This window comes from Benincasa hispida, chromosome 8 (genome assembly GCF_027475165.1).
Source record: "Benincasa hispida cultivar pf3 chromosome 8, pf3_genome.v1.1, whole genome shotgun sequence".
Classification (NCBI taxonomy): Eukaryota; Viridiplantae; Streptophyta; class Magnoliopsida; order Cucurbitales; family Cucurbitaceae; genus Benincasa; species Benincasa hispida.
The window spans coordinates 40,263,018-40,334,566 of record NC_143485.1 but is presented as its reverse complement, the minus strand read 5'-3'; the positions used below and the strand labels follow the sequence as shown (position 1 = coordinate 40,334,566).

Genomic DNA, 71,549 nt, shown 5'->3' with positions numbered 1-71,549 from the left:
TCATTTTGGTATATTTTAAGAGGAGATTTTTATTTTTTAACTTAAAATTTTGGTTTTTATTTTGGTGGTTGAGAAAATTGTTGTAAGCTAAAAATTGGAAAATTAAGAGAAATATAAGAGTATCTATATGAAAAAATGAGGATATCTATATAATTTTTTAAAAATTTTGTTTTTTTTTAACTTAAGAAAACTTCAAACAAATTGATCATCATATTAATGATAGGAGCATTTTTTTTAATTTTTGTTTTAATTTTTAAAATTATTTTTCTCACAAGGAATTAAACGTTTCTATTCTACTAATGGTGGAGGTATTTTTGAACTTTTATTAAGTTAAGCTATTTTTGAAACTTGTGAAAGTTCAGGTGTATTTTTTAAACAAAATTTTAACGATCTCCATCCAAAACTAACAGCAAGTGTAATTTTAATTAATTTTAGAAGTTTATATGTATTTTTGAAACTTTTGAAACTCATAGACATTTTTTATACAAAGGGTAAAGTTCAGAAACTTTTTTTTTTTTTATAATTTAGCCAAAAAAAGACATTAGAAAAAAAAAAAACTCATCGACATCTCTTCCGAGACAATCATTGCCCTCCTTGTAAATGATCGTACATTTTTCTCCAAATGAAAACGTTATTTTTACAACCGAGTTGTATTTTCTTACGATCTTACTTGAATAGATTTGTACTATAATTTGTTTAGGAAGTCAAATCTCAAAGTTATACAAGTAAATTTTAGGAACCAATATAATTAAAAGTGAGTCTCTAGATTAATTAATAATTGGCTTGACCAAACACTAAAATAGTTAAAATTCTCGTGTAATTAATCATTTTAATCTCTCCATAATCAATTTACTATCTACCTAAAGTTTTTTTAACAAAGAAGTTGATAGAGAAATGAGTAGAAACATACAAATATCTCAGCTAAATAGACATATTCTTAACACATTTATCATGCTTCTACTTAAAAACTTTTTTTTTTTAATCTTTAGAGGAAAAAATCTAGCTAAGTGCTAGACAACCATTTTCCCCATCCTAGTTGATTCTTATATATTTATTGGAAATTTGGAATTAAAAGTTTTGGAGGAAAATAAATTGACCTTAAAGTGAAGACAGACGTGTGTACCATTAAAGAATTAATAATAACTAAAGAGTTTGGTGAGAGGAATTATTACTATAGGCCATAACCAAATTTATAACATTATTGCTACAATTAATACAAACAAAAATAGCAACATACATGAAGATTTTCTTGCTACAAACAAAACCATAGAGCCAAATTGTACTTTTAAGCATACATTAAAAAGGATAGTTGCAAATATAGTCATTATATCCAAAATATTAACAGATATAACATAAATAGTTGGTAAGAATCTATCACTAATAGAAATCTATCGTTTATAGACTTTGCTATATTTACAATATTTTTTAAAAAATATATTGTTATAGTCTTGATTATTATCTTTAAAAATTTTATCCATTGTAATTATCTTAGAGTAAATTGTTTCTTCATTCTCACTTTTGTTGAACTAAAGCACCGAAAGAAAAGACAACAAAAGAGTATATCTATATACATTGTAGTTTCATAATATTAAATATATTGTATATCTTAAAGAAACTATCTTTGAACTATAGGAGGAGTTAATCATAGTTTCAAACTTTCAATTCGATCCATCACCTCCTAAACTTAAAGAAATTTTATTAAATAGCTCTTAAATATTGCAAAATACATAAACCGTCCATAAACTTAAAATTAAATAACTCTTAAATTATGTATAATGGTTACAATTTAACCCATTATTTTTAAATTTATAAAATTTAAAAATTAATACGTATAAATCATTAAAATGGAGACGACTTCTATTAAGCATGAATCAACAAAAACATCCATTACCAAAAAGAAAAAAGAAAAAAGGAAAAAAAAAAAAAAAAAACCATTAGCGAAAGGGCAGGATGATTTTGAAGATGAATAATTAAAGACAGATGGTAATATCTTCCCACAAACGAGCAAAAGCTTTCTGCTTCTCATTGTAGAGCATGCCCTTCCTTTCTAGCTAAAGATGCCAAAGAATGGTACGGAAAAAAAAGAAAGAAAAAAAAAAGAAAAAAAGAAAAGTTGTTGCATAGAACTTTCCTTTGAGAATTTTCACATGGAGAAGAAAATCTTTATCTCATCGATCGAAAAAAATAAATTTTTTGGATATGATAAAGATGTTAAGAATGTATCAATCTAGTTGAGATCGACATTTATTTAAATATTTTTCGATATTTAAGGGGTTGAATTGTAAAAATTTTGTAAGTTTATTGGAAAAAGGAGAGGGGAAAAAAAGAAGCAAAGGTAGTGAGAGAAAAATGAAAGAAAAATAAAAAGAAAAGGGGAAATGAAGAAATAATAATAATTGGGAGACAAAAAGGGAGTTTGATTACGTATTGGATACAGAGAATTGGAATCTATTTTTACTCTGAATTAGTGTTCCCTTCCTCCAGCTGCCAAACAAAGTATATTGTTTCTACTTTTCTTTTCATTTCATATCTATACCCATTTACTTAAATCTCCCTTTTCCCTCCCAACATTTTCCTAGTCAATAACATTAAAAAGCTGTTTTGTTTTTGCTGACAAAGTTGACTTCCTATGTTTTAATTCATTATTCTCCCCACCCCCAAATCAACAAATAAAAAAGGAACACTAACAAGATATAGAGATTTCTAACACACTTTTATCATCAAACTCGTAAATAACATATAAACGAAATATAAATTAATTTTTAGGGACAACGCTTGGTCATTTGGATCGTCATATACCAAATTCAAGACATTTTAATAATTTTAATAATTATTTCTTAATTTGTACAATTATCACAAAAAGAGTAGTGAAAATTAGGAATCAAGAGTAATTTAACGTTGATGTTAGCATTAGTAGAATATTAGAAAATTTAAAAAGTGGGTGAGAATGTAGAAAAAGAAAACCCTTACGCATGATCATATATCATAGAGTTTAAACTGTTTTTTTCCACAAAAAGTTGTGTCTATACATTATTATATTATGATTTAATGTACAAGAAAACAATCCAAGGCTAGTATATATAATAATTAACTTATAATTTTGGAAGAGAATTAAAACATTCTGTCATAGGGATATAGCCATATAGGAAGAAAGAGCAAAAACAAAACTATGATATATACTATTATTCATTTGATTGTCAAGTCAAATGGGTTTGTTGTTGTTTTTCTCTCTGAGGTTGTCATTGATACAAAATCCAATCTTTTCAAAAACAAAACCGACATTATTATTATTATTATTATATAAGAAAAAAAAAAAGAGTTTAGAAATTGGGGTTGGAGATTGTGATGGTTTGGTATTATTGTTGATATATATTACACACGACAGATTATAAATACACAGAGACAGACAGTAGGGTTTTCAGAAACGGCAGTGAGTAGCTTTGGCCCTCTACCCAACAATTTGGTTTTTTTTCTTTTTTAAAAAAACGGAAATATATATATATATATATATATATATATATATATATATTTGTAGAAATAATTAAACAATTATTATGAGTTTGATTTGAAATGGTTGTGTAATAGAGATAGAGAAATACATAGGCTCGAAAATTGAGTCATTCCTATCATAATGACCAAAGGACTATGGTTCAGAGAAGGAAAAAAAAAAGCTGCATGGAGGTAGCAGGACATGGATTCAGATATTGGACGTCCATTAAATTCAACGTCTTCAAAATAACAATATTATAAAATAATTTAAATTGAAAGAAGAATACAAGTAGCCAAAAAAATGAGACTCCCCAGTCCAGTTTTTCTTTTTTTAATATTCTTTTTGGCATTTGGATTTTTTTTTTTATTTTTCTTTTTGGAGGGGGGCCTATAAACGACAATTCCACCTTCTCCTTACGACAAGCCAAATTTTATATATGGTCTGTCTCTTCCTCTTTCTCTAAATTGATGAAAGTTTCATTTGATGGGGTGTGTCGTTACAATGTGGTTAGTGGTTCGTTACATATAGATTTCAAAATTTTGGTTTTTTTTTTTGGATTTTAGTTACTATTAGATACAAAATCAAACTACTTTTATGGATTAATTCTCTCTTATACATTTTAATGTGTATAAAGCTCGAATCTATTATTTTAAGGAGTGTGCATAGTACTAATGCATTGTTGGCATATATGGATTAGCAAATCTACTTGTTCCATATTAACTACTGTTTACAAATTTTAAGGTACTTTTGTTTTGTTTTGTAGTATCTCTCTAATACGTTTAAATGGGACACAAATTTGTGTATATTAACCATATTGTGGAGAAATTATTCAAGGAGATTGTTTTCGGATGTGGGTTTGAACATCTCTATTTGAACTCTAATATTATATTTCTTCACATTATGGTAGCTTCCTCAAATATATAATTTAATTTCCTAACAAATGTATGTGGTTGATATTATCTCTATGTACGTAGTTGTAGCGTTTTGAATATGTTGAATTTAATGAAGGGGAGGGAAAATTTCTACAACTTTAATTAGAGAAAAGTAAAGTTAGGGATTAAAGAGAAAATAGATTTGAGACAAAAGGATAATAGAAGATCGTATGTATGTGTAGCCCATTACTGCCTTTGAATATTTAGAAATGACGTATGTAGTTTTACTAGAGATTTTGATTTGTATGTGTGCTAGATATAATCAAAATCTCATATTGGCTAAATAAGAAGAAGATCCCTAGAACATCTTAATCAAGAGTCTTCCTCCACTATTTTGTTGTATTGTTCTCAAAAAAATAAGAGAAAAATAACGAGAGATTTTGAGTGAAACTAAAAACAAAACCTTGAGGGTTATGCATGCTATACACCAATATAGAGATATGTTGCAGAGTTCGTTATCTTAAGGTTATGGATCTCTTCTTCCCCTTATCTCTAGCTTCAACACATCTTCCTTCAACAACTTTTATTTTGTTTAACATAATATGGATAGACTAAAAGGGATCAAGAGGTGCATCTGAACATTTCAAGTAGGTTACACAAACTTAGCACCCTTATCATATCTTGCAACAATTTCTTACTAAGATAAATACCTTCTCCGCCGAAAAATGTTAAGGTTGGGCTTTGATACCATATTACGATAAACGTGAGATTTTATCTCAAAACTAATCGATTAAGATAGTAATAGTAACTCTCACAAATGTTTGTAAGGATTGTGAGATCTCTCAACTTTTACAGTATCGAATAATTTTTCGAGAGAGATTTATTGTGATTGGAAAGAGAAAGTAGAAGGGTAGAATGGAAATGAAGGTGATAGAAGAGGGTAAAAAAGGGAATAGAATGGTACAAAAGAAAATATGAGAGAGAAAGAGAGAATTAATAGAGACAAAGGAAAAGGGTAAGAAAGAAAGAGAAAGGAAGAGAGGCAGTTTGGATTTAGAATAAGATTGAAAGCCACGAGACATATATTAGTATGACAATCAATTAATGACACCAACCCTAAACCCCAAAGACAAAATTTCAAAAAAAAAAAAAAAAAATTATATGTTTTTTTTTGTGTATGTGTGTGTGATGAGGCTTATGATAAGCCTCATGATCGTCACGTCGTTTTACAATCACTACTCCCAAAAACCCACAATACCAAAAAAACCCAACCCCCTCTCCCCAGAATTCCACGCCCCTTTCTTCCTTTTCTTTTCTTCATCTTCTTCTTCCCTTCTCTCCACGCTTTCCCTTTCCATTTCATTATATCTTACATTCCATAACACTTAACCATGTGGATGATGGGTTACAATGACGCTCCAGATCATTTTAACTTTCCTTCTGATAACTCTTTCAATTCTCGCAAACTTAGACCTCTCGTTCCTCGCCCTCTCCATTCTTCTTCTTCTTCTTCTTCTTCCTCCATTAATACTAATCCTCCCTTCAATCTCATCCACACAAACGATTTCTTCTCCCAATTTCATCACATGGGTTCTTCTCACTTTACCCTTTTCTTTTCTTTTCTTTTTTAATTCTTCAGGTCGATTTGATGAGTAATAATGTTTGTATTTGTTTGCAGCGACAGTAACTGATCAGAATAAGAGAGAGTTGAACAATGTGACGCCGTCGCCGCCTGTGGTAGTGAGCTCGCGGTGGAATCCGACGCCTGAGCAGTTGAGAGTGCTGGAGGAATTGTATCGGCGGGGGACTCGAACCCCGTCCGCTGATCAAATTCAACATATCACTGCTCAGCTTCGTCGTTACGGTAAGATTGAAGGTAAGAATGTGTTCTATTGGTTTCAAAATCATAAAGCTAGAGAGCGACAGAAACGCCGTCGCCAGATGGAATCCGCCATCTCTGCCGCTGACCTCGATATCCTTGAAAGGAAAGATTCAGGTTAGAACCCCCAAACCCTACTAAAAATCTTTATAAAACGAATCTAAACTAAACTGTTAAAATAAGCATAATTCTATTGTAAAAAAAAAGATAATATTTTACCCTAAAGGCACAGTTATGCTTAACTTAACTTAATAGAGCACTTTCATTAAATGCATGAAATCGCAATCACATTATATGAAATCAAAGAAATAACAAATAAGGAGTTGCGCTTTTTCGTATGACGAGAAGGCTTTTTTTCTTTTTGGTTGGGTTTGGTCTGTTCTAAACATTCTATTTGTTTGTTGAGATGTAAAGTTGAATTCTTTTTGTTTTACTTTTTGTCAACAGGGTCGGGCAGGACAGTGTATGAAGAACAGACCAAAAACTGGATGCCCTCTACAAACTGCAGTACACTTCCTGAGGTCTCTATTTTTCTCTCTCACCTTTTTTTATACTAAAATAAACCAAATTTCAAATTATTAATTTTTTTTTTTTAATGATGAAATTTGGATGTTTCTTGTAATAAAAGTTGACCCACATTAAGTAAAGATGAAGAAGGAATTAGTGTAGAATAATATTTGGTAATGATTATTTAAAAACATCCCCATGCATATGATGATGTGTATTTGGGAAGGGGAGAAGCTTTAGAGCGAAAAAGTTATAGCGTGTCATAAAGAAAGGATATGTTGAAGGGAAGGAAGAAAAAAGAAAGAAAGAATGCAACAAAAAGCTTTGTTTGTTGGGAAATGAAAAGCCTCTAAAAGCTGCATTCCTTCCTTTCTGTCGGCTCTATAGCTCCCTCTTATCAAACTTTGAACATTATTTTTGGGCTTTGTGCCTTTCCATGCCAAATCTCCATCCAAATATTTCTACTAACATTTCTTTCCTAATTTTCAATTATTCACTTCTTACTCATATCTATTCTCTCTCCATCTTGTTATTCCCACATTTTTCCTTCCGAGTTTAGTAGGTGGATATGGTTTCTAAGATTTTTTAATTGAGATATTCTGGTGTACTACTGATCCTTCCTTTCATAAGTATCTTATTCTTTAGAAAAATGTATTCTTTTGTTTTTCGAATTTCTACTCAATACACCCACTCATCCCACTGGTCCTAGTACTTTGTTGGAAAAAAAAAACAATACGTTTAAAAGACCATGATTAATTATTTTTAATTCATTTAGATCTTAATCTTTGATATTTTGAACTAAAAATAGTAATTAAAGAGGAAGAGAGAAAGAGGGTAGGATGGTGGAGGGAGGAAGGAGAGAGGAAAAAAATAATCATATAAATTATTATTTAAGATTTAAAATATTATGTCAAAATTTAAAACAATAAAAAAAAATTACTCAAAGCCTTTCAAACTCATTCTTAAAAACTTATGTTTTCAGATCTTTAGAAAATTCATAAACTAAAAAATTAATTTTTTTTAAATGTAAAATCAAAGTAGGTATTAAAAATTCTTAAAAGGGTTGGTGTAATATTAAAAAAAATGTAAATGAGTTAGATTCGTGAAATGTGAATAGGAGTAGATACTACTTATTCCAATATTATCTTACATCCATAAACTAATTTCATGGGGACAATAATAACAAATATTGTAACTAAAAGTTGATTTTTTTTTTTTTTTTTTTTTTTTACATAGGAATCTGTTCCAATTCAAGGGGCAGCAAAAAGTAGTGTAATGGGAGAAGGAGATTGCAGGACAGAAAACGAATGGATTCAGTTTGAGGAATTGCACCAAATAAGAAATAACAACACCACCAACAACGACAACTTTGCTGAAAAGAATAGCAATAACATCAACAACAACAATAACAACAATCCAGCCTCCTTGCAATTGATGCATTGTCCGGCAGCCGCTCTCCGCAATGGCAGCGGTGGTGGTGGAGGCGGTGGCCAACTGATGATGAACATTGCCCCCATCACCACCACAGCCACAGTGACAACAATAATGCATCCAAAATCTCATAGAAGAAGTAATTTTAATACTGTTGGGGTTGAAGAATCGGAAGAAATAGGAGGAGAAGAAGAAGAAGGGTGTGGAGAATCTGAAACCCTACAACTTTTTCCATTATGCAGTGAGACAAGAAATGGAGAGATTATTGGAGTCAAAAATGGGTGTGAAACAGTGGAAAATTCAAGCATGAATAGTACTAATCTGACTCCACTTCAGTTCTTTGAATTCCTTCCTTTGAAGAATTGAACCTTTTTTTTATTTTAGCTGCTTCACATCTAGGGTTAATTACATTAGAGTGTTTAAAGTAAAGTTCTTGTAGTTACTATATAGATTCTTGGTTTCTTTAATTCCCTCCCAACTTTTCTATTTACGTACGTAAAAGTTGATGGGGTTTGTGTTTTAAGATGTTTTATGGATGGATATTGGACAACACTTTCATTCACTATATGGGTTTTCTAATCGAGATGTTCGGTTTAAATCAAGTTCAAAGTAAATTTAATTATACATCAATGATTCAATATTCTCCCTACATTTGAGTTTTTGAAAATTTGTAGAAATATAAGTAAAAATTAATATTAATTAGAGGGAAAAAAACGACGTTATAATAAGTAGACGTTCAAGAACGCCTACTCTCATTTGACAAAAATTGATGAATCCTATGTTGAAGGTTTTAATTTTGAAGTCAAAACTTTTACGATGTATAGTGAGGAAAGAGAGAGATTCCCTAATTTGTTAATTAGATGTGAGAGTTTTTTGTGGTGAAAAATTTGTGTTTGTGAGGGTTTTGGAAGTGAAAGATTTTGATGTTGAAATGACTATGAAAATGGGTAAGAGATGTTTTTTTGTTCTTTTCTTAAATATATAGGGAAGATGGTGAAAATAAGGTCATAATTTTGTTTAAAATAATCATACACCATGTGTATATGTATATATTAATATTCATATAATTTTTTTAAAAAAAATATATATATATATATATATATTTTACAGCCATCATGTACATTCTCTATTGTTTATAGGGGGTCAATAATTTGGTGTCCTAAAATGTAACATCATCTCTCTCTTCTAAAGAGGAAAACAAAATTTCTACTTGTGGAATTTGTTTGTTATTTGTTCATTTTTGGACAAGGAACTAAGCCTTTTCTCTAGAGAATAGTAAGCCTATATATTATAGTTCTATTTTCTCTTTTAGTTTTCTTTTTTTTTTTTTTCATAAATTTCAAAACTTATCCATGTGTTTTAGATTTGTCAAACTATTGACATATTGGCATTGGGTCTACTATTATGTCTCTCTTATTTTAGAATATATTTTTCATTTAATTTAACTAGGAAATTAAATTATCATGATATTGACTTAGTAAAATTGAAATCCTATAAAGTTACATAATTCTATTTGCCATACAAGCAATAAAATATGATCAATATAATGATATGAATTCAAATACTAATTCTTACTTTCAACTTATAAAACCTCGAAATCTTCCTAGGGATATGAGAATTCTAATTTTTAACAAAGAGTATACATCTTGAAATAGGAGACCTTGATCACTTTTTTTCCCTATATTTTGCATGATACCTTTCAAAATAACAGACATTTAAGTCTCCTATAATAACAATTTCGTTTGTAGTTTTTCAATTTTTGAAATATATGCTTTGTTTCATCTAATTTTCTTGTTATACTTTTCACTTGTTTTTTTTTTTTAAAAAAAAAAAAGAAGAAGGAGAAGAAACATATAAATACCTGCTCAAAATTTCAAAAACACGTAAAGTCTCATATAACAACCCAAATTTAGGAAGGGTACACGAATGAACCGATATCACAATCGATTGAGAGAGATCCTAAAGACATGGAAATATGGTTAAGAAAAGCTTAAAAGAATTGGAAATTACTACTTATATCAACAAGTTACACCTTCCTTTTTGGTGATTCAATCATAAGAACTTCATAGTTAAGCGATGCATGTGAATAAAGATAAATTATACTGAAAGGACTAGTATTGTCGAAGTCTGGGGCATTACATCTCATATGATGACAATTTCGTTCGTAGTATATATTAAAAAGATAGATAAAATTTATCTTTAACTTGATCAATTTCTAATTTAATTGGAGTATTGATTATTTTCATATCTATATATAAATGTACTTTAAAAAAACCCCATAAACTTCAATGGTTCATAGTATAATAATTAAAAGATGATTAGAATAAATGTTGAGAGAACAATTGGAAAGCATAAAACAAAGGGAGGTATAGGGGCAGAGAAAAAGAAAAAAAGAAGATAAGGGAAGTAGTAAATTGAATGGCAGTAATTAAAAAGAAATGGTGTAGGTTGAGAAAAACCAAAGGGTAAAAAAGTAAGGGAAAGAATGAAAGAAGGGATTAAATTAATTAAAAGAGAAGAGAATTTATGAGGGATGGATGTGTGACAGTGGAGAAAAACAGTAGAAAGTGACAAGACTTAAAAGGGTGGGTTGCTTTGGTTTGGTTGGACATATCATAAGAACCCCACCAGAAGTTTCCCATTCATTCACTGAGTTTGAGCCACCAATGTAACATCCCTTTCCCTCCCTCTCCCTATTTTCTTATTCCTTTCTCATCATCAACTCATCATCATCATTCTCTTCCTTTCTATTTACTTCTTCGTCCCCATTTAACTATAGCTCAACTGATTTAGTGTATGTTTGAGAGTGATGGTCGTTGGAGTAGTAATGTAAAGAAAGAAAAATGGATTTAAGTATATTTGATATTGATGTTTGGTCTTAAGCTCTTAGAAGTAATTTTGAACTATTATGTTTGGTTTCAAATGTGACTTTAGAATTATCAAATTACTAAAATGACGTTTCCTATTTGAGAAATTATTTAAAAAAGAGAAAATTTGTTCTTAGATATAAGGGCAAATTCGGTATTCTAATAAAGGAATAAAATGAGGGTTACCTTTTGGGTGATTCATAGTCAATATTGTGTAGGAATGTATCAGCAATAGCGGAAGCAATAAGGATTATTTAAGCACTCTAATTCATTAAATTTGGCAAAATATAAAGCATGCTCTTGCAGAAAGCAAGTGAGTTTCGTTACATACCTTTTGTAAAACCTCTTCAAAGCACGATCTCCAGTTGCAATCTTCTACGAATCTTGTTGCAAACTACCTTAAGATCTTCCCCACTATTCTCTTGATGCTCTAGATTGAATTGTGCAACTCAAAACAATCTTGAATCAAGGGATGGTGGAGAATTGCTCACAACAGCAATCTAGTTGAAGAGCATTTTCTTCAGCACGAATTTTCTCTAAAATTCTCTCTTGATTTTATGCCCAAAATTCACTCCAAACTCTTCAATGCAGACCATCATGTAAGAAAGAGAGTTGCATGAGTTGCAGCTCATGCTTGGAGTAAATGAAGAAGAGCAAATGGAAAGTGTGTGAGCATGAAAAAGATAGATAATGGAAAAACATGTTTTTCCATTTGTGTATTGTTTTTCTAATTTTTCAATTTTATCACAAAATCAAAACTTGATTTTTTAAAATCCATTTTGATTTTAAAACTACAAATTTTAATTTTATAAAATTAATTTCATAAATTAATTTTTAAATTAAAACTTAATTAATTTAATATCAATTATTAAATTAATTTTTACACACATCTATCTTTATATATTTAAATCATATTTAAATATAAATTCTCCTATTCCATCTAATTCTCAAGTTAAACACATAATTATATCTCATATAATTACTAATTCCCTTAATTCTAATTTGAACATTTCAAATTAACTTATCATGCTATTCTAAAGCTAGTCCATTATGAGCTAGTACGGGGACCTCGCGGACCTACAGATCATGGGCTCCAACGATCCGAGATTAATTAGCTAAACTCATTAGACTAGATTAATCCTCATTCGTTAACTAATGGGTCACTCCACTAAAGCCCATAGTTGCACTCTCCTCACTGTAGAGATATTATGTCCACATGATTTAACCATAATCAGCAAGTCGACCCTTCACAGATTGTTCATAATAACGACTGGGTCAAATATCTATTTTACCCCTGAGATTACGTCTTATTCCTCAAGTTCCTATTGATTCTCTAATGAACAACTGGTTTGTGATCAATCACTAAACCAAATTCTCTCAGCACAGTGAGAGGGTGGGGCCCCTTGTTCAAGACCTGGATTCAATACTTGAGAGAACAACCTTTCTCCTATCCCTAAATCGGGTAGGCGTGAACTCCATCTTGCACCCTATGTCCCCAACTATCTATTAGGTCTTACCCATGAAATGGGAGTCTTATTGAGCCGACGTTGTTGAGCCAACCCTCACCTATGCAAATCTAAGGATAATCCCGAATAAAAAGGAGTTCATAGTTAACTCAGGATTAAGATCGAGTTACCTAGGTCATCTAGGTGAAATAGTCAGTCTTATACAGTAAACAGTATTATAAAGTAAGAGTGACTTATTTCTTGGTCCAATCTTATGCAAACTCATTGCATAGGATGCCCCCACTCCTCATGTCATAACATGTACGAGTTAGGATCACATCGTATGTAGCACTTTACAACTCTTTGTAACAACTACAGAGTAGGCCGCATCCAATAGTGTTACCAGAATAAGGTACCCAACCTTATTCATGTACTATAGTTCATTTTGACTATTTACTTGAATCTGATCCACTCTTATGTCTCCACATAAAGTTCAAGTACTCATGTAATAGTTACGGGTCTTAGTTTATTGGATTTAAACTTTCATACAATTTATAAAATCAATAATAAGTTTATTGATTATAGAAAATGTTTATCATTTTACAAACTGCGAATTTTAGTAAATAAAACCCAACAATACTCCCACTTGGACTAAACTCCAGTGGATTAATATATACAATGTTGAGTTTACATGGAGAGAATAAAAATGTACAAATACAATAAACTAGGACATTAAAATATCCATAAATTCTCCCACTCACCCTAGTGATACAAAACTCGTAGTCCTAGTCCTACTAGTTGACCTTCGAACACTTTAGCCAAAAGGGCATTTGTAAATGGATCAACTAAGTTCTCTTGGGAAGCAATCTAGGTGACGAGTACGTCTCCTCTGTGTACAATCTTCCTTATGAGATGGTACTTTCGCTCGATATGTTTTCCTCTTTCATGGCTTCATTGTTCCTTTGAATTTGCAACTGTTCCACTATTGTCACTATAGAGAGTGACAGACAAGTGCATATTAGGAACTACTTCCAGATCTGTCAAGAACTTTCTGAGCCATACTGCTTCTTTTGCTTCTTCACTTGCAGCTACATACTCAGCTTCCATTATGGAATCAGTAATACAACTCTGTTTGATGCTTCTCTACACAACTGCTCCTCCATTTAGAGTGAATATTGACCCCGAAGTTGATTTCCTCGAATCAATATCGGTCTGAAAGTTAGAATCAGTGTATTCAGTAAGGATCAGATCCTTAGCACCATACACAAGCATATAATCTCTCGTTCTCCGAAGATACTTAAGAATGTCTTTAACAGCAGTCCAATGATCATATCTAGGATTGGACTGAAATCTGCTAACTATTCCTACGGCATAGCATATTTCGGGATGAGTACACAACATTGCATACATTAAACTCCCTATTACTGATGCATATGGAATTTGATTCATCTTCTCAACCTCTTGAGGTGTCCTAGAACTTTGTTCCTTAGACAGGTGAATTTCATGTCTGAAAGGTAAAAATCTTTTCTTGGAATTTTGCATCTTATACCTAGACAACATCTTATCTATATAAGATGCTTGAGATAATGCTAATGTTCTATTCTTGTAATTCCGAACTAATTGGATTCTAAGAACATATTGTGCTTCTCCCAAATATTTCATTTGGAATTGCAAAGCCAGCCATCTCTTAACGTCAGCTAGATATTCTACCTCATTCCCAATAAGTAGAATATCATTAACATACAATACTAGAAAAGTGACAGATTTGTTAACGATTTTCTCATATACACAGGGTTCGTCAACACTTTGTTCAAAGCCATAAGATTTGATCGCTGTGTCAAATCTCATATTCTAGGATCTAGAAGTTTGTTTCAATCCATAAATGGATCGATTAAGTTTGCAAACCTTTTGCTCTTGATCCTGCTGTATAAACCCTTCTGGTTGAGATATATAAATACTCTCTTCAAGATAGCCATTCAAAAAACCTGTCTTGACATCCATTTGCCATAATTCATAATCATAAAATGTGGCTATGGACAAGAGTATTCTAATTGACTTTATCATGGCAACTGAAGAGAAGGTTTCTTCATAATCTACCCCCTCTCTTTGGGTAAACCCTTTTGCCACAAGTTTAGCTTTGTAGGTCTATACCTTACCAGCTTAGTCTCGTTTTCTCTTGTAGATCCATTTGCAATCGATGGGTTTTACCCCTCCAGGTTGATCTACAAGATCTCAGACAGAATTGAAATACATAGATTCCATTTCAAGATCTATGGCTTTAATCCATTGGCCTTTATCTACATCATTCATTGCTTGGTTAAAAGACAATGGATCCTCTAAACCATCATCTGGTATAATGACTTGAGTTTCAATTAAACCCATGTACCGGTCAAGCTGTTGCACAACCCTCCCACTACGACAAGGCATCCTCAACTCTTGAGAAGGATGTGAAGTCTCAGTTTCATCAATAACACTTGTTAATGGACCTGCTCTATCAACAACTCTTGTTGATACATTTGTCATTTCTCTGGATATTTTTTCTATTACTAGCTTACTGCGACGTTGATGATTCTTTACATAGTCTTCCTTCAGGAAGGTTGCATTTGTCGATACAAATACTTTATCTTCCTGAGGATCACAAAAGAAACTTGTTTCTTTTGGGTAGCCTAGAAATAGGCATACTTTTGAATGGCGTTCCAACTTTTTAGGATTTTGCACCAACACATGTGCTAGACAACCCCAAATCCTGAAGTGACGTAAATTTTCTTTACGTTCTATCCAGAGCTCGTAAGGCATTTCAGAAATAATTTTCGAGGGAACTATGTTCAAAATATACACCACGGTCTCAACTGCGTGTCCCCAAAAAGAATTTGGTAACTGAGCGTAACTCATCATGGAACGAACCATGTCCAACAAGGTTCTATTTCTCTTTTCTGCCATGTTTAGCTGAGGTGTGCCAGGGGCTGTGAGTTGAGAGTGAATTCTATGTTTTATGAAATAATTTTGGAATTTCATGTCCATATACTCACCATTTCAATCTGATCGAAGCATTTTAATCTTTTTACCTAATTGGTTTTCAATCTCAGCCTTATACTCTTTGAATTTTTCAAAAGTTTCAGACTTTTGGTGCATTAGGTAAACATGTTCATACCTGGAATAATCATCTATAAAACCGATGAAATATTCATACCCTCTTTTGCTCTAACATTTAGAGGCCCACAAAGGTCTCAGTGAATCAGCTCTAAGGGTTCTTTGGCTCTAAGACCTTTTCCAGGAAAAAGATCTTTTTGTCATTTTACCCTCGAGACAGGATTCACATAGTGGTAATGAACTGTCTTCCAACTTATTTAGAATGACCGCTTTTAACCAATCTCACAATCCTGTTGAGATTTATGTGACCCAGTCTCATGTGCCAAAAATAGGCATTTGGAGAAATCTTCATTTTCTTATGAGTCCCAGCAGTTTTAAACATCTCTATGTTCAATACGGCTTTGACCTCAGTTGGTTTTAACATATACAAGTTATTTTCTAATTTTGCAAAGAAAATCTGTTTACTTCCCATATTGGTGAACACTTCATCATTTTAGAAAGAAACTTTATAATTTTGTTCTAGCAAACAAGAGATAGATATTAAATCCCTTTTCATATAAGGAATATAATATACATTTTTCAAATAAATGTACTTATCTCCTATAAATAACTTCATATCTCCCACAACTTTAGCTGAAATAATCTCCTCGGTCCCTACGTTAAAAATTGCTTCATCTTCTATCAACTATCTCCAGGAACTTGTTTCCTGTGAGATAGTACAAACATGATTAGTGGCACCTGAATCAATTATCTAGATTTTATCGTTTTCCACTAAACATGCTTCGATAACAAGTAAATCATATTTATCTTATTGTTCGAATTATGCACTCTCATCTACATAATTCAAAATTTTAAATGAGTTGGGAGACAGAGGACAATCCTCTGTTAAAACTCTTTTAGTGTAATCAACCGCTAGTTATTTGTTTGTTGATTTGATTTTACTGTTATTTAAATCGGAAGTGAGTATTCTAGAAGAACTTAACATGCTGATAAAATTCAAACATTATTTATTTGCAAAGATACTTTAGTGAGTCAGAATATGTGCGACCGAGGGGCAGTCAGATACTCCTTCACTAAATCAAAAGATTTTGACCAAACATTATCTCTGGAATAACTCTTATTCCTATTGTCTCCGGAATAACTCATATTTCTATAGTCGTTTAGTTATCGTTTTCGGTCAAAATCTTTATTAACAATTTAGTAATTCTTGTAAGTGTGACCCGCCATTTTCAGATCTTATAGGACGATATGAATGTTGGGTTTTATGTCCTAAAACTCGTGGTTTAGTAAACATTAGAACTTATTCTCAGAATTCAATAAAATTGTGTTGATTATATTGTTTTTTAGAAATCTAATAAACCTAAGTCCCTTGACTATTATATGAGTACTTGAACTTTATGTAGAGACATACAAGTGGATCAGGTTTGAATAAATAGTCAAAATGATCTATAGTATATGAATAAGGTTCGGTACCTTATTCTGGTAACACCATTGGATGTGGCCTACTCTGTAGTTGTTACAAAGAGTTGTAAAGTGCTATATACGAAGTGATCTTAATTCGTGTATGTTGAGACATGAGAAGTAAGGGTGTCCTGTGCAAATGAGTTTTGTGCAAGATCGGACCACAAAACCTGTCATTCTTACTTTATAACGTTGTTTACTGTTTAAAACTGACTATTTCAAAGCGATGACCTAGGTAACTTAACCTTAATCCTGAGCTAACTATGAACTCCTGTTTGTTCGGGATTATCTTTTATCTACAAACGGTGAGAGTACATCAATTGCCTCTGCTCAATAAGCTTACCATTTTGGGGATAAGATCGGATGAATAGCTGGGAACATAGGGTGCAAGAGGGAATTCACTCCTACCCGATTAAGGTTAGTAGAGAGGTTGTTCCCTTCAAGTGCTGATTCTGGGTCTTGAACGAGAGGCCTCACCTTCTCATTAGCCTGAGAGGGATTAAATTTGTTGATTGGATCATAAATAAATTTTTCATTAGGGAATCAGTGGAACTTAAGGAACAAGAGGTAATTTCGGGGGTAAAACAGATATTCAACCCAGCCGTTATTACGAGCAACCTGTGAAGGATTAACTTACTAATCATGGTTATATCGAGTGGACATAATATATCTATAGTGAGGGGAGTTCAGCTATGGGTTTTAGTAGAATCACCCATTAGTTAACAAATGGGGATTAGATCGGTCTAATGAGTTTAGCCGATTAATCTCGGATCGTTGGAGCCCATGATCTGTAGGTTTGCGAGGTCCCCCTACTAGCTCGTAAATGGATAAGCTCAAGAATAGCGTGATAAGTTAATTTGAAGTGTTCAAATTAGAATTAAATGAATTTGGAGAAATAATATTTAAATATGATTTAAATATTTGAAGATGGAATTGTGTTAAAAATTAATTTAATATTTGATATTAAATTAATTAGAATCATTTAAATTGTTTAAATAATTATTTATTAATTTTATTAAAGAAAATTAATTTATGAAATTAATTTTGTAAAATTAATAATATTTTCAGTTTTATTAAATAAAATTGATTTTTGAAATCAATTTTGATAAAATAGAAAAAGAAAAGAAAAACACAAGTTGGAAAAATTAATTTTTCATTTACTCCATTAACTAGCTCACCAACAACCCACTTTACCTCTTTATTAACTCCAAGCATGAGGTGCATCTCATGCAGCAAGCTTCTTTGCATGAATGTCCAAATAAAATTCTAAAAAAAAAAAAAAGTTGAAAGAAGAAGGGTGTTCTTCTCCATGGTTGTTGCTGTGAGCTTCTCCAAATTCCCTTAATTCCAGCTTATTTTGAGTCCCACTCTCAATCTTGAGCTCCAAGAGGATAGTAGGGAAGATCTTGGAGTGGTCTACAACAAGATCCTATAGAGATTTGCAGCTGAATTGAAGCTTAGAGGAAGTTCTTCAAAGGTATGTCATGAAACCCATTTTTTCTATTGAAGAATGTTTTCTTTTCTGCCAAAATTAATGAATTAGAGTGCTTATGGATCCTGGTTTTTTTTCCGCTGTGCATTAGTACCTTCCAACAACGAATATGCCTCCGAAATAGAAGACAATATCCAAGACGGAACTATACGACCCTATTCATTTTACTAAAGTCTGGGTTGTTCTGAATCCTATATTACAATCCTCCGTGGGGATAGTCGTAGCTAAACGACTAGCAATGGGCCGGTTAAAGCTAACCAGCATGCGCAACATAGGAATCTCACAGTTCAGACTAATGGAGGAGACCGTAGGATATATTGACACATATTCTTCACCCACTTACTATGAATTACTTCCTCCATTTACCTTATTATTGACTCATACAAAACACTTTTCCGCATGGAGGTCACTCCCAAGGTGACACGAAGCACCATATGAATCTCATAGCATAAACTATATAGAGACGTGGCAGTTGAAATCTATATATCGAATAATTGATTTATGTTTGAACAACTTCCTCTTATTCACCAAAATCTAGATTTTAGCTAAAAAATACTTTCCGTATGGAGGTCACTGTCAGGATGACACAAAGTACCGCTTAAATCTGGATTGTGAACTCTTAGAGACTTGGGAGCTAAAAATAACATATCGTATATGTTATTAATCTCCCACTGAAGTTTTCTAATAATTCTATCATATAGAAGTTATTAAACTGTCACTGAAGTGTTCTATTAGGTAGATTTGTACTTATGTTCTTTTCTGCTAATAAAATCACCCTAAGTTTAAGTGGTTTATCCAAGTATAACGCTTATAATTGGATTCTAACCTACAATATCTATGTGATAAACCATTTTATTACCTCACATCACTCACGTATGCTCATAAAACCGGTTACCAAAACTCAATAATTCAGTCATAATCCCCAGGTAGAAGGTGTTCCGTAAACCGTCAACTTAAGTACCCCCGACCTTAAACAGGATTATATACTAGTTGAGTTTGTAATCTGAGTTTTATAAGTTTTAACTATTAAAACAGGTGGTCAACCTACGTGAGCATGCAGCTGTTGTTTATGGATTTTAAATGTCTAACCCAATTTTATAACAACTTATAAAACTTTAGACATGCTAAATATCTATAACATACATAAAGGCATTCAATATTTAATATAACACTTATATTAAATACAAGAAACCCTAACATGCATATTATATATTATAACATATTATAACATACTTTCAATGCATGTAACATGCTTCCTATGGTGGGATTTTAAATCTAAATAGTATACTATATGCACATACAAGATTTATTTAATTATAACATACATCAAATGCATAAATAATTAAACACAGACTGATATGGTTTTAGTTTTGGCATAAACAAGCAAATAGAAGCCTAACTATTATAAACAACTTTAAAACAGTCTTTGAACCGCTCCAAACCGAATCCAAGCATCTTGAACCGGACTGGATGAGTTTGAACCGGACCAACAAAGTCTGAACTGGACCAGCCAAAAACCCTTTGAGGCTGAACCGGGTTGGATCTCAAGAAAACCAGTTGAACCGGCTGCTCTCAGTCCAACTCAAAGTCTTGCTAAGGCCGATTGTGTAACGCTGAAGGCAATCGTCTAACACCATCGCCTTGTGTTGAGAAGAGGTACACGATCGCTTAGTGTCGTCTATCTATCGCATAGAGTAATCGTTTAGCTCTCGAGTAGAACTAAACGATCACTTAACACCATCGCCTAGCGCTTTATCTCATTGTTTAGTATCTGTCGCAGCTAAATGATCGCTTAGCTCTATCATATAGAACATCATCGCATCGTTCAGCATCGTAGCTAAACAATCGTTTAGTTCCATCATTTAGAAACTTCAACGCATCGCTTAGCACCGCATCTACACGATCGCTCAGTACTATCGTATAGCACTTCAACGCATCGCTTAGCGAGCACCAAAGCTACACGTTCGTGTAGTGTCATCGTATAACAAATCCAACATATCGTTTAGTTCCCACACAAAAGCTAAACGATCGTGTAGTACTATTGTATAGCATTTGAACGCATCGTCTAGCTCCCGTAGATACACGATCACTTAGCGTTCAACATCACAACAATCAGCACCCATTGTTATGTGATTGTCTAACTTTTCTTCACATCGTGTAACGCCTGAAACTAGACGATCGCTTAGCAACTGAACCTCAACAATGATTTTGAGCAGAAGCTGAAAACTGGAACAGCAGCTCGGCCTCCTTCACTTGTTTCTTCCATTACATCTTAATTTCAACTTTAATGACTCCAAATAAATTACAGACTCTTGCTAACACATAAAAGCTCATCAAACAAGAGCCAATTATAAATTTAAATGAGAAATTAAAGAGAATTAAAATGCCAAAACTCAGAAAACCATATCAGTGCATCAATTTCATATTTCTCATATAAAACACCCACCAAACTAAAAATAAACCGAATTGAATGCTTATATGATGCTCTGATATCAATTGTAGGAATGTATCAGCAACAGCGGAAGCAACAAGGATCATTTAAACACTCTAATTCATTAATTTTGGAAAAATATGAAGCATGCTCTTGCAGAAAACAAGTGAGTTTTGTGATATACCTTTTGTAGAACCTCTTCAAAGAACGATCTTCAACTGCAATCTTCTCCGAATCTTTTTGTAGACTACCTCAAGATCTTCCCCACTATTCTCTTGTGCTCTAGATTGAGTTGTGGGACACAAAACAATCTTGAATCAAGGGATGATGGAGAATTTCTCACAGCAGCAATTTGGTTGAAGAACACTTTCTTCAGCACGAATTTTCTCTAAAATTCTCTTTTGATTGCATGCCCGAAATTCATTCCAAACTCTTCAATATATTGCAGACCATCATGCAAGGAAGAGGGTTGCATGCGTTGCAGCTCATGCTTGGAGTAAATGAAGAAGAGCAAATGGAAAGTGTGTGAGCATGAAGAAGATGGATAATGGAAAAACATGTTTTTCCATTTGTGTATTGTTTTTCTAATTTTTTAATTTTATCACAAAATTAAAACTTAATTTTTTAAAATCTATTTTGATTTTAAAACTGAAAAATTTTAATTTTATAAAATTAATTTTTAAATTAAAACTTAATTAATTTAATATCAAATATAAAATTAATTTTTACACACATCCATCTTTATATATTTAAATCATATTTAAATATAAATTCTCCTATTCCATTTAATTCTCAAATTAAACACGTAATTATATCTCATATAATTATTAATTCCCTTAATTCTAATTTGAATATTTCAAATTAATTTATCACGCTATTCTAAAGCTAGTCCATTACGAAGTAGCGGACCTACAGATTATGGGTTCCAATGATCCGAGATTAATTGGCTAAACTCATTAGACCAGATTAATCCTCATTCGTTAACTGATGGGTCACTCCTCTAAAGCCCATAGTTGCATTCTCCTCACTGTAGATATATTATGTCTACATGATTTAACTATAATCAGCAAGTCGACCCTTCACATGTTGTTCGTAATAACGGCTGGGTCAAATATTTGTTTTACCCTCGAGATTATGTCTTATTTCTCAAGTTCCTACTGATCCTCTAATGAACAACTGGTTTATGATTCAATCACTAAACCAAACTCTTTCAGCCCAGTGAGAGGGTGGGGCCCCTTGTTTAAGATCTGGATTCAATACTTGAGAGAACAACCTTTCTCCTATCCCTAAATTGGGTAGGCGTGAACTCCGTCTTGTACCCTATGTCCCCAACTATCTATTAGGTCTTACCCGTGAAATTGGAGTCTTATTGAGCCGGCGTTGTTGAGTCAACCCTCACCTATGCAAATCTAAGGATAATCCTGAATAAGCAGGAGTTCATAGTTAGCTCAGGATTAAGATCGAGTTACCTAGGTCATCTAGGTGAAATAATCAGTCATATATAGTAAACAGTGTTATAAAGTAAGAGTGACTTATTTCTTGGTCCGATCTTATGCAAACTCATTGCATAGAATGCCCCCACTCCTCATGTCATAATATGTACGAATTAGGATCACATCGTATATAGCACTTTACAACTCTTGTAACAACTACAGAGTAGGTCGCATCCAATAGTGTTACCAAAATAAGGTACCCAACCTTATTTATGTACTATAGATCATTTTGACTATTTACTTGAACTTGATCCACTCTTATGTCTCCACATAAAGTTCAAGTACTCATGTAATAGTCATGGGTCTTAGTTTATTGGATTTAAACTTACATACAATTTATAAAATCAATAATAAGTTTGTTGATTATAGAAAATGTTTATCATTTTACAAACTGCGAGTTTTAGGACATAAAACCCAACATATTGCCCCTACAAAAATCATATCTCAATTCGTTATAAAAAAATCAAATTTTAAATGAGTTTAGATTTTTCTAAAATTAAATTTCAACATTTGGCAAATGTCGATATTTGAAAGGAAAGTGATTTTTACGATGGCAAAAGTGATTTTGGTCATGTTAAAATCACTCCTAAATATACCTTAAAGAGTATATTTTCAACCAAGAAATTAGAAGTTTGAGTCTCCACTTTCTTCCATCTATCATGCATTTTCATTATTTGTCTCTTACCAGCTGACGGATAAGAATAAGGAAACGTCCACCTATTCCTACAGTTGTATAATATTGTTCATTTTGGGGATAAACTTGTTTTGCTATTGAAGCATTCAAAAATTTTTATACAAATAAAGATAATTGTCCTCATTTATATACTCATTATCATTACCTTTCCTAACCAATGTAGGACTTTGTTTGTAGCTTATAACAGCTACCATTTAGTTTTTTACAACTAAAAAAGAAGAAACCAAGAAGTGTATATATGTGTGTGTGACAATTACTCATCTTGAAAATGATTAAATATCATGTTCTTTTTTCTAGCTCAACTTAGATGGAGTATGAAGATTTAATTTAAAAGAGATAAGTAGCCAAATGAGTTTAGCTCAACCGATACAAGTATATATGGAAACTACCAAGAAGTTTATAGTTCAAATCTCCTACTCTATTGTAAAAAAATAAAAATAATAAAAAAAGATAATAATGTTTTGATGGATCACTTGAACTATATTCTCATATTGTCTGATACAATGTGATGTTGAAATATATATGATTTGGTTCAATACTCCTATGTTTTCCTTTTCTTCCTCCTATATTTGTGACAGAAACAAGAGAACTTTAAATTATATCAAAACAAGTTGTCTTTATAATTTATTCTTTATTATTGTTTTGCTTGAAAAATGAATTGATGGTGAATAATTAAAGTGGTGTCAACCGAATCATATATATATATCATATTTGAAGCTTCAAAGGCCGTATTCAAATTATAATTGATTATGATCTCCTGGGCCTGAGAAGAAAATTCTTGTTGGGCTTGTAAAGAGAGATCAAGGTCCAAATCTGAGCCCAAACCATAATTTATTGCTTAGCTTGAAGGATCTCTTTCTAGGCCCAAAAACAGAAAAACTGACTCACACGAATGGTCTACCCTTTTTTTTTTTTTTTTTTTTAATTGGTCTTCATGCTCATTTTATAAATAAAAAACCTGAAATTATTATTATAATTCTTATATTTATATAATGATTATAATACCTTGTAAGTAATAGAGCTGAAAAGAGTCTAAATGGTCATTTCTTAACTTACATAAAGTATTAGTACTATTGTCTCGAGATTAGAGGTCGGATTCTCTCACCTTATTTGTTGTCTAAAAAAAAAGAAATGGTTGATAGTATAACAAAAATATAACATGAATTAAAGTTAGAAATATAAAAAACACAAATTTTAAAAATAAAGACACCTTCATTATCTTTTATTTTCTTCTACTTTTTATGGAAATTCAACAATATGTAAAAGTAGAGATCTAATCTCTGTCAAGATATATATCTTAATTAATTGCAAGATATCTATCTTAACTAATTAAGTTATGTTTAGCCAACAAGAACGTAACTGAACTGGTATAGTGTTCATACTATCGATCTCAAGGTTTGAGGTTCGATTTTCCCACCCACACTTTAATTACAATACCTTTCTAAAAAAAATTGAGTTATATTTAATTTGACAATGAAAAAATCACACTTTTATATATGGACATTATACTTTCAATATTATAAGCATAGAATCATGTGAATTATTTTGTCTTATTATGATTTTCAATATGTAAAATATAGAATTCTAATCTAACTTTCTAGTCAATAAACAATGGAAACGAATGGAGTTTTTTTTTTAGAAGGGAACCGCTTTGTATATGACACTAAGAAGATCTAACTAAAGAGGATGCTTGTGGGCTTCCATACTTAGAAATCAAAATCATTTAAATATTCCTCGGTTTCTTGTCACAGATCTAAGAATGTTTTTTTTTTTTCTTTATTTTCTTTTTCAAATTGATTATTTCTTTTGTTTTATTATTATTGTTTTTTTTTTTTAAAAAAAAGCATTAGATCTGTGGTCTGGGTGAAACAGTGCAATAAAAGACAATAATATAAATTGGATCTTAATTTTGTTGGGAAATGATAAATATGAAAGGAATATACTAGCAAATTGATTACATCTCAACTAAAAATAATATTTTTAATGTATAATATTCCAGTTTAAACATAAGCTAGATGATGTAACAAGATTTTAGATATGAAAGTAATCAAAGACTTGAAAAATAAATCTCAAAACCTTTGGAGATTCAAAACGTAGTCAAGACATGTTTTTAATAAGTGTTGTCTAGAAGACAATTATTCACTCTACACGGGCTGCAACCAAACAACAACAATCTCAGTATAATAAAATGACTAATTCCGATAGAGATGCAATCTCAAACTACTCGGATTTAATAGCACTCTTGGATACTGTTCTCAACTCAACTCAAGATCAAAAGAAAGAAAGAAGAGAACTCTTATATTTGGAATATAATGCTACAAATGAAGAAACAAGTTGCTATTTGTAGGATAGCAATTTAATAACTTTCCAAAATACAAAATAAAATAAAATAAATAGAAAAATTGAAATTTTGTCAAAATTAATTCAGTTGAGTTGTTACTTAACAAAAATCAAATATAACTCATTCAAATTGAATAAACTACTCATTTAACTTTCACACATGTTAAATTTGTACCATCAACTTAATTCAAAGTTTCAATCCAATTTAAAAGTTTCTAACAATGAATTTAATCTACACAATTAAATCTATTTTTACGTTTGAAATATTCACAAAAGTTTCACTACAAATATTGAACAATCTCCTACATGAAAGAAAGTAAGAAAAATCAAATAAAAATCATTGAGAGCAAACACATACAAGTTATGCATCAGGAGAGGTGTCTTCTCCACTTGAATTTTTCTTAGTGAATATTCATTGAATTTACCGAAGACATAGTGAGAGTGAGCTCTAGTATAACGGTAGATATTCTATTGTACATGTCGGCTCACGTTGAGAAGTACCTAAAGAAGAAAGATGAAGATAAAAAATTTCTCGTAGCTGAATTTAGAAGTACCTAAACCCTCAAAATAGGTAATGAAACTTTGGTAAGTGTCTATTGTAATTTGTACAAACTACAACCGATCTCAATGTTCTCCTCACTGATATGAATAGATCCTGCACAAAAACACTAGGGTACTGTTAGACCATTCAAGGGTGTAAAAAAAATGTACCACTTTATTAAAAACACAAAAATATATTTTTAAAAGTTTAAAGACTAAAATGAAACAAAATTTAAACACAAAAATTAAAGTAAATATTTTGAAAATAAGTAGTCAAAATAGATTAAAATTAAACATATAATCACGATAAAGATATTTTAAGAGTACATAGGTCAAAATGAACTAACAAAAGACAAAAACAACAAAAGTAGTATTTAAATCAAAATTATAGTTTCTCCTTTAATAATTGTTTGCTTTGGTGTTGTTTAGAAAAAAATAAAAACAAACAAATAAACAAATAAAAAATTAATAATCCGTTTGCTTTGGTGTCGGTTCCAGCGAGAGGGACAAATTTTCTTTAGGGTAAAAGTGAAAAAAAAAAAAAAAGGGGTATAAAGGGAAATGTGATCTTAACTTTGTTCATGTGTGGTAATCAGTAGCAGAGCCGTTGCACAGTCAGATCCAAAAAGTGGAATAAAGTAATCGGAGCCGTTGATGCCGAAAAGATCAAAGTTTGTGCTCAGTTGCGCCAAACGTGTGTACCCTACTTTCTTCACCAACTATTTACCCAACCCCACACGTGTCAATCTTATTGCTGTTATTGGTAATTTAATATTATTATTCAACATAATTCTAAATTAATTCTCTCACTAAATGCATCATTAATTAAATCATTGACTTCTTAATTTAAAAAAAATGAATGGGTTTCTTACCGGAAATCATTAGGTTATTAAGGATGAAAAAAAGTTTCATCTTGTTAATATTAATTATTTCACCTCAAGACACATCATTATGGGAGATATTGTTTTATTAAAAATCATTTTTTCTACTGATTTTCAATATAATAAAATGAATTAAAATATTTAGAAAATATACTGTTAATTTTTTTAGCAAATCATTTTAAAATTTATAAATTAAATTGAAACCAAACTCAAAATTTAAAAATTAAATGTGTAATCCTCTTAAAACTTTAGAAACTTACTCCAAAACCTAGAAATAAAAAAGTATTTTCTTTCGGTACTTTTCTACACCATCAGATGTAATGAAGGTTAATAATAAACCAACGGTAGAAAGTAGAACTTCTTATTATAAATTTTATTTACAAAATCAAATTTGTAGTCTGAAAAATGGAAAAAATAAAGAAAAAAAAAAAGGAATGTAAAGATAAATAAATGAGAAGCAGCTTTTGGTTCTCGAGGAAGAATCTTAAAATGGGAAGCAGTCATTAATTGGATTATTGAAGAAAGTGAAGAATGGAGGGAGAGAGGCCATTATCTCTTTCTATATGCTTTTTTCAATTCAAAAAGAAAAAAAGAAAGGAAAAAAAGAAAGGTTAAATTAAAGGAAACAGAGTGATTCCCTTGACATGTGAAGCAGTTTCCTTTTTGTAAAATGAGCACAACCAAACCCCTTCTCTGCTTCTGACAACTTTGGGAACTGGGCAACTTTGTCATCAATTACGCTCTTTTTTACCCTCTACATAACTCTCCATTTTTATTCACAAACGGATTCATATCATATCACTACATAAAAATTTGTCACTTAACTGCTTCATTATTTAAATCTTTTACTACTACCAGAATATCATAATCCTTATTTTTAACTCTCATCATAAATATTTGTAAACTCTACTTTAATTCATTACGCTTTACTCTATTTTTAAAAACATGCCGACAAACAAAAGAGATAGCATGAAAAAATTTATAGCGTAGAGAATTAATAAAACATGAAATGAATGTTATTTAGTCGAATTTTTTAGGTCAAACAACTCTACTTCTTGAACTTCAATTCTTTGGATCAAACACTTTTTTAAAGGGATGTTTGGGATGAGTGGAATTGTGAACTTACGAGGCTCGCAGGGTAAGGAATTAATAATGATGATCTTTAGTAGTGACATCCACGAACTTCTTGGATCAAACAAGAAATGAAGTTTACAACTTTACACTTTCCAACTCCCTAACTCCTTGGCCCGAACTTCCCATACATTTAAATATTACCTTTGTTTCTGTACTTCGTCTTTAGTTCATTTTAGTCCTATACTTTCAACTCTACTTTATTATTATTATTTTTTAAAGATACTTTATTTTAGTTGATGCACTTTAGAAATGAGACTATTTTGAATCATGTTAATAATATAAAATCCTAGAGGGGTGTTTGGAGTAAGAAGTGAAATAGTGAGTCTGAAGAATTGTAAATCCCTAGATCCACACTATAAAAATTTGATAAGATATAAAATTGATATTTTTATTAATAAGATCAACCAATTTCTTGAACTAAACAAGGAGTAGAGTTTAAAAGTCATAGTTCAAAACCGTGAGGATACACACCGAGTAAGGGTAAAATACATAATATTTCAACTATTATATAATTGTAAAAGGCTTCACCCCATTTCAACTTTTTGAGTGCGCCAGGCCTCTCTCCTCATTTTACTCAACCTCTCCACTCTACATTGTCTATTTCTCTATATAAACCCTCATATCTAACAACTCTAGTGGGGAGTTTTAGCAGAAGAAAGACAAACTCTCTGTAACACTCTTGAACTCTATCAGTCATGAAAGTATATCTGAGATCTCTTGTAGCTCTCACTCTCTACACCCTCTTGACTTCCCACATTTCAGGTAACTAACTCTCACTCTCTCTACTCATGAAATCTTGTTATTCTTTTTATGTTCTTAGATTCAAAACAATGTGACTCAAATCCATGGCTTTCTCTTCTTCGATTTGACACAGTTTTGGTCTCTGCCACCACAATTACACTCTACAACAAATGCCCTCATCCGGTTTGGCCTGGCATTCAGCCCAGCGCTGGTAAGCCCTTGTTGGCTCGTGGTGGCTTCAAGCTCCCACCCAACAAGGCTTACTCTCTACGCCTTCCAGCCCTTTGGTCTGGCCGCTTCTGGGGCCGCCATGGCTGTGCTTTTGACGCATCTGGAAGAGGAAAGTGCGCTACAGGGGATTGTGGTGGTGCTCTCTTCTGTAATGGCATTGGAGGTACTCCACCAGCCACTCTTGCTGAGATTACACTTGGAAATGACCAAGATTTCTATGATGTGAGCCTTGTTGATGGCTACAATCTTGCTATTTCGATTACTCCATCTAAAGGCTCAGGGAAATGTAGCTATGCTGGCTGTGTTAGTGACCTTAACATGATGTGTCCCGTGGGTTTACAAGTTAGATCTCATGATAATAGGAGAGTGGTGGCCTGCAAAAGTGCTTGCTTTGCATTCAATTCTCCAAGGTATTGCTGCACAGGCAGCTTTGGGAATCCACAATCCTGCAAGCCAACTGCTTATTCAAAGATCTTCAAGACTGCTTGTCCTAAGGCATACTCTTATGCTTATGATGATCCCACTAGCATTGCAACTTGCACAGGTGGCAACTATTTGGTTACTTTTTGCCCTCATCACGGTTAGCAAAAAATAGGGAAAAAAAGTCTCTCTAGAATATGATGCTTTTGAATAGGAGTTTTGTTTATGGGGTCTGTAGTGGCTTTTACTAATGGACTTATTATATTGATGCCATTTCTCTCTTTCTCTCTCTCTTTCTTTATGATGCTAGAGAATTAATTGGTTTTTGGCCGTTGGGGGGCCTTGTATTAACGGGTAGTTTTGGTTCTTTTGATAATGGTTGGACTATAACTTATGAATTTAAAAGGGAACTAAGAAGCTAATTAGCTTGCCCAGAATTGCAGTCTCCTGCCCCATTAATAATATGGAAATGACAGTATCATATGAGCTGTGCTGTGACAGTATGAGTGAATTTCTGTAGTTTTCCTTTGGCCACATCTTTGTAAGGTGAAAAGCATGTCATGCCAGCTGGGCTAGATATCCAATGGCTTCCGTAGTTTTCACACTAAGAAAATATATATATATTTAAAAAGGTAGTCCTACTACTCCTACTTGACACTTGCTTTTCCAATTTTTGTTTAGGTGGTTAGAACTTGGTTTGAAAAAGTTGCCTTAATACTTTGTCTTTAACAATATATAATTATGAAAAACAGTTGTAAATTTGTAAATTACAAAAAAAAAAAAAAAAAGTTATAAATTTGAATTGTAATATTCAGTAAAGATCTTTACCTTGGCCCACTGGAGTCTGTCTGATTCAAATTACAGCCATCAGCGCTGAGGGGAGGACGTTGAACAATAACCAGGGAAATTCTCAAGAGCCCAGCGACCGTCTACCTGATGGAGTGGCCCTATAAAAGAATCTTCAATTTAGACTACGTCATTGTTTATCAATATGATGTTACAAATAAACTCATTTTCAGTGGCTAACTTTCCAAGGGTCCAGCGCCATATGATCTCTTTGTTGAATGCTTCAAATATCAATCAACTTGAGCCAAAGACTTAGATCTTTATTCCATCTTTTGCTGCTTTTTGCCATCATAGAACACACTGCGGCAATTCAGTCCCATTACTTTGCTCTATTTAAATTCAAATCAATATCCGTATATGAAGGAAAAGATTAAATCTGACAATAAAAAGGGAGATTCTATCATGTGCAAATCAAAGGCTAGCTTTGATGATGCGATTGAACAAGAGAAACAAATTGAAAATGTCACATTTAAGATCACTGTAAACAGTAGAAGACTCAGAGTAACACCGATGTAAACCCCATCATCTCCATTCTTATCTCCCTATTTATGGAGCTCCTGTACCTACGGCAAGCCTACATTTCAGTAAATTTATTGATGCACTTCTAAAAGAATTATTGCTTTTTTGACATACCCCGTAAGTAGCGAAGGCAGGGGATAATGGGTCACATGACCATCAACGAGTCAAGATGATGAGGATTGCAAGCATTTTGTGCATAAAGTGGGAAGTAAAAGTATCTTTGCAAGCACATGTATCTTTGCAATTAGAAAATTACAAGCTCTATGCATATAATGCTCTTTCAATAAAAAATAAATAAAAAAAATGTGATAGTATAGTTTTCACACATGGTTGTATAGGAAAAATAACTTCTGCAATTCTTTCCTTAATCTGAAAAATAATCATATTACTAAACTATTAATAGAGAGAAAATATGACCATTTGATTCAACTTGATTTACTTTGATCTATACAGTCCGAAATTTTCTTTTGGATTAAAGACATCAAATGCATCAACAATGTAATATATTATACACAATAGTGTGGGGGCAATATTTAACTAAATTTATATCAATAATCAAAACTAACAAATACTACAATAAATAAAAGATAAGTATCAATGTCGGTTTTGTAATCAATAGATACATCATAAGAGGAAGACTGGAATAGTGGCAAGAATGGTGATGAACGCGTCTAGCAGTGTTGTAAGCTCTATTCAAACTAATGAACAAGAATTGTAGAATTCTAACAAGTCCAAATGCTAACCCATCTTCAATCTATCACTGGTTTCTCCCTTGCTTGTTCTATACCTTGCACAAATTGTAAGAAACTTCAGGCAATAGATAGAATTAGCTTAACAACAGAAAGATCATCTTGATGCTTGTCACACGTGATAAAATCCCTGAACTGAAAATATGACTTAAAGAAAAGGAAAATGAAGAAGAACAAATATGCACTGCTATTCGTTTATAGATCCTACATAGTTTCAAATAATGTCTGGCTCAGTACTATCGGGCACGGTATCAGACTAGCAAAGTTCAAATATTATTAATTTTTCTTACATGCTTTAAGTGACCATCAGTCATAAATGAAGCGTACAGATGTTGGCTTTCTTTCAGATATATAGTAGAGCTGACGCATGTGTATGCAAGCAAATGTGTTACAATTAAATCAATGAAGCTGGCCGAGTAAATATGTAAAATAATACGTGTCAAGAAGATAAAATATTCATTCTCACCAGTTTAGGTCGCCCTCGGGAAGATTGCGGCTGTAAAAAGGTAATTCAAATAGAAAAATTTTCTTGAACCACGAGGGCAGGTTTCCATATATTGCGGTAGGCAGTGGGATCAGGGGGCTGGAGTAGAAAGTCAAAAAGATCATTACTTTTACCATATAGTTGTTAAATTAGTGGGTGTGTTTAATAAATGAATGAAAAAGAAAAAAAGAACTCCACCTAGTATTTCTTTTATAATGTATGTATTCAGTCACATTCCCAAATTTCTTATCTGCTGATTGCTGTTAATACAAAACATGTTAGTAATTAAGACGAAGAAAGATTTGCTGATAAATTGAAAGGGAGGGGAAAGCAAACCTCAAGTAGTGGGATCCCACTGATAAAAAGAAGCAGCAATGTGAGAAATATTGGCCCAAGTATCACAAGCCACTCGGCACCTTCCAGAACGGGCGTGGAAGCAACGAAAATTCCCCACCAAAGAAAGATCTGTTATCACCATGGTTAAAAGCGTTCATTTTTTAAAAGGATGAAAAGAAAAATACTTAGCTGAAACATTGAATCAACAAACTGATAGGAATGGTATTAGGGTGTTATTAGGATATCAAGGGTATCAATTAGTTAGGGAGGTTGTTATGATATTCGGTTGTATTAGGGTGTTATTAGGATATTAAAGGTATGTTAGTAATTAGTTAGGGAACTTGTTATGATATTCGGTTTTAAATAAAAAGGAAGAGGAAAGAAGATTGTAGGCAATATTGAGGTGAGTGAATTAGGGCTTGAGAGAGATTTCAAGAAGGGAGGGTTCGAGGTACAAGTACCTTGAATTGCTTGATTTATTTTGTAGTTTGGTAACGGTTTATATTTTAATATATTTAGATTCTATCACAAATAATTCCCAATACATGAAAAACAATTCACTCCCTCATAAAAAATTTCGCAATGCAAGAAGTCAGTGCAGCCACACTCTTCCAAACTAATAACTTGAATCCTTCCTCCGAAGGAAAACATAAGTTCTTTATCGCAAGTGTCAATATTAAGTTTATCAAAGTTTCATATCTTTTGAGCATTTTTTCCTTTGAGAAGTAAAGTAGCGTGGCCAAGCACTGGCATATGAGGGTATCCAACAAACTCATATTTATTTATCCTAGATATCCAAGAAAACTTAGAGAACAAGCAACTCCTCTTTCCGAAGAAGAATGCCATCCCTGCAGTTAGTAAGTCAAGTGAGGAATACTGATTGATGAGGCCAAAGGATCCCAGTATAATAAAGCAAGAAACTGAAATTTAAAACAAATAGATAGCTACTTGGAATATTGTACTAATATTTCAAAAGTGCACAAGAAATGCCAGTTATGAAACATATAAACTTTTAGCAGTGGCCTAACCTCACCAAAGTAATTAGGATGACGTGAGACCTTCCAAAGTCCAACATTGCACCACTTCCCCCTACTTTCTGGAGAGTTTTTAAAGGCTAATTTTTGTTGATCAGCTGTAGCTTCGATTACAACACCCACTAACCACATAATCCACCCAATTACATCTGCAGCTCGGAGTGGTGGATTGTGATTGCTTGCATTGACCACTGTGACAGGTAAACTGACGGTCCAGACCCAGACAGCCTGAATTAATGAAATGGTGAGATAGAAATGGCCTCAGAGTAGAGAAAATGGAAAATTGATATTACGACGTACGAATAATCCAATCCACCTGAAATATCCAGAAAACTGCCAATTTTCCCAAATTACTACGCATTTCATCAAAACGCCGATCCTCTCCCCATTGCAAAATCCTGAGGGGAACATAAAGAAAAACAAGAAACTACACTAAGCACTTGTTATAACAATGTTGTCCATCAAAATCAATATTCTCCTATCATGTCATTCATAGATTGAACAAAAATTTATGATTTCCAAGCAGTATAATTGAAATTTATATAACCAACATTATAGCTAAAGGTGTACATTTAGAGAACTATCTCAGCCCATTTTCTAATTTCAAAGATTTAAGTCTCCCCTTCCTTCTTCAAATTATGCCCCATCTTAAACCGATAAAAATAATGAGAAGCACAGGGAAACTAGTGTGATCTCCACATACACGCACAAAAATGACTAGTTGGGTTGTTTATTCATAACCAAATAACAAATGTTTCTCTTCAGATTAAAGGCCACAATACTTACTATAACATGTTAGAACCTAATATTGATGATGGAGAAAATATGCTATTGGGTGTAACAGAATGAAAGGCAAAAAAAATGCTCTCTTGTACTAATTCTTAGCAGGCTAGACAATATTACCATTTACCACCAAAACGAAATGTGAAATTGAAGGCTTATTTATGGCGAGCTGTTTTACATACCTCATTAACAAGAAAAAACCAAGGCGAAGACCCCATGTCACTACAAGCACAGACAGAATTACCTGGAAAATAGAACCATAAATTCATTTGTCAGAAAACTGTTTTTACGCCAAAAAAATTTCTATATTATTGGACACCAACTTCTTTTCATAGAATAGTCAGTTTGGATATAGTAAGAAAAGAAGAACAACATGAGGCAGCACAAAATGCCGACAATGAAGTGTGCGGAAAAGAAACTCCTACAAGGTATCTTCTTCAGTCACATAGTAAATCAAAACTGTAGAATTAAACCCAAGGCCCATTGTTTTCACAGATTCTGAAACCATGATTGGCACTTGTTACATCAGGGAAGTTACAAAATTTGAGACCATTGTTGTAATTGCAACGTGGAATGAACCGAAACATAGAAACTTCGTAAATGAAGTGATGTAAATACGTATTTACAGAATCAAACAGCATTACCTGTCTAAAATGCCAACTGCCTTTAAGAACTAGAGTCAAAACAGCAAGTATCACAAAATTTGTGCTACCTGTAAATTAGAAACTTCATAAATAGACATCAAAACTAAATAGTGATACCCAGTACATAAAAAGACATACGCCTTACCATTTCTCAGCACCTAAACAACCAACTTATTTCTTACAGTGAAATTCTGAATCGATTCCTTCAGTCTGTTCCCATACAAACTTCCAATTTCTTCTTTACAGTTTCATTTCACTTAGGATATTAAAATTTGAAAACCTAAGCCTTAGAAAAAAGCTATTCCAGCTATTCTCTCTCTCTGGGGGGGCCCCCCCCCCCCCCCAACCCCCGGCAACACGAATTCAGATTCTTGAGAAAGAAAGCAAATAAGTACCAGCGAAATCAGTGACTTTGTCAAACTTGAGAAGAGCTGTGATTATAAAGAAGGATAGTTGATACCCAATCTGGGAATCACAAAATAAGTGTCAGAAAGTACAATGAAGTGAAGAATGACGGGGGAAATTGAAAAGAGAATTAGAAATTCAGAAAAGGTGGAAAGCTTACAGTGACAATGGCAGTGAGCGCCAAGAAATGGGAGTCGATTACAGTGCCCATGAAGCCGTCGACGACGAAACAAGTGAGGATTTCAGTTTGTGCGGTGGAGAGTAAGAAGAATCTTATGAGACTAAATAACAAATTAGGAATCGGAGAAGTCAAAAGAGTTTTTGGCCAGGATTCGAACAACACGACGGTTGTATTAACCAATCCTTTCTGTTGACATCTTCCCTCCGTTCCCACCCTTTCCGTTACTTTTACTTTTATACTTCAATTTCGGGAATTGGTCAGAAATCTTCAACTTTTCATGCTTTTTGAAAAGTCCTTCAATTAATTTTTAATTTTTCCTCTAGATACAAGGTGTTCAAATAATTCGACAATCTGAATAATCCAACCTAAAATATAAGAGTTTGATTAGATTAGTTTTGTTCTTGGATTGAATTGGATTGAATTTTTCTACTTTTATTTAATTGGGTTGGGCTGTGAGTTGCGTAAAAAAATTTGGGTTGATCCAACCCAACCCAAATTTTGTATATATATATATATTTGATTTCTTTGTATTGATTCATTTTTGAATTTTTAATATTTTTCTTTTAAAATTGTTATAATATTTGTCTTTGTTTAAAATTTACAATAAATATCATAGATATTTGGTATTTAGCATCTTAATTTTATGAGATTTTAGTTATTAATGTGTTGTATATAAATTTACATATTTTTCATTAAAAATAATAAAGAAAAAAAGTTATAACCCAACAACTCAATCCAACCCAACCCGAATTTTAGGGTTTGGTTGAGTTGGGTTGAAAATTTTATTTGGGTCATTCAATCAAACCAAACCCAAATTTTCGGGTTAGTCCAAAAAATACCCTCAACCCAACCCAACCCATATACACCCCTAGATGAATCTTGCCACTTCAGAGATTTAGTTAAAAATTTTACCTTTTTCCGATTGTTTTAGTCCTTTTAGGCCTCCCTCGATACATGAGATTAAACATCGAGATTTTAGTAATTTTTTTCAAATATTAGATAATCTATCCAAATCTTATATATTCTCAAATTTTCTCCAAATTCAGTTATCTTTATCAAATATTATATTCAATTCTTATTGGATTGAGTGTATGCTTACAAAATTAACTACTTATAAAATAACAATTATTTTATTAATAACAACTTGTTTATAGGGTAATGTTGTAATTTTATGTGATCATGACATCATCAAAGGATCATTTGACATTTCTTTTCAGAATTTGAATCATTTAACATTTTAAAATATTAACAATTTTTTTTTTTAATATTCCTTTCCCTCTGTCTTCAGCAACGATGACGCTTCCTTACTTTTATTTAGTTGTTTCTTCTTCCTACGATTTTGGGGTACGAACTCTCCAACCTCTTGAGAAGAAGTTCATGTTGATTCCTGTTAAGCTAAGTTCATTTAACGTTCAAACATTGACTTGATTAATATGAACATCAATATCTAGTCAACATTTTCATTGAATTTCTTAAAATAAAATTTAAAAAATTATATTATTTTATTTATTTGATAACTAGATTTTATTTATGACATCAAATATTCATATATTAAATTTCTTACTTTTTGAAGTGATTAGTTTTATGGGAATGAAACTCTATGTGAAACCTATCCAATCCCAATGTTTTTTTTTGCCTCTAAATGTGTAAATTTTGAATTTTAAATTAATTATAAAAATTCCTTTGAACTTGGAAAATTTGTACGGATGACCCAAAAATTGGGTCCAAAATGTCAAATGACTCTTTTTTAAAAAATAATGTCAATTGACCCTTTGCTGATGTCATCGTCCTACCAAATTACTTAATTTGCCCTTACTTTGTCTTCTTACCTTTTTGCTGAGAAAACCCACTAAAACTAAACTATTATTCATTCAAATTTTCTAAGGCTAATGGCTATATTGCTCATAAACGAAAAAAAACTATTTCCGGCTTGCAAACGATTCTACTTCCAGCTTTCAATTGAATCTTAACGGTAAATATTTCTTTCAATATTGTTTTTTTGTTTGTTTTTTTGGTTTTGGATGTGTTCTGTGGTTGAAGACGAGTAGAAAGAGTTTTTGAGCGAGATAAGTGAGAGTGAAATCAGTAGAGCGATGCCGGAGAGAGCGACACCGGAGAGATAAGTGAACCTATGGTTTTTTTCTTTTTTTCTTTTTTTCTGGTTTTCGATGTGTTATGTGGTTGAAAACGAGTAAAAAGAGAGAATGTGAGGAAGATAAGGGAGAGCGATATCGGAGAGAGCGAGATTGTGAGAGAGAGCGACACCAGCGAGAGCCATTCTAGCGAGAGCGATGCCAGCGAGATCCATTCTAGTGAGCTTTAAACATAATGTTTTTTTACATTTTTTTTCCTGAAGGAGTTTACTAATTGAATTTTTTAATAAATGCATGAGTGATTTAAGATGGCTACACGTCTCAGAATAGCTGATGGTGACAGATTTCCCGGTCAAGTAACCAGCTTGGCTCACATTGCCAATGCAAACAAGATTGTCAAAGAGAAGCTCACGCCAATAAGACTTACACCTGGTGACCGGTGCTGATCCATCCGTAATCACTCAGGAGAAGATAGATGAATATAGGATGCAATTAGCATGTCAGCTATGGGCAAACACTCCATATTTTTTATATGTAACATTGTATTTTTTATTCTTTGTAAAAACATTCATTTATTTTTTGTGTATGTAAAAACATTCATTGTATAATTGAATATATATTTTTTATGAAAGTTCAAAGTTCAAAGTTCAAAGTTCAGTATCAGAATTTTATCAGAACACCTGGCCACTGCTGTTTTTATTGTATAATTGAATTTTATCAGTATCAGAACAGAACACATCCAAAACTAATTATACAACACATCCAATTGAAAGAACATTCATTGTATAATCTTTGTTTGTTATCCATTTTGTTTCAAGTATGTGTTCTGTAAAAACATTCATTGTATAATTGGTTTTGGATGTGTTCTGCTACTGCTCTTATCAGTATCAGAATTTTATCAGAACATGTAAGTTCAAAGTTCAAAGTTCGACATCAGAATTTTATCAAAACATGCATAATTGAGCTTAGAACATTATATGGTTCAAGGTTCAAAGTTCAAAGATTGAGAGAGCGAGATTGAGAGCGAGATTTTAAGAGAGAGCGAGATTGAGAGGGAGATTGTAAGAGAGATCGAGATTGAGAGAGCAAGATGTTCAGAGAGAGTGAGATTTAGAGCGTGAGATGTTCAAAGAGAGCGAGATTGTGAGAGAGAACGAGATTGAGAGAGAGCGAGATGTTCAGATTTAGAGGTATTTAGTCACTTGGGATTTTGTGTTCAGTTTGAGTTTTGATTATAATTTTTTCTTTTGGTTTTTTTTCTTCTTCTTTTTATATTTGAGTGAGATGTAAAATTAGATTGCGGCAGTATAGCAAAATACGTATCATCATGCATCTTCAGTGAGATGGGGATCCACAAAGTTATAGACTATGCCTTGTTTTTTTTAAAGTCACCCTTTTAATTTTTTAAGTTCATCATAATTGTAGCAGTAATGCCTGAGGCAAAGTTGTGAGCTTTATTTAGGAATGTTGTTTGTCCCATCATTTTGGTTTTTTTTTTTAACAGATTTGTATCAGAGTTCCTCTTTTTGTTGAATTGTTAGTGTGAAAAACATTCAAGGGATATCCATCTAGGGTCCCTATGAATAAATAACCACAAATTCTTCGTCTTTTCTCTTTTCGAGTTAGCTTTCATAACAATGTGAAAATTCTTGTTTGATGCTTTTAGTTTCTGCTTTGAATGTATAGAAGAACAGAAAATATGCCTAAAAACTTTATATGTTGCACTGTCAGTCCATGTAATTTTTTTATGGTGGAACAGGAACAATATTGAAGGAGCAATGTCAATCTCTTCTTTTCCTACTTCAAAATTATCCACCCTCCCTTCACCTTGAATATTGATTCTAATAGAAAATAGAAAGTCTAAGGGTATGCACTTGAATCTCGCTCTCTCTGAACATCTTGCTCTCTCTTACTCTTTCTTACAATCTTGCTCTCTCTCACAATCTCGCTCTCTCTGAACATCTTGCTCTCACAATCTCACTCTCTCTGAACATCTCGTTCTCTAAATCTCGCTCTCTCTTACAATCTCTCTCTCTCTTAAAATTCTGATACTGATAAGAGCAGTAGCAGAACACATCCAACACCAATTATACAATGAATGTTTTTACAGAACACATACTTGAAACAAAATGGATAACAAACAAAGATTATACAATGAATGTTCTTTCAATTAGATGTGTTGTATAATTGGTTTTGGATGTGCTCTGTTCTGATACTGATAAAATTCAATTATACAATGAAAACAGCAGTGGCCAGGTGTTCTGATAAAATTCTGATACTGAACTTTGAACTTTGAACTTTGACTTTCATAAAAAATATATGTTCAATTATACAATGAATGTTTTTACATACATAAAAAATAAATTAATGTTTTTACATACATAAAAAATAAATGAATATTTTTACAAAGAATAAAAAATACAATTGTCCTCTTCACTTCTCTGAGTAACATATGATGGAACACCATATCAACGTCAACAAATCGCCCAAAAACTATTCTCTTGAACATGGCCAACTGTGTTGGCGTGAGCTTCTCTTTCACAATCTTGTTTGCATTGGCAATGTAGGCCAAGCTGGTTACTTGACCGGGAAATTTGTCACCTTCAGCTATTTTGAGACGTGTAACCATCTTAAATCACTCCTGCATTTATTAAAAAATTGAATCAGTAAACTCCTTCAAAAAAAGATATGTAAAAAAACATTATGTTTAAATCTCGCTAGAATGGATTTCGCTGGCATCGCTCTTGCTAGAATGGCTCTCGCTGGTATCGCTCTCTCTCACAATCTCGCTCTCTCCGGTGTTGCTCTCTCCGATGTCGCTCTCTCCAGTGTCGTTCTCCCTTATCTCTCTCACATTCTCTCTTTTTACTCGTCTTCAACCACATAACACATCGAAAACCAGAACAACAAACAAAAAAACCATAGGTTCACTTATCTCTCCGGTGTCGCTCTCTCCGGCGTCGCTCTACCGATTTCACTCTCACTTATCTCGCTCACAAATTATTTCTACTTGTCTTCAACCACAGAACACATCCAAAACAAAAAAAAAAAAAACAAAAAAAACCATATTGAAAGAAAGATTTACCGATAAGATTCGATTGAAAGCTGGAAGTAGAATCGTTTGCAAGCCGGAAATAGTTTTTTTTGCGTTTATGAGCAATACAGCCGTTAGCCTTAGAAAATTTGAATGAATAATAGTTTATTTTTGGTGGGTTTTCTCAGTAAAAAGGTAAGAAGACGAAGTAAGGACAAATTAAGTAATTTGGTAGGGCGATGACGTCAGCAGAGGGTCAATTGACATTATTTTTTAAAAAATGGTCATTTGACATTTTAGGCCCAATTTTTGGGTCATCCGTACAAATTTTCCTTTGAACTTTACACTGTGTCAAAAATGCCTCTAAAATTTCAAAAGTTTCAAAATCACTCTTAAACTTCAAAAAATAGTTCAAAAAATACCCTTGTTGTTAGTTTTGGAGGGAAACTGTTAAAGTTTTGTTTCAAAAATACCCCTGAACTGTAAAGCTCGAACCCTATATTCCCTACTTAAGTATAATAATTAGCATGTTAATTAAGTTTAAGAATAAGATATAAATATGTTTGTAGGAAAAAAGCTTGAAGAAGAAAATAAGTAAAAATGTTCTAAGTGTTGAACAAATGGCTCTCGGGTGCAAGACAAATGAAGCCTTTTGTATGGAAAATTTTGGCTAAGTTTGGAAGTCCAAAGTAGTCATGCGTTGAAGGTGTTGAAGTGTGCGGCAACCATGCTCCTAAGAAGTTAGTTGAGTGCTTGATGGGTATATTGCATGAAGGAAAATAACTAAGTGGTGGCTACATGAGGTGTCTTGCGTTGAGCAAAGGCATACGTTGGGTAAGACATGAGAGGTTAGATGGGCAAGGTTACGTGCACGAGAGCTTGAAGGCTTAAGGCATTGGGGCTTACGCGTATGCGCTGATGAGCGTGGGTGTAGGATGTGCAAGTAAAGTGCTGCCAAGTTGAGTTATGCGCCAAGGAAGGGCGTGCGGGCGTTGGCCTGATGTGCGGCATGGGCAAGTGAGCCTATGGTATGGCACTTAGGCTATGCGATGGCAAAGGCTGGTGGCTATGCGATGACATTGGCAAGGGAGCTATATGATGAGGTTTGAGCCATGCGTTGGTGAGTTATGCGCTATTCAAGTAAAGGCCACGGCAAAGGAAAAGCAGATGATGGCACTAAACCAAGCGATGGGTTGAGCTGCGTTGAGGCCATATGTGGGCAAAGGATCATGCGTTGATTGTGCCAAGCAAAAGTGAAGCCATAAGTTGATTAAATGGTGGTTAGTAGCTCAGTCACTAGTTATGATGGACCAGCTATCGAAATTTAAGGAATTAATCTCACTTAGTAGTTGATTTGGCATCCTAAGAATGCTTGAAGACATGTAGTGCTTAGTATAAAAGGGAAGCTTCAGTTCAAAAGCTCAGTTTTAGCATTTTACTCGTGAAAATGAGGTGATTTCAGAGCCATTCAAAATCCTGAGGAGTGTAGTTTAAGCTCAAGGACTGCTAGAAGGAAACTCTAAAGAATTCAGGTTGAAATCTAAAGAAGATTGCAAGAAGGTCAAGTTCTTGGATGAATTGGGCCAGTGATGAAGATTTGAAGTTTACAGACAAACCATAAGAAATTATGAGCTCAAATTTTAAGATAAGTAAGTTAAGATATTTTTAAACAAGTTTATAGAAGGAAATTTTCTAAGATAAAGTCTAAAAAATAAGTTATTCGAGCTCAAAGTGAAAACTGGGTTATGGTTGAACAAGCAAGTAGCTGCAACCGTTGAGCAAGCAGATTACTCAACCTAGGTAGGTTGCAGGCGCGCACGAGGGTCTGGCTGAGTGCAAGGCATGTGTTGAAGCTGTGTGCGAGGGACGCGTTGTGTTGCGCTGGCGCTAAATGGTTGCTAGGTTGTGCAAGTAGACACGCAGGCGTTGGGTTGTGCGGGTAGAAAGGTTGGGCGCAAGGGGCTGGCCGAGCGTTGGCGCACTGGATGAGTGCATAGGATATGTGATGGGCGCATGAAGTGCTATGCTGACTGCATGACTAAGGCTTAACTACTCAAGATTCTTCTAAGTGTTGGATGCATAAGAGGTTTGTGTTGGAAAGGAATTTGATGTTTAAAGCTAAATGTTAAGATAGTTTATGTGAGTTAGTCTCACAAAGAAGCCATAAGCGTTAGCTAAACATGTTTTTCATTTCCATAAGGTTAATGCCAATAGGAAGGGCTTATCAATTCTGGAGGAACGACTAAGGCTGTGAGTGACAAAGTTGATGTTTTTCAAATGTTTTAGCAACACATGTTTTACTTAAATGATTAGACTCATGCTTGCTTATGTTAAAAGAATGTTAAAATGATTTTCAAGCAAACTATATTTCATGAAGCCATTAACGCGTGCTAGTTTTAAAGAAATTTGTGAGCATGATTTAAGTATTTCAATGAGCATGGGTTAGAAGTGATGCTTATTAGCAAAAATGTTTAAGCATATGATTTATAATATGTGCTTTCAAAATATGATTTACTTCAAAAGTATGGGTTTATGATGAATGTTAGAACCCAATACTAAAGGACAATGTGAAGATATTTGGGCAGTAGTACCTAAGGTAAGACAATGCTTAGTTATAACCATGTCCACATAGGTAGAATTGACATTGAGGGATTGAGCAAAAGAGTTCTCTCTCAACTAACACTTCAACTAAGGACTGATGTAGAGGGATTGAGCAAAAAGGTTCTCTCTCAACTAAGGATTATGTTAGGCTACGTTTTAAGTTGTGCTATGTTTGAAAGTATTAATTACGAGTTTGCTTGGTGGTTTCAATTTTAGATCATGTTGTTTATGATTTATTAGTCACTCATTAGGCTAGTAGCTCACTCATTTTTAAATGTTTCCTTCCTCAAATAGTGGTCATCTCCCCAAAGTTTAACTGTGTTGTTGCTCTACCATTTAAGGACTCAATTGGAAGAGAAAGTTTAGGTGTTTGTTCTATAAATAGTTGTACACATGTGTCTTCATACTAGGGATTAGCTTTGAGTGTGGCCCACTGAACCATGTTCTGTACATACGTTATAAGTATGCTATGTGTGGAGCCTTGAAGTTGTTTAAACTTTTTAAGTTCCGCTAGCTCTTGAATATTATATATGTTACAAATCAGGGTTTCCTAAGTAGGTTATATACGTTAGTTAGGCGATGAGTGCCAGAAAAGGGTTGGTAACTGCTGCTTGTTATATTCTATTCTAGATGAAGAGGGCATTTATTTTTGTTGTTTAGAAAATTGGTGTAAGCTAGGAATTGGAAAATCAAGAGAAATATGAAAGTACACATATGAGTAAAATAAGGATATCTATATAATTTACTTTAAAATTTATTTTTTTCGAACTTAAGAAAACTTCAAAGAAAATTATCACTCGGAGCGTTTTTTAATTTTTAATGTCATTTTTGTCACAAGAAATTAATGGTTTCTGTTCAAATACCAATGGTGGATGTATTTTTGAACTTTTATTAAGTTAAGGTTATTTTTGAAATATTTTGAAAGTTCAGGGGTATTTTTTAAACAAAATTTTAACGATTTCCATCCAAAGCTAACAGTAAGGGTATTTTTGAACTCTTTCTGAAAGTTTAAGAGTATTTTTTAAACTTTGAAACTTCATGGACATTTTTGACACGAAGTGTAAAGTTCAAAAGCATTTTTTATAATTTAACCTACATATATTTGAGGGAGAGAGAGTTAGAACTTCTATATCAAGGGAGAGAGAGTTATAGCTAAGCTTTCTAACCGTTTAGAACATAAGAGAAATTGAAGTTTTCTCGATGTTTATATATGTTTCTAAAAGAACACTTGATAGCATAACATAGAAATTTAAAGGTGAAAGTAAAATTTTTCAAAAATAAAATGGTCATCAAACAAGTTTAAACTTTCAATTTTTATGTATACTAAATCGGTAAATTTTAGCTCAAGATTGAAAATTTAGGAATACAAAATATCTAACAAAACTAGCTCACTCACAGATTGCTTTTACTAATCTTTGTAAAGATTAGTTCTAATATTCTTACACAATAAGATAACCTCTTTGAAGAACAGAAGTCTCCATGCCCTTACAATCTTTTACAATCATTTGTGAAAATGAATTTATTTTTCTAAAAAGGAACTCAATAATATGGCCTATTTAAGTAAAACTTTGAAGGGTTGACTCACAATACAAAAACAAATTTAACCTCAACTATCACTTAGAATTTATATTCAGATTGCAAAATCTATAACAGAAATGAATAGAATGTATTAACATTATTGCTAACCATATTGCAGAGTTCATGGGGACAGCTAGAAAGCTAATGAAAGGACCCTTATGTTCCTTTCTCTATATTTCCATGAATACAAAGCAGAAAAATTCATCTGAGATACAAACACCTGAAAGGGAAAAAAAAATCAAATGCAAGGAAGAACAGTTCAAGCAGAATATAAGTATATTATGTCCTATTGTTAGCTATGTACATCCAAGAACAGTTCAAGCAGGTGCAATGGAAACCTTATCAATCTCGACTAAATACTCTAAAGTTGCAAATGGAGGAATTTGAACCCCAGTTCCTAAATCAGCACCCTTCTCTCCAAATCCCAAACTGGAAGGAATTACAACTCTCCTCTTACCACCTGATTTCATGGATCTCAACACATATTCCAAACCTTCACACATTCCTTTGCTGTAAGGTCTTGACCCCATCACCAGAGCCAGTGGCTTACTTTCCTTTTCATATGTATCTACAAATACTTCATCACTCCCCTGTACTTTTCCCTTGAGATCAATCACAACCAAGTCCCCGGACCTCGGTACTGCACCGCCGCCAACTCGCAGCTCGTAATACCTGTTTTGCATCAACAAAAGATCTTGTAGAACTTGAACATCAACATAGTGAGAAAAAGGCTAAGTTAATATGCTAGATATGCACCTTATGCCATTGGGTAGCACCACTTCCTCTTCCTTTTCAACGTATCTGCAGAATGCAATGCTTGGTTATGGAAGCATCTTGTTCATGGTAAAACAAGTCATATTTTTAAAAAATGGGTTCATGTTCTATTGTTCTTAATTCAATTTTTTTAATAAAAGCCACTCTGATGTTCAAAATTTCTGTTGGGAAATATAACAAACACCTAGGCAGCATGCTTTTATTCACAACAGTTCACAAAAGGAGGCCACTGGCTTCTGATGCTAATAAATTATTACGTGCTCAGAATGAGAATAGCATGAAAATCATTGAAAAGGGAATTGGATCGAGGACCTTGTATTTGCTTCTTCTTGAGAGACTTCGAGGCGGGTTTTGATCTGTTCGGAGACTACACCAACGGCGAGAAAAGCAACCCACGCAAGGCCAGCGCCGAGCCCGAATCGTCTTGTCAAAGTTGAAGCAATCCAATCCGTAGACTCGACATTGGTGGTAGGCCTCTGTTGCTCCACCTTTGATGGGGCTGGTTTTAGTTGCTCCGATGAAGAAGTGCTCAGAGATGGAGATGGGGACGGCGGAGTTTGCGGCGGTTGGGAAGGTGGAGTTGAAGGTGAAGGGGTTTGTGAGGAAGCTAAGTGATAAGTTCTGGTAAGTGGGTGAGAGAGAAATGCAGTTGATCCGAAAAGAGAAGCCATGATCACAAGCTACTAGCAGATAGAAAGAAGCTGCAGAAGCCAACAGCAAGTTACAATAACAATCATAATCGACAAACTAAGAATAATTGGATGATCGTCCTTGTCCCTACCTTATCCCTTTATTCTGATATCCATTTTTACTACTTCTCTCCCTTTCTTGTGGACTTACAGAAATCAGAGATGAAACAAAACAAATTTGTAAATTGTGAAGTTTTAGTCTGTAGATTTGTGGTTTATAAATATTACAACATGATGTAAAACGAATTTCTTAAGCAAAATGTATATAAAATGAATTCACACCGTTATCAAGTTTAACAAATTGGTACAACAAATGTGTGGATGGTAAAGATTTGAACCCCGACTTTAAGAAAAGTTGTATATGCCAAAGTGGAAATTTTAAATATATAAGCTGTTAACAAAATGCTTTGTTTCTCCATTCCCATTTATCATCTTCTGTTCAAACAATCCGCCTTCAACTGTAATAATGTACCCAACCCAGAAGTAAAGATATCAATTACAACATTTTCAACTTATCTTTTGATTCATTCTTTTTTTTACAACAAATACACACCCAAACAATGGGCATCTCTAATGACATTGAGAAACCAGAAAATTGGAAAAGAATTACAGTCTCAAATTGAGCAAAGCTTTTGCTCTTCATTCTCAAGAAATCTCTCTTTCTCAGGCTTGTTCAGTACAATCAATAACCTTGCTACCCTCCTTTAATGGCAACTAGACAAGGTTCTCAACTCGGTTGTGTCCGTATACTTGTTTCCCTAGCCTGATGGGTCTTCAGCAACTTGCGATATTCGAGCCCGGTCACGACCACTACCTGTAGGAACATTCGGTCTTGGTACTTGAGAACTCGACATTGGCTTCTGCAGCGGCTTTAGTGCAGCCATAATCTCGGCAAATGAAGGTCTTAATCTTGGATCTCTACAAATGAATCAGATATCAGGTACTCATGTGTTACTGCACTGTGAATGCATCTAGCTTATATTTTCACACAGAGTGCAAATTTAACCAAAAGAACACATAAAAAGGTAGGTTAACTTTGAGATTTCTGGTTCCTTTTTCTTTTTGTTTGATAAGATACCAAAAGTATAAGCAATCACATATGAACTTTATGTTCTGGGAGCTGTTAAGCTGTAACAATGGTTGATCCAAAATAATGTCTAATACCTCAGCAAACCCTTCCAAATGTGCCTCATCAGATCCTGATAGCACTAGAATGCAATAAACTAACAAGAACAAATGTGATCTCATGAGTAAAAGATTTCATTGAAGAGTCACAGATAGAGTTAACAGGATCTAGTCAGCTATACCATTAAGAAGCATGAAACTTAAGCTGATAAGATAACCAAGTATACATTCTCTCCAAACTAATTCCGATCCCTACAAAATACTGCTCCAACCGAAAACCTTCCTGCCACTCCAACTAACTACAATGGGTTGCACACTCCAAACACTTCTGTTAAAGGCTAAGCATTCCCCTTTTCACTCTCTCACAACAGACTTCAACTATTGGAGGCTTATCACTATCATGTTGGGGAAAAAATTGAAAGATGAGTTCTATGTTAATAGAAACCCTTTTGACATTCCAAATGAGCCAACCAAAGATAAACACTGAAGTACAACTCTCATAAAGTTGCAAAAAGAAATTGAATCAATCAAGCTATGTATGCAAAATTTATTGTTGCTGCAAAGTGGCGTCGGTTTCATAATGGTCGTATGCACCAGAGATTGAAATGACTAAAACAAACTTAATCTTACACCCATATGTGAAAGCTTAAAATTGGAATGAGATATAACAAGAGCCACTTTGTAGCAACATTTTAATACTTACGTTTGCCAGCATTTCCTAATAATGTCAGCAATGGCAGGATCCAAATTGTCTGGGATGTCAAGACGGCGATGCTGAAAGCCAACAGCTCCAACAACTTGCATTGGGTTCATTCCTCCCCATGGTTGTTGCATTGTAGACAGCTCCCATAGTATGACTCCATAACTATAAACGTCACACCTGTACATTATGTATAGCCAAAATGATTAAGAATAACCATCGAAGTAGATTTCTTTTCATGTGGAACAAATGTCATAATCTTTAATAGAAGCTCAAAAACGACATGAAAAAAATCTTACTTTTCATCTGAAGGTTCATTTCTCAGCACTTCTGGAGCCATCCACTCAGCCTGAAGAATGATAACATGAAAATTAGATCTTATTAAGACATCTCTTTCACATGGTTTTAAACTTGTAATCAGAATTCCCTAGAGTTCTTTTCCTTTATAAGAAACTTCAATGAGTATATCACGAAAGAAATTTGCAACTTGCAGGAGGAAAGATTCGTCCCATAGACCAACCAATGAAAGTAGGGAAAGGAAAAAAAGGGATTTCTAATTGATGTAAATAATAATGGAGAGTTTCAATTAAATTAAAGGTTAAACTACTTTAAATATATATATATATATATATAAAGATAGATAGATAGATAGATTTAGTATAACAATGGTCATTATTTCTGCATCAAATTAATATTTAGGTCGAAATATACTTATTCTTTTTAAAAGAAATGAATTCTATTAGAACTTTCAGGAAAATCGCCTCTTGAGCTTGAAAAATCCTTGCATATGAAAATGAGTCGTAAAACTTCTTCTAATTCACTAGTATCCAACAGCCGCTTGAAAAATACTTGCATATGAAAACCAGTCAATAAAACGTCTCCAAATTTATCAGTATCCAACAGCCAATAATGTACAATTCTCAACCAAAAAAGGATAATCCATGTGATTTTTCTTTAGATGGCGATCATTAAAGGAAGATCGAAAGTTTGCATTAAGAGGAATAACAAAGTAAACAAATTACTAAATTACTTACAGTTCCAGCTGTTGACCTTGAAGAAAGAAATGTGCTATGCTTCATTTTTGATAAACCAAAATCACATACCTGAACGACAAATAATATTGTTAACAGTGGACTGATTATACCAGAAGTTTTTATCTTCATAAAAATACGAGCAATGAAACAAGAGTGCCACCTTCACAACCCAATTTTTATCAACAAGTAGATTTGGGGACTTCAAATCACGATGTACAACAACAGGCGTGCAATTGTGCAAATAATTCATTCCCCGAGCCTGAAAATTATGTCAATCATTTGAATGAAAGATGACAATTAAACAAAGTCCCTGATTTATTTGGTCTCAGAATGAAACAGGAAATGACTATATAAACAAAGCCATACTGCATCAAGTGCCATCCTCAATCGCTTTCGTTCATCTAATTGATTGTTGGGACGGTGAATTAACCTGTACAAGCTACCTCTGCAGCCAAAATACCATTGGATACGTCAGATTCAGCAGGCCTCTAACCTTCACTCAACTAAGATGATATTTGGTTTTATATTTTAAAACCTGATAGTATAGTCATCTAAGCTTTAGAAAATAGTTCCAAATGGTCCTAGTCTCTTTACAGCATTATTAGTTAGTTAAATAGAAATATAATGTGGTAGTTTCATATGATGGGGAGATGACATACCTGGGAAGAAATTCTGTAACAATTGAAAGGTGGGGAGCACGTGTCACAGCTCCCATGAAGAGAACAACATTTGGATGCCGAAGCCTTTTCATAATTCGAACCTTTCAGTAAAAATCACAGCATAAGATACTGAAAATTATAACGATTCCGAACTATTTAATAATAATAATTACAAAGAAGGCAGGCCTGAAAACTTGATGAAAACAAAGTGGAACAAAACAGACCACTTGCGGATCTTGATCATTGAAAACTGAAAAGGAAACTTAGGAGATGTAATGATTACGGATGACCAAATACCATGAGGATGCCCTTTGATAAGAAACCAGTAACCATCAGAATCTTAAAGCAATGAGGCCACCATGTCTAATTGAAATCGATCAACGCTTTTGGAATTTAAAATGATAAAGGAATCTTCCTCCACCAGTAAAGACAATACCCCCTAATTCATTCTCTATTCTCTCCCCTCCTTTCCTCTTAATCCTTGACGGAAATCACATTGGGATGATCAACCTGGCCTATCAGCACTCAAAGTCAGTCCTTTCCTGATTACTAGTCACCATCAACCAACATTATGCAAGCGATCATCCAATCTTTCCTCCAGAAGACCATCTTTTAACTGAAAGAAGCTGAGTCATCCATCTACTCATATCACAGCAAACCATTCAACCCAACCAGCAGCAAGGAAAAGTTACTGGAGTTGTAGGGATTGATGTAGCAGTGAATACTCTAAATGGGTGGAAACACAAACATATTGTTTAAATTTGCAAATTGTTCAATTAAAGCCACGTGCAACTCAATGCAGGGAACTAAAATGTTGAAATTCAACAAGGCTAAATAAGCTTGGTTCTAAAAGTCCCAACTCAACCAGCACATTTGCAAGTTTGCTATTGTTTATTCTTGTTGCCAAAGACTCTCCTAGATGATGGACTCTCTCTTCAATGGACTCTGACCCAGCCCTAACTTTTCGACCTAGCCCTAACCATCCTCATCGCCAGTCACACTCTTCATCGTTTTGTGAGCTAGCTCTATTCGCCGACTTCAATCGTGTTAAATTTGTGTATTATTGAATAAAATCAGAGTAATTCAGAGTACATAACCAATCTTCTACGAGGTAAATAAATAGACATCAATAAACCAATAAAGGAAAATACATAAATGGAAAATACCAAAAGGGAAATAATAATGAAAAATAAAATAATTAAGAATAAACCCTAATTTCTTTTTAACACCCTCCCTCAAACTCAAGGTGGTAGATTGGCGAACAACTTGAGTTTGCAAAGATAACTTTCGAAACAAATCAGGAAATCTGGGAAGGAAATAGAAACCCACGAAGAACGAAAACACAAAGTAGGCTGGAAACATAGACCCACAAAAAACGGAAACAAAGATCTTCATAGAGAGATTGATAACAAAACCTAAAAAGAACTTCTGGGTTGAAAACAAAGATCCCCATAGAGCAATCTACAACAAAACCCTCGAACAACTTATTTGAAAACAGAACATAAATCCACAAATGCAGATCTGAAAAGATGAACCAAAGCAATCAAACAAACTAACTGAACTAAACCAAACTAGGCTGAACCAATTTCATTTGAACCAAGCGTCTAAAAGTAATCAGACTGAGTAACTGAATCGGACCAGACCGAGTTGGATGAACCAAACAAAACCATGAGTGAACCAAACTGGAAATAGTGAACCAAACTAATTAAATTGAACCAAACCGGTCGACTGAAATTAAACCAGCCTTACTGGCTGAACCAAAGAGGATTTTTTGTTGAAACCCTCAAACCACGATGGAATCAATTAGTTCACGATGGACAGACAACGTGAAACTGAAAGATTTTAAAGATTGGATGAAACCCACGGCGAGCAATGCGAACCTGAGGTGGAAGAGCGGATCTGCTGTCAGATCTGTAGCAGGGGTGATCAGCGGGCGGTGGTTGGCGCACGGATCTGAGTGGAGCAGAGCTGTGACAAGATGGATTTGCGGCACGGAAGATACCCACGAACAAATACAATCTGATACACAAACAAGGTTGGATGGTCTTTCGGGAAATGGTAAATGATTTCCTCCCAACTATTGAGAACGAGTTGCTTTTGGAGTTTGAATCTCTTCATTAATCAAAAGTGTCAGAAATTCTCAAGATAAGGTTTCTTCTTTCTGGGTGAAGAAAGACAATGATGTTGTTGATCTGAATTTTCAGTCACTTTTTGCAGATTCTAGATTCTTAGCTCATGATTCTTGGAAGGATATTCAAATCTCCTTAGAAGCCTATTTTCAATCCAAGATTTTACACAATCCATTCAAGCCTCAAAGAAGATTGTCGAAAAACAGCTTGTAACCCTAGGGGTATTTTAGTAATTATATGTACCCTAGGGCTTCCCACTAGTCTATTTATTTGGCATATTCTCTTGTACTTTGTGCATCCGAATTAATAATAAAAATCAGTCTCTATCGTGGTTTTTCTCCCTGTACTAGGGTTTCCACGTAACTGTATTGTTATTCTCTTCCCTACTCTTTTATTTTTAACATGGTATCAGAGCGAGGCGATGAAACCCTAGCCGCAATTGGTGAGTCCCTGTCGACGACCAATTCCGAGATGGCTGTCACAATTAAGGAAGCTGTCCAACAGTACCTAGAGGCTGCCTTACCGCGTCTTCTTCAACAAATGAGCACTGGACCGACAGCCCAATCCATCGACGGACAGATCGGGTCGCGCCTAGCCATGGAGGATCGCACCCAGCCCAGAACCATCGACAGCACTCCGATTGCGCATGGAAAGAAACCTATCGACGGTGGCATCCAGACCCACTTCAGATCTGTCGAAATCCCGAGTGCCGATGACCATCGGAGTCCGATCGAAGCCCCTACCATTCTTTCCGATCAAGGGCAGCGGACTGATCCGTCGGGTGCAAACAAAAATCGACGTCCATTCAAAGCCCAGCCAGCCACACAGCAGACCCATTTCGCGGTGAACTCTCGGGTGCTCAGCTACTCGATGGATCCATCGGGTGCTCGGGCGCAGCAGACCAATCGTGGCTTCGGGTTTGACCAGCAGTCGCCGGTGGATCAACCTGCCAAGTCCAACTGCAGTGGCGTGGGTCCCGTTCTTTTTCCGGCAAGTTCTCCGACAGCCGCAAGTAAGGTTTTTCCTGGAGAGATTCAGAAAAGATTTGTTTTTCTTCAGCAAAACTCGCGAATTTTGGTACGATTCTTGGCACGAACTCACCAAGTGCTCAACCAAAGCCATCCAATCTTCAGTTGTACTCTGAAAACCGGTAAATTCTTTCCCTATTTTACCCACTACAAATATCCTGCCTGGGTTTCCCTCAGCAGACAATACGACCAGCCTGAGTACGATTGGAATCAGTACCATCGCCCAGTCAAGCAATATACAGTCTTTTTGTCTTATTAGTGTTAATGGTAAAAAACCTTGGATTGTTGACTCAAGGGCGACAGATCATCTTACTGGTACCTCTGATCAATTTCTTTCATATTATCCAAGTGCTGATAACGAACGAATTAGGATTGCAGATGGGTCATTCGCACCTGTTGCAGGAAAAGGGCATTTATCTCCGTTTAAGGGTTTGGTTTTGCGGGATGTTTTATATGTTCCTAAAATTTCATATAATTTGTTACCCATCAATAAGATTACAAGAGATATGAATTGTCAGGCAGTATTTTCACCCAACTCTGTTTTATTTCAGGATCTAAGCTCGGGGATGACGATTGGCACTGCCCGGCACGATAGGGGACTCTACTTCCTGACTGATGATACTTCCTCTAGGAATGATTATAGGACTAGCCTTGTCTCCTTAAATTTTTCTAACTCTGAGAATGATTTTCTATTATGGCATTACTGCTTAGGACATCCAAACTTTCAATACATGAAATACTTATTTCCGCATTTATTTCACAATATTAATATGTCTTCTTTAAAATGTGAAGTGTGTATTCGTGCCAAACAGAGTCGTGTCTCCTTCCACTCCCAGCCCTAAAAACCATCCAAACCCTTCACCTTAGTCCACAGTGATGTTTGGGATCCCTCACCAACCACGACCTCCACAAGGAAACATTGGTTTGTCACTTTTATAGATGACCACACTCGACTTACTTGGGTTTTTCTTCTCACTGATAAGTCCGAGGTGTTATCTGTATTCCAGTAATTTTATGCCACTATGGAAACCCAATTTAATGTCAGGATTGGTATTTTGAGAAGTGACGATGGGCGGGAATTCTTTAACACTTCCTTCCAGGAGTTCCTTGCATCCAAAGGGATTATCCACCAGAGTTCGTGTGCCTACACTCCCCAGCAAAATGGGGTAGCAGAAAGAAAAAATCGTCATTTGGTGGAAGTTGCCAGGTCCTTAATGCTATCCATATCACTCCCGTCTTACCTATAGGGTGATGTCATCCTTACTGCTACTCACTTAATCAACCGAATGCCTTCCCGAGTCCTTAATTTTCAAAACCCATTAGACTGTTTGAAAGAGTCCTATCCTACTACTCGTTTAGTCTCCGATGTACCACTTCAAGTTTTTGGCTATGTTGCCTTTGTTCACTCCCATGGTCCAAACCGCACGAAATTTACCCCCCGTACTCAAAAATGCGTCTTTGTTGGGTATCCACTCCATCAGCATGGGTATAAATGTTACCAACCATCCTCTCGCAAATATTTTGTTTCCATGGATATCACCTTCCTTGAGGATCGGCCCTTCTTCCCTGTTAGCCATCTTCAAGGGAGACCTCTAGTGAAGAGATTAACTGGCCCACATATACAGTTCCCTTGGAGTCATCTCCTATTCCCGAACATGTCGGTCCTATCCTCCCTACCAATCAAGTCTTATGGATAACATACTATAGGAAGAATCTCAGGAAGGAAGCAGCGTCACCTGTTGCATCTCCGGCTCCGGTCCATGAGTCAAACCCAACATCAGGTATGTGTATTCCTGAAAGTAATGAGATTGATACTTGTACTGAGACTAACAAGTGCAGAGAGGAAAAAAGAGGAAAAGGTGTTGACAGCACCACTATAGCAGATGGGAAGATGATAGTGAATGACGATTCAGACACGGCTCTAGAAAATGTGAGTGATACTAGAGATAATGGTGAAAAAGTAGTGATTTCTGAAGATGAAACCCAGGCAGAGGAGACTAGTGATCACAGTGGAAATTTTGACAGTCTGAAGGAGTATGATGCTTCTCTTGATCTTCCAATAGCCCTGAGGAAAGGTATTCGGTCATGTACAAGGTACCCTATGCATAGTTACATAACATACAGTAACCTGTCATCTGAATTTAGAGCCTTTACCACTAGTTTAGATACAGGGGTGATATTGAGTAACATACAGGAAGCAATGGGAACTGAAGTTTGGAAGGCTACTGTTATGGAGGAGATGAGGGCTCTGGAGAAAAATGGAACGTGGGACCAGGTGATCCTACCTAAAGGGAACAAGACAGTTGGATGCAAATGGATTTTCACTATAAAGTACAAATCAAATGGAACTGTTGATCGGTACAAGGCCAGGTTAGTTGCCAAAGGGTTTACTCAAACCTTTAGGGTAGATTACTCCGAGACATTCTCTCCCGTAGCTAAACTCAATACTATCCGAGTATTGCTATCAGTTGCAGTTAACAGAGATTGGCCTCTGCATCAATTGGATGTAAAGAATGTCTTTCTCCATGGAGAACTTGAGGAGGAAGTCTACATGAATCCTCCTCCCGGATTTGAAGATCAATTCAAACAGCGAATCTACCAGCTGAGAAAGTCGCTATATGGGTTGAAATAGTCTCTGAGAGCCTGGTTTGACAGATTTGACACCTTTGTCAAAGGACAAGGGTATACCCAAGGGCACTCAGATCACACAATTTTTACAAAGAAGTCAACTTCAAGATAGGTAGCAGTTCTCATTGTGTACGTTGACGATATTGTGCTCTCCGGTGATGATGATGATGAAATTGTGAAACTCAAACCAAAGATGGCCAAAGAATTTGAAATTAAAGACCTTGGGAAGTTAAGATACTTTCTCGGAATAGAAGTAGCCCAGTCAAGGGATGGAATTTCAGTGTCCCAACGAAAATACACGGTTGATCTCCTAACGGAAACAGGAATGATTGGGTGCAAACCTACTGACACACTGGTTGAATATAATTCAAAGCTTAGCAATACTAGTAACAGTGTCCCCGTCAATAAAGAAAGGTATCAGCGGTTAGTTGGGAAATTGATATACTTATCTCATACGAGACCCGATATTTCATATGCAGTGAGTACCGTCAGTCAATTTATGCAGGCCCCTTGTGAGGAACACATGACAGCTGTTGAACGCATCCTACGGTATCTGAAAAGTACACTAGGTAAGGGGTTAATGTTCAAGAGGTCTGATAAACGTTGCATTCAAGCCTACACTGATTCTGATTGGGCAGGGCCTGTTGTTGATAGAAAATCAACATCTGGGTATTGCACATTTGTTTGGGGTAATCTGGTGACCTGGAGGAGCAAGAAACAAGGAGTTGTAGCCAGAAGTAGTGCGGAAGCTGAGTATCAGACCATGAGTTTAAGGATATGTGAAGAAATCTGGTTGATGAAAGTGTTGTCAGATCTTCATCAAGACAATGGGCTCCCAATGAAACTGTTCTGTGATAATAAGGCAGCAATAAGTATTGCAAATAATCATGTTCAGCATGACAGAACAAAACACGTTGAGATCGACCGACACTTCATCAAAGAGAGACTTGACAACGGAAGTATATGCATTCCTTATGTTCCCTTAAATCAGCAAATTGCAGATGTGCTCACAAAAGGGTTACTGAGACAAAGCTTTGATTACTGTATCAGCAAGTTGGGCCTTATTGATATTTACGCTCCAACTTGAGGGGAGTGTTGAAAAACAGCTTGTAACCCTAGGGGTATTTTAGTAATTATATGTATCCTAGGGCTTCCCACTAGTCTATTTATTTGGCCTATTGTCTTGTACTTTGTGTATCAAAATTAATAATAAAAATCAGTCTCTATCGTGGTTTTTCTCCCTGTACTAGGGTTTCCACGTAACTGTGTTGTTATTCTCTTCCCTACTCTTTTATTTTTAACAATGATAAAGCATTATTGAAACTGAATGATGAATTTTTCAATTTGGGTTTCGATATTAAGTGGAGGCAAGTTGGGAATTTTCATCGGAAAATTGAAAATTGGTCTTAAGAAGAGCATTCTCATCCGAAGCAAATTAAACATGGTGGATGGATTTCTTTGAAGAAGCTTCCTTTGTCATACTGGAAAAGATCATGCTTTGAAGCAATTGACCAACATTTTGGAGGCTTGGTTCGCATTCCTGCCAATACACTCAATTTTTTTCCAGCTGAAGTTGAGATTTTTTATGCAAAATTTGGAAAGTTTTCACTTCGCTTGATATACCTTCATTAGATCCCCCAAATATCAAGGTGATTTATCTACTTTTCATTTTTCAAATCCTGTGGATTTAAAAAGGATAAATCAAATCATGATAGATGAAGGATTCGATTTGCTATATGATAATCATTTTAAAGATGATGCCTGTTTATCTCCTAATTCTGCAATTCAGCACAATGATCCATTGATAAATCTTGAAGATGTGAATTTTTTACAACCTATTTAATTGAATTTCAATGATTCAATTGCTACTATTAATGAGTATGTTGCATTCAACGAGGTTGTTGATAATTTGTCAGCCAAGTAGCTGTTGTCAGATGAGCAGTCTCAATCTATAATTCTAGATATCCCTCGAGCTCCCATGGATTTTCGTAAGGTGGAACCATATCCTCTTATTTGTTCACATAAGACAATTCCATCTTCAGTTCACAAAACCTCAAATTTTAATGCTGATGTTTTGGAAGAATCTTGTGTAAGATTGATGATGTCTTCAAATCAGAAAATATTGCCATAAAACAATGAGTCACAGCACTAGGCACTTTGTTCCTCTCAGTCCTTTAGTTAGTCAGTTATTTCTCCTTCCAGATCTAACATTAACTTAATTAAAGATGTTATTAACTCATCTCCTATGGAATCTATTCCTTCTACATGTATTCATGCTTTTGATTCCGAAAGAGATTTTAAAACTAGTATGAATAGTGTGGAGCCTGAAGCGTTTTTGGAAGAAAGAGTGTTTGAAGATTATTATCTCGTGGACTCATTTGTTGATCTTCTGATGATTTATTAAGGATGATATCCAAGATAATGTGTAAGTGGCTTCTCAACCATTATCGTCAGTTATTAAACCTTCCTTAGGTTCTTCAAAGTTTTTATCTTTAATTAAGGCTTATGGAATACAACTCAAAGAAATTCACCCTTTATCACCTATCGTAAAGATCTAAGGAGTAGGGGCAGTTTGATCATCAATCACATTAGAGATTGTAGGAGCACTCATAATCAGCTACAAAGCATTTGCCAGCATAAACATGCAAGGTGCCCATGAAACTGAATTAACTCTACTGGATCATTAGAGGACATCAGTTGCAAATGTCCTAAGTAAGAGTTTCACGAGGTAGTACCTCACTTTTGAATTCTTCAAGAGATTCGCCAGAAATGTCCTGGTCTAGAAACCTCTTCACAGCTACCTCCTACACAAACAGATGGTGGTTATAAGGTCTACACCCTTAGGACATGATAATAATTAACAAAAAACGGAATACATTAGCAGACTCCTCCAAACAGATGAGATCAATAATGTTTAATTTAGACTAAACAAATAGGGGAAAGATGGTGAATGCAGACATTATCATCAACCAGGTTGAATTTCACAGTATGTATAAAAGAACTCACAGTTCCATGCCAATCTCCACGATAGACCTCCCCATATGATCCTGCAGCACAAAGAACACACATATGAATCTAAATTTTACTTGTAGCTGTAAAAAACCTGGATTAAGTTTGTACGTGATCAAATTTTAGTAAAGTCTTTTCTTTTTTATGAGAAACGTTAAATTTTAAAAAAGTTCAATAGAGCATCACAATGCATGGATTAGCAGTAAGTACCAAGTCCAATACGCTCTCCCAAGGAAATTTCTTCCCATGGGATCTCGCATTCTGCAACGTCATCAAGGGTAATGTCGGATTTTGTGCTTTCGTTACCAGCCGATCTATCTGATATTCGTTCACCCTCTGAATTTTCTCCACAAGCATCATGCTCCCTATCTCCACTTCCACGCAGCTCATAAAGAGAAGCATCAGCCTCCACCTGCTCATATTGCTTGTTGACTGCTGCAGTTGTTGCAACCACTGCAGCAGCGGTGGCAGTGGCAGCAGCTGCTACAGGAATTTCAAGATTTGCATCGTTACTCTTTGCTGCAGCTACCACCATTGATGATGCAACAACAGCTGCGGCAGCTGCTGCTGCTGCGGCAACGGGTACATTTCTCCCATACTTCACTGGAGTTACCTCGAATGGTAAGGCTATAGGTTGTCCGGCTGCTTCTCTTGAATCAAGGTTGAATTCCAGAGGTTTAAGGTGCAGTTGTTGGCCATGGGTAGGGCTGGCTCTAGAATGCGGTCTAGGCTGAGGCAAGGGAGGCAAAAAGTTAGCTGGACGAGGATCATTCTTATTCACACTTTCACAAAGACCAGGCACCTTTCTACTTTGATCCTTGTCTTCAGTTGGTGACTTAGACTCAACAATAACATCTATTTGGTCAGGGTATGCCTCAGTAAACAAGTTTGGAGGAGCAACTACACCACTTTCAAGCAACACGTCATGAAGCTTCTGAGCCAACCGTGGATTCTCTTTGGCAGCATCAATCATGTATTGTGAAACATCCTTTACTTTCATTCTACGCACTGCAGGTGAACTAACACCCTCAGTCCAAGAAGGTGATCTAATGTGCATGCCAGGATAGTTTGGTTTGCTAGAAAAATCACGTGATGGCCCCTTGTCGATATTGGGAGAATCGAATTCCTTTGTGGCACTGAGATTCCGGGACTTCGGTTTCCTATCTGATATCCCAAAATCTGAATTTCCTTCTAATGAACTGCCAACCCCACTGCTTGAGGATGCTGCCTGAGAGGAATCAACATCTCTAGAAAGTGGACTGGCCGAAAAAGGGGATTCATCATACTCTACATGCGATCCAGCAACATCAGCTGGAATAAGTGCACCAGGATCTGCCATTAAATCCACAATGTACTCCCTGGAACTCAAAGGATCAAAATTTCAATACACGATCTTTGACTTTGCATTCCCAAATAAATAAGACAATTATTTGAATTCTTCAATCTCTGTTTTCAATATGATTCCCACCTCAATAACTAGAGAAATCAAGCAATTAATTAACAATGATTTAAATGCACAGGCATATACCTCTGCTAGATGTGTGCATTTGGTTATTAATTCCACTAGTCAAATGATATGGCTCGTGCAATAGTACAACCTCATGAGAATGAGAGACAAAAAGGAAAACATGTTTTTGAATGATGACACACAATAATTTAAAATAAAGTTTTTCGAGAAGACCAATGCTCACAGACACTTTTGCAAAAGGCAACGTATAATAGCAGCTACCTTCCATCATCAATTTTTACGAAGTTCATCGCCACCTCATCGGAACCTGTGTACTGTGGTCCTTTCACCAACCTACAAGGAATACCCGCGCCATCTGCCAAAAACTAGATAAACATATAAATACAAGTCAGCAAAAGCAATCCCCAAGGGTAAGACAGATCTTCAATAGCAAAAGTTCAAAACAATCCGATTGGCACATGAAAGGGAAAAGTACAAGAAAAGGAGGCAGATCAATACTATTAACCAGACATTTGATGCACAAATGATAATAATAAATAAAAAATAAGGGGTATGTACCTTGAATAACAATGCACGATGACGGGCCAACCCTACAGTAAGGGAGCCAAGAGGCAAAACCATACTGCCAAGGGTTGCTTTCAAGCTGTAACTAAGATTTCTCCATTTTCTCAACATCTTTTCAGGATCACCCACTGGTCCCCCCATATGATCTGAAACTAAAACAGCAAGCTTCCGCACCAAATAACTATTTACAGAAATTGGAGATTCCGACCCCATCTTGATAGCCATCTCCAATGCCGTCTGTTCAAGTTTCAATAAGTTAGCATCAGCAGCTTTATTTATCAGAACTGCTTCCCAAGTGACACTGTCAGACATTGGTGCTCCTTGCAGATCAACTAGGGAAGGCATTCTTTCTGAAGTGGACTCGGTGAAGATTCCATATAGGTCATAGAAGCCATCCAAGATCTTGTCATCATAGCTAAGAGAATTGTAATTCTGTGAAGCACGCATAAATCTACGATATGAGATGGGTTAGAAAGGAATAAATGTAAAACAAAGAAGAGACGCACAATAAATGTATGTTATTAAGTACAACATCAAACACCAACAATTATAGTTTTTGCTACAACCAAAAGGAGGTAGGAAAAAATAACGAAATGTGCCAAAATAAATTTACATTTGAAAGAGACAAATAAGGTGAAAATGACTGACCATATTATATTTAAAAGATAAACAATAATAATAAAAAAGTCATCAAAGGTTAAAACAATTAGATGATACAATTTTGAAGAGAACAAGGGGGAGAATTTGACCCCTACAAGCACTAACTCACTAAGGTTTGAGAGAATCAGAATAAACAACCTCAAACGAAATTGTGATTTTATTTTTTATTCCATCTAGTTAATGTTGTTCATTAGACACTTGATTAGCCTATCTTTGGCTGTCTACCTTTTGTTTGTCACTTCTAAATTATGTATAGGGGAAAAATACCTTTTTGGTCCCTACGTTTTGGGTTTAATTTCCATTTAGCCCCTAAGTTTCAAAATGTTACATATTTAGTCCTTAAGTTTTGAGTTTTGTTTTAATTTAGTCCTAGGTTTCATAATACTACAATTTTACCTTTGACATTTGAATTTTGCTTCAATTTGGTCCCTATGTCTCGAGGTTTACACTTTTAACCTCAATTTTTTATTAAATACTCACTTTCCGTCTTTTGGAGTTAATTGATGTTAATAAATTCAAATTGTTAAAAGAATTATAATTAATTAAGTTGTACTATTTTTATCACTTTTAAAATTAAATTTAAAACTTCACTTCCAATTATTTTTAGGGAGATTTCCAAAAATAGAAAAATAAGGAAAACTATTTACACAAAATAGTAATATTTTAATATTTTTTTATAGAGGTTGACAAAGGCTAATACAAGTCTATCAGTATCTAGCAGTGATAAAAATTAATAGAAGTCCATCACTGATAGATGCTGATAGAAGTCTATCAATGTCTATCGGAGTTTCTTTTTACTATTTCTATAAATAGTTTGACATTTTTTCTATCTATGAAAATTTATCTTATTTTTAATTGATCAATAGAAATTGACGTCAATGATTGAAAGTAAGTATTTAATGAAAAATTGAGATTAAAAATGTAAAATCTTGAAATTCATTGACCAAATTGAAATAAAATTTAAATCTCAAGGGTAAAATTGTAACATTTTGAAACTTAGGAGCTAAATTGAAACAAAACTCAAAGATTAAGGACTAAATGTGTAACATTTTAAAACCTAGGGACCAAATAGAAACTAGAGCCAAAACCTATGGACCAAAAAGGTATTATTCCCTATGTATAGTTCAAAGTTGTTACTAACTGACTTGGCTCAAATATTTCATCTAAAACAATCTATCTTCCAACTCAATCCCCTTCTTTATAGGTAATGTTGAAATCTCCCAGCTTATAAGGTGATTGATTTTCCCTTGTTTTTTAACATCCCAAAGGAAATCCCTCATTTTTCTTCTACAGTGAGAGCCCTTTTCTTCAGATGAAACATAGGCATGTAGTAGATCAAGCTCCCTAATAGAAAATGATTTCTCCACATATCTAATCCTCTCGAGATTCTTGTTTCAGTTGATCTCCAGATGGCAACATTTCTAGAATACACCCGATGACATCTTCATTGAGAGATAATTATAATACGCGGATATGCCCCAATAAAGCTGCAAAAGACCTGATAGTCCATTTCAAAGTTAATTTCACATACGAATAACTTCTACTAATTAATGTTAACCCTCAGGCCAACTCAAACACGTCTAGCACATTTAACATGTTCTTCATTGCTTAGGTCATTGTCAAAAGATAGGATCAACTGGATCTTTTCCCTTCAAATCTAGAAATTGTTCAACAATCGTCTATGCCCCTTGATTAATCATGTTACAAACTGCATTTCCTGCTAAAACAAGTAGGAAAGAAGATGATGAATCTCCTTGAGGCCACCACTTAATAAGTATCCATTTAAACCCTTCACATTCAAACCCTTTTCCTTTCTGTAAAAACTCCCAATCCACCATATCATAAGCCTTTTCAAGAGTTATCTTGAATAGCCAGCCACATTTTTTAAGTATTCTTTTTCCCACAATTTCATGAGCAACAACACTGAATCCACCAACTATTATCCTCCAATCAATGTGTTTCATGCAGAAGAGGCCATGGAAGTAATGACCGTCTTCAACCTTTCCACCAAAACAAACCTGATACAATGGAAGTTGTTGAGTCGAATTGCTTTTTCCTTCTTTTATATATAACATACGAAGGATTTTTTTTATTTTCTCTCTTTCAAGATGACCTTAATATCCTATTGGGAAATAATCCAGAATTTATGAGGAGCCCTCCAGTAAAACCATCCAACCTAGGTGCTTTTGAACTTCCTTTTTCATTTACTGTTGCAGCCACCTTCATTCTCATCAAAGGGTCAAACACGGATCAACAAAGATCAACTCCCACTCTGTCCCTTCCAGATACATATCTCCATCCAGTTTTTTTACTGTACAGTTTGACAAAAAGAATTCAATACCTCCAGAATTTGTACCATAAAGCCACAAATTCTGCCTCAATGATGTAGTTTATCTTCTTTTTAGCTTCCAAAAAAAAAAAAAAAAATACAAATACTGAATTTCCACCCCTTCCTTGAGCCAAGTTAATTGTTATCTGCACTTCCTCACCTTTTTCAAAGTGATCTCCAATTACTCTTTTTAAGCATATCCTCTATTTTCTATCTTCTACTGACAATGGCCAATGTCCTTTGATGCATCAAAAGTCTAGCATAACATTCAACCCTATCCCTGATTTCTTGGACACTGCCAAAGATCGTTGCACTCTACAGTTTGAATCCACAGTTTGAATTCAAATTCAGAACTCTTCTGGTTGTTCTTCAATAGTTATACTTACACAACTTTATCTCTCAACACTTCCTCCCAAACCAATAAAGGAAACATGACCATCCTATGTAAAGATATATTAGTACAAGTGGTACTCAATAAAAAACGTTATTAAAAAAAATATCAGGGTGTAAATAGAATAAAACATGTGAAGTGTGAGCTGTCAAGTACTTGCTAACATAGTACGATGTTTTGCCTTGGCAATCAGTGTCCACTAAATTCTATGTGGCAAGTAAGTTTTTTCTTTCAGGTGAAAAACAGAATTCATGGAGCAAATGAAATTACATGAAGAGAAGAAAGAACTCTCACAAAATTTAATCAAATTACAGGGGAAAAAAGCTCTCCCAATTAATGATCATAGGATGGGGTCAAAAGCAAAGATAAATAAATTTTTAAAAAATAATAATAAGGAAATTACTTCAACATGATGACATTGTACGTGAATATAGTACAATATCAAGGTTATTCTAAAGAAATATAGATCGAAACAGCAAAGGAAAAAGAAGGAATAAAACTTCATGTATAGCAACAGATACGGGTCAAAGGAAAGACGGTATTTACACATACAACCACAGGATAACTTTAATGATCATTTGCTTTTAATGTCAACCACAATGTTCCTCTGATATACAGAGCATTCGTGCATCTTGGACGAATCAAACAAACAAACAATTTGTTAAATCACCGATTAATCCAAACGTTTAAGTTGATAGGTGAAGGTATATTTAGTATTATATCAACACTTTAACACTCCCTTTCACTTGTGGGCTTGAAAATTTGTAGAAGACCCAGCAAGTGGAAATCAATATTAATTGGGGAGGAAATAGCATTGCAGGAGTTTGAATATAAGACCTCATGCTCTGATACCATATTAAATCACCAATTGAACAAAAAACTTAAGCTGATGGGTGAAGGTAAATTTAATATTGTATCGACACTTTAACATAATTATTATGAATGAACGGATAATATAACTTTAACCATATAAAATACAGGAAGTTTTAACTGAACAGCTTGAGGACAATTGCAGACAACAGCCACATGGATGAAGATGAAACATCCATCACATTCCATCCAATGGTTCTAAGCAGCCAGATTTCCAATCTTCTAAGCCATTAATTTTGAGCATCCCAATTAGCAACCATAAAACTTATATTTAATATGGTTTTATGGCAGAGCGAGAATTATAAAATTCACGTCAATCATAGAAATTGGACCAATGCATTAGTAATATGATATTTATGTAATAAGTATTATCACACAAGAACAGAATGTAAGAGTCAACCACATTAAATTAGCTCGTGAGCAGAGCAGACTTACCCAATATCTGAAGGCAATAACTTCAGCTGGAGTGTTATCAGGATCACATGACCCCAAACTAATCTGCTTCACAGCCTCAATCTGAGCTGCCTCAGGATCTTCTCTGGCACTCATTTCCAAAGCAAGCTGTATCTGATACTCTTCCTCTATATCAGGATCCCTCGAGTTACTCGACCCTGAATCATGCCTAGATGTATCCATTGCAGCATCTCTGCTAGATACTGAATCTGATGGCTCCATTAACTCGCCTGCAGTAGGATTCGAAGATGATGGAGGACTGGGGCTACGCCTATTTGTAACAGAGTTCAACCAACCGGATATCCCTGAGAAGGGTTTGTGCTCCGAATTGAAATGGGTCGTCCGGGAGCGAGATGGCAGCTTATCAGACGATGAAACCTCCATTAATTTACTGCTCCTCGATGAAGTAGACCCTTCAGCTGTATCGTCCGACTGACCACTGGACATGATGTGGAACTTCTTAAGGAGGTTCTTCATATTAGCTTCACCAAGTCAAAGAGTCGAACGCTAAAGTAAAAATCCGGCCATAAGCCTCTCCATTGTCTTAAAATTAGCATCAAACTTCAATCCCTGGGTCACCACTAAAAGTCGTTGAAAGTTCAAATCATTAACGAAAACCCCCCTTTTGCGTAAAACCCAGAGTTAAACCATCACGTCAAACCCAGAAGCCATAAACAATTTCAAACGCTTCTATGTCAAGAACCAAGAATTATCGACTAACCCAGATGCTTATATTGAACGACAACTCCTTGCTTTTGATTATTAACAAACAAGAACACTCCAAACTTGAATTGAAAACAGAAAACAGATGCTAAATCTCAAAGAACATACACATAAACACCAGCAGCGATAACGAAATCGAAGTCTTCAATTGTATTACCACTTGATAACGCAATCGGAATGTGAGTAACGAATGAAAACCCAGAAAGATAGATCTTAATTCAGACTCAAAAGGGTGTGTAGTTCATTGAAAAGTGGGAAGAAAGGTTGAATAAAGGGGCAGGTGAACGCAGGCTAAGACACCGGAAGCAAGCAAGTGGGTTAGAGTAGGACCTTTTAAGAGTGACCCACTTGAGTTTGAGCGAAGGGGAAGGATTTCGCGGTCCCAGAGGGAGGAAAAAAAAGGCTCTCAACTGTTGGGAAACACAACCCAATTGAAGGGAAAAAAGAAAAAGTTCGTGGCACCCAGCAAAATCCCTTCGACTATATCTTTCTATCTCTTCTTGGAATCCAAAATTCCAAGTGTGACGGTCTGAGTTGGAAAATTATGGTGGACTGCACATAAATGGAATATAAAAATGAACAAGTTGGAGAACAAGTCTGCTGAATTCTACTTTTTACTATTTCAAGCAAAAGGGATATCATCCCTTCAAATTTTTCTTTCAACCTTCTATGATCAAAACTGTTTTAACAGGCAACTCTAAAATCAGTTTCACACCATGGAATGATCAAAAAGAAAGCCACTGGCTGTACCTACCAGGCTTAGCCAACACCAAAAACTTTTATCCATTTTCCTTATTTAAACTGTGATTTGACCTTTATTCTCTTTTGCCAAATTCATTCTACTCATTGACCCTTTGTGCCAGGATTTACAAACAGATATTTACAAGTCGGATATCTAATTGTTGGGTCTCAAAAAAGGTTAGATTTTTTTGGTAAATGGTAAGGAAATTTCCTATCTTTTATCATCAAAAGGCTCCTTAATTAATTTTATGCACGTGGATGAAATTGGGTAGTGTAACTAATGAGCTCAAAATAGAATATTTTGGTGCCAAAAACAATTTACTGACTCCTCTTTGTGCCATGATTAAGAAACAAATCTTACTAGTTGAGTTTCATGTTTTAAAAGCCATAAAAAGTTGGGTTTCAATTCCATGTGAATATTTAATTGTGGGTCTCAATAAAGTTTTTTATGTATATAATTTATGCTAAAAAAAAGTGAAATCAGGTCTTCATCTCCCAATAGGGAAGAAAACTCTCCAAACTAGTCATTTATTTGAAAAATACTTCTACTATTTTAAAAGTTATATTATTTCTCTTCATCTTCTGTAAACGTCTCAAAAGTACATTTAAAATAAAAATCCATTAAAATGTTGAATAGAAATTATGACTAAAATGCTAAAATAAACATAGTTCAACCTATATAGTATTCGTACTATCGACCTCGAAGTTAGAAATTTGATTCCCCTACCCCACATATTATGAAGAAAATAAATGATAATTAAAACGATGTGACGATGACTCAAAATGAAAATTAGAATTTGCATCCAACATTCTAAAGGATTTCAATTTCAAGCCTAAGTTCGAAATATTTATAAAAGGTCAAGAATAATATTAAAACTTAAAAAAAAAAATATCAAAGTTTTTAGATTTTTTTTTTTTCAAAAATTTACTTAAAAAAATGTCTTTGTTTGTTTTGCACATGTATGAATTTGGATACCAAGATTTAAAATGTCGTCGATGTCCATAAAAGTAACAAGGTCTTGATTTTATGAAAAGGTCGATAGAAGTATCAGTAAAATGTAAATATTTTTAAAAATTTAAAAATAAAAATTGTAAATAAATATTTTGTTAGATGATATGATATTAAATTTGATTTCACTCATCAACTTAAATTTTTTTGTCAATCGGTGATTTAAGATAGTATCAGTAGTTCAAGGAGGTCATATGTGTGAGGATAATATTAAATTTGATTTCACCCATTAACTTAAATTTTTTAATCAATCAGTGATTTAAACTTAAAATAAAAAAAAAAAAACGTCTTTCTTTTCGATAAGCTCTAACCACGCTATGGAATAAGCCATCCCATCTCCCGATTGTCGCTATGAAACAATCCAAGGAGGTCATATGTGTGAGGATAATATTAAATTTGTCCTCACCCATGGGCTTAAGTTTTTTGATCAATTGGTGATTTAAGAAACATGTCTATTATTTATATAATATTTACATAATGATGTTTTGTTGCTTGTTTTTTTTTTTAAATCTTCTACGATATAATGAAAATATCGATTCACCTTTTGTATCGATGTTGAATTTATAAAAACATGAAATATCGACATACAACGATAAACTTAATCCGAATTATAGAGCTATGACACAATCAAATCCGAACAAATAAAATGTTGAATTGATCGTAACCAGAGATCTTAAAACATTATATTTTGGAGCAAGAAAAATGAGGTGGGGGGAGTTTTTGAGGAGTGAATGGCTAAGAACTGGGGTGCACCAAAAAGCTTTGGTAGGATATGAGGGCAGCTGTAAGCCTCAATGCAAATAATTAAAATTTGAACATTATGGTTGACATTTGATTCTATTGGATGTCACATTTTCATGCTTGTGGAACTTGCAAAACTTCTAAGTGATAGATGATGATGACCCCACTTTTTTTTCTTTTCATATTTATATGTAAACAATGAAGTCTCTTTCTTTTATTTATTCATCTTTTTTATTATTATGGGTAGATGGTATCTAAGAATTTTAGTGGCACAAAAAATTAGTTGAAAAACAAAAATAATTTCATCTTTCAATAATTAAATTTAAAAAGTCAACAAATTTACCATTAATTTATATATAAAAAAAGTATATATTGAATGTATGATCGTTACAACCATCCTTTTTCTTAAAATAATTATGGCGTATTAAGTATTTATAGTTTAATAACACGTGGTTGGCAAGAAAACAACCAATTATTTCTTGTATTAGTAAAATTCCAAATGAGTAATGTTGGGAATTATGTCAAAATACAAATAAATAATTGTTATAAAAGCATAACTCCAAAAAAAAAAAAAAAAAAACCATGTAAAAGTTTTTTTTTTTTTTTTTTCTTTCGGAGATAACTAATACAAGAATGAAAGAAAATTGAGAGAAAAAGCAAAATTAAGATACTAAAAATTAGAAAAAGAATATATATTTTTAAGGTGATCACGATCTATTTAGTTAAAGAAGAAATTGTGAGTCAAGCGTTTGAAAGAAGTTAATGTAGCATTGGAGGAGAAGAAAAAAAAACTTGGTAGCTAGAATTGTATTGTGGCTATAAAAACTTAAAAAAATATTTTTTATTTTATAATTATAAATATAACTGCAATAAATATATATAATAATGTGTTAGGTATTTTGTGTATAAAGAAGTTATTGTATTTAAGTTGCATAAAAAAGTACAACTTTTTTTATTAAAATAAGTAAATAACACAAATGTAAAATTATGTAATAATTAAATTTATGCTTGAATTACTATACACTTTGAATTCTCAGTAGAAATATATTTCTTTAACATTAACTTTTGTTTAGTTGAATAAAATATTGTGTCAAGAAAAAGTTGGATAAAATATTGAAACAAATGACAATATGGCATAGGAAAAATCATACCCAATTTCTTGAGATGAAAGGAAAAATAAAATATGTTCCCATCATTGATACCATTGGAAGGGCACTCATCAATAACAAACAGAACAAAAAAAAAACATCAAACTTATGATTAAACAAAATCTTTGTACTCTGATAAACAAAATATTGATAACAATTATTAGCACAACCCCTACTTTTTCCTTTCAACATTTAATATCTTGTGATGTTTAATCATTTTTTATATTATAGTTCACCAACTTTGAATTTGACCTATTATTGTGTCAAAATGAGTTTAGTTTAACAATAATTGATATTGTCTTTCTCCATAAAAATTGAAAGTTGGTTATTGTACTAAAAAAAACTCTATTAATATCATTAAAATAGCATAACTCAACTGACAATAACATTATGCTTGTACTAACTTCGAAGTCAAAGGTTCGATTATCTACCTCACAAAAGGTGTATTTAAGCATTAAAAAATCTCTAAATTATTGTTTTAGTAAATTTGTATGAACAATATAAATTAGATTTTAAGATTTCAAATCTCAATCTCGATTTAATATCATTGGCTTCAAAAATACTTCTGAGTTGAATTAAACATCTATTAAAAAAAGCCAAGAATAAAATATACATCACATTATGTTACAAGGTAGAATGAAAGAGAACAACTTGTCTGAGTTATGTGATTTAATTTCCATAGTAAACTCTCAATTTCATCAAATTATATCTTAAATTTATAAACTTGAAAAGGTGTTGGAATTTTGTTCTTGAGTGAATCATGATATACTTTTAATGAATTATGAAATATGTATAGTATAAAATGATAAAATATTATTAAAGTGAGTATAGCTCAACATTAATTGACGTTTACTCCTCGTAAAGTTTAAAATTCAAACCATCATATCATCTCCAGTTTTGGTATTTAAAAGAATGATAAAATCTCACCGAAAAGCAATATAAAAGTAATTTTTTGTTAAAATTTGTAAGTTTTGGTCAAATTAGTATTTATCATACTTAAATTTAACCAAGCTTTAGAGTCTAATGTAAGGAAATAGTAAGTTAGAAAAGATTAAGGGTAAAATATAATTTTTTTTCCCAAAAATAAAATAACCAAATAAGACTTTTATAGTAAAATAACTGGAATACAAAAAATAAACCTTCAACCTTAAGAAAAAAGTATGTGTCCAATAGCATCATATTATACATATTCTGACCCTCAATAATCATTAAAATCTTGCAAAAATTGTGATTGATATATTTTTTTTTAGATGTATCTATTCTTTTTGCATTTCACTCATCACAATGAAGAAAAATATATTGAATAATTTAAAAACAACGTAAATATATATAGTCTAGGATATAATCTAAGTATTTTTCTAACTAAATATGTTACATTTTTTGTATGGGGATGGTCTTGCAATGTATCCATGTTGGATGGGAAAAATAAATGAAGAGAGAAAATGTCGAAAAAGGAGGGGAAAAGTAAGAATAGGATATGCTTTTTATATATTAAAAAAAAAATCTAATAGAAAATAAAAATAGACATGCCTTTGTTTTTCACAAAATAATAAATAAAAAAATATAAAAAACACAAGAAATCTATTTGAAGTTGGAAAGTGATGGTTCAAGAAACCTATGCCTATGATTTATGAAGTTTGATTTTGCTTCTTTATAGGGGTGTTCTTAGGTTAAGAATTTATTTATTTATTTATTTTTTATTTTTTAACAAGAGTGTGTAGATATTTGAATTTCTAATATTTTTATTGAGAATATATGTGTAGGTCGGTTGAAATATATTCAAATTGACAAGTTGAACAAAATTTTTTGATAAAGACCTTTGTAATATATTTCCTATAATCTTAATTTAAAAAGTTTCATTTGATCTTCATATTAAAAAAAAAAGTATTGTTATTTTTTTTATTTCAACCGTATAATTATAGATCGTCAAATAAAAAATTAAACATGTGAA

At 33.9% G+C, this 71,549-nt stretch overlaps 5 protein-coding genes and 1 long non-coding RNA gene across 8 annotated transcripts; 2 read left to right on the top strand and 4 right to left on the bottom strand.

Annotated features, from left to right (window-relative positions):
• Positions 1-5,581: 5,581 nt before the first annotated feature.
• Positions 5,582-8,741, top strand: LOC120082611 (uncharacterized). Its single transcript, XM_039037862.2, has 4 exons — positions 5,582-5,952; positions 6,041-6,358; positions 6,689-6,762; positions 7,985-8,741. The coding sequence occupies exons 1-4, from the start codon at positions 5,754-5,756 to the stop codon at positions 8,543-8,545; spliced, it is 1,152 nt and encodes a 383-aa protein (XP_038893790.1). The 5' UTR covers positions 5,582-5,753; the 3' UTR covers positions 8,546-8,741.
• A 17,276-nt stretch (positions 8,742-26,017) lies between these two features.
• On the bottom strand, positions 26,018-30,599 carry LOC150034585 (uncharacterized). Its single transcript, XR_016531409.1, has 3 exons — positions 30,467-30,599; positions 30,268-30,386; positions 26,018-26,147 (listed from the first exon to the last, which is right to left on the bottom strand). It is a non-coding gene; the product is annotated as an uncharacterized LOC150034585 (long non-coding RNA).
• LOC120083300 (thaumatin-like protein) lies at positions 28,424-29,712 on the top strand. The gene is made up of 2 exons (XM_039038989.2): positions 28,424-28,809; positions 28,922-29,712. Exons 1-2 carry the CDS (start codon positions 28,743-28,745, stop codon positions 29,602-29,604), a joined length of 750 nt encoding a protein of 249 aa, XP_038894917.1. The 5' UTR covers positions 28,424-28,742; the 3' UTR covers positions 29,605-29,712.
• A 1,087-nt stretch (positions 30,600-31,686) lies between the features above and the next one.
• Positions 31,687-35,619, bottom strand: LOC120083299 (uncharacterized). Its single transcript, XM_039038985.2, has 10 exons — positions 35,400-35,619; positions 35,230-35,299; positions 34,835-34,902; positions 34,373-34,434; positions 33,724-33,805; positions 33,402-33,635; positions 32,374-32,502; positions 32,236-32,297; positions 32,020-32,136; positions 31,687-31,913 (listed from the first exon to the last, which is right to left on the bottom strand). The coding sequence occupies exons 1-10, from the start codon at positions 35,448-35,450 to the stop codon at positions 31,820-31,822; spliced, it is 969 nt and encodes a 322-aa protein (XP_038894913.1). The 5' UTR covers positions 35,451-35,619; the 3' UTR covers positions 31,687-31,819.
• Positions 35,620-44,868: 9,249 nt separating this feature from the next.
• LOC120082895 (FKBP-like peptidyl-prolyl cis-trans isomerase family protein) lies at positions 44,869-46,588 on the bottom strand. Of its 2 annotated transcripts, XM_090316586.1 has the most exons (4): positions 46,282-46,588; positions 45,813-46,201; positions 45,483-45,527; positions 44,869-45,398 (listed from the first exon to the last, which is right to left on the bottom strand). In XM_090316586.1, exons 2-4 carry the CDS (start codon positions 46,169-46,171, stop codon positions 45,044-45,046), a joined length of 759 nt encoding a protein of 252 aa, XP_090172712.1. In that variant the 5' UTR covers positions 46,172-46,201; positions 46,282-46,588; the 3' UTR covers positions 44,869-45,043. The 2 variants fall into 2 exon arrangements, with proteins under 2 accessions (XP_090172712.1, XP_038894219.1); XM_039038291.2 differs by lacking the exon at positions 46,282-46,588 and having other exon boundaries at positions 45,813-46,250.
• LOC120082894 (putative serine/threonine-protein kinase SIS8) lies at positions 46,584-66,763 on the bottom strand. 2 transcript variants are annotated; one of them, XM_039038289.2, is made up of 13 exons: positions 65,219-66,763; positions 60,528-60,965; positions 60,231-60,334; positions 58,712-59,859; positions 58,499-58,539; positions 58,228-58,296; positions 49,708-49,808; positions 49,415-49,493; positions 49,209-49,307; positions 49,049-49,117; positions 48,314-48,363; positions 48,018-48,194; positions 46,584-47,107 (listed from the first exon to the last, which is right to left on the bottom strand). In XM_039038289.2, the coding sequence occupies exons 1-13, from the start codon at positions 65,711-65,713 to the stop codon at positions 46,948-46,950; spliced, it is 3,030 nt and encodes a 1,009-aa protein (XP_038894217.1). In that variant the 5' UTR covers positions 65,714-66,763; the 3' UTR covers positions 46,584-46,947. The 2 variants fall into 2 exon arrangements, with proteins under 2 accessions (XP_038894217.1, XP_038894218.1); XM_039038290.2 differs by having other exon boundaries at positions 60,528-60,984; positions 65,219-66,476.
• Positions 66,764-71,549: the final 4,786 nt, after the last annotated feature.

What these genes read in the sequence shown, in the direction of transcription:
- LOC120082611 (XM_039037862.2), top strand. Translation starts at nt 5,754, where the DNA reads ATGTGGATGATGGGTTACAATGACGCTCCAGATCATTTTAACTTTCCT. An exon ending in CTCCCAATTTCATCACATGG is followed by an intron (nt 5,953 to 6,040) that starts GTTCTTCTCACT and finishes ATTTGTTTGCAG; the next exon opens with CGACAGTAACTGATCAGAAT. An exon ending in CCTTGAAAGGAAAGATTCAG is followed by an intron (nt 6,359 to 6,688) that starts GTTAGAACCCCC and finishes TTTTGTCAACAG; the next exon opens with GGTCGGGCAGGACAGTGTAT.
- LOC120083300 (XM_039038989.2), top strand. Translation starts at nt 28,743, where the DNA reads ATGAAAGTATATCTGAGATCTCTTGTAGCTCTCACTCTCTACACCCTC. An exon ending in CTTGACTTCCCACATTTCAG is followed by an intron (nt 28,810 to 28,921) that starts GTAACTAACTCT and finishes GATTTGACACAG; the next exon opens with TTTTGGTCTCTGCCACCACA.
- LOC120083299 (XM_039038985.2), bottom strand. Translation starts at nt 35,450, where the DNA reads ATGGGCACTGTAATCGACTCCCATTTCTTGGCGCTCACTGCCATTGTC. An exon ending in CGCTCACTGCCATTGTCACT is followed by an intron (nt 35,300 to 35,399) that starts GTAAGCTTTCCA and finishes TGTGATTCCCAG; the next exon opens with ATTGGGTATCAACTATCCTT. An exon ending in CAAAGTCACTGATTTCGCTG is followed by an intron (nt 34,903 to 35,229) that starts GTACTTATTTGC and finishes TCTAATTTACAG; the next exon opens with GTAGCACAAATTTTGTGATA.
- LOC120082895 (XM_090316586.1), bottom strand. Translation starts at nt 46,171, where the DNA reads ATGGCTTCTCTTTTCGGATCAACTGCATTTCTCTCTCACCCACTTACC. An exon ending in CAAGAAGAAGCAAATACAAG is followed by an intron (nt 45,528 to 45,812) that starts GTCCTCGATCCA and finishes TGCATTCTGCAG; the next exon opens with ATACGTTGAAAAGGAAGAGG. An exon ending in GTGCTACCCAATGGCATAAG is followed by an intron (nt 45,399 to 45,482) that starts GTGCATATCTAG and finishes GATGCAAAACAG; the next exon opens with GTATTACGAGCTGCGAGTTG.
- LOC120082894 (XM_039038289.2), bottom strand. Translation starts at nt 65,713, where the DNA reads ATGAAGAACCTCCTTAAGAAGTTCCACATCATGTCCAGTGGTCAGTCG. An exon ending in ATAAAAATTGGGTTGTGAAG is followed by an intron (nt 49,118 to 49,208) that starts GTGGCACTCTTG and finishes TTTGTCGTTCAG; the next exon opens with GTATGTGATTTTGGTTTATC. An exon ending in CAAGGTCAACAGCTGGAACT is followed by an intron (nt 48,364 to 49,048) that starts GTAAGTAATTTA and finishes ATCATTCTTCAG; the next exon opens with GCTGAGTGGATGGCTCCAGA.